Below are 72,089 nucleotides of genomic sequence, written 5' to 3'. Positions count from 1 at the left end.
TGCCTTGTGTCAACATTTCAGGCTGTTGGCAGTGGTGTAATGGTGTGGGGAATGTTTTCTTGGCACACTTTGGGCCCGTTTATGCCAATCTTGCTGGAATGCCACAGCCTATTTGTTGCTGACCATGTGCATCCCTTCATGGTCACAATGTACCCATCTTGGCTATTTCTAGCATGATAATGCATCATGTCACAAAGCAAAAGTTGTCTCAAACTCATTTCATGAACAAGACACAAGAGTTCAGTGTTCTTCGGTGGCCTTCCCAGTCACCGGATCTGAATCCAATAGAATACCTTTGGGATGTGGTAGAACGGGAGATTCGCAGCATGAATGTGCAGCTGACAAATCTGCAGAAACTGTGTGATGCAATCATGTCAACATGGAACAAAATCTCAAAGGAATGTTTTCAACATCTTGTGGAATCCATGGAATGAAAAATTGAGGCTGTTTTGAGAGTGAAGGGAGGCCCGACCCAGTGTTAGTATAGTGTTCCTCTGAATGTATATTAATAACCTCTCTACTTCACATTAAAACCAGACAAACAATTAAATGTCTTAACAATTAAATGTCTTGTCTATACGATGGTCATAACTCGCCATATTCCAAATTAGCCCCACTCACAGAATGATGTAGGAATAACCCCATCCGTACCCTGACCCCACTCTATTCCTCCCTTTCCTCGTCTATGAATCCTGTCTCCTTCAAAGCACATGATATCAGCCACAGCTTCCATTCACTCCAGAGTCTAGCTGAGCTCACACATACATTGGAGTTGGCAGCACACATCTGCAGCTTATGCAGGCTGTTGGTAACCCAAATGACCAGAGATGGTACCCTAGGGCACTATTTATAGATTCCTTTATAGATTCATTTATTTCAATAAAACAAATTTGTTATACTTGTATGTGGAGCATCAAGTTCTTGGTTTAAAGAAGAGGAAATTCACTACCACTATTCATACCAAGGATTTGAATCAGTCTTCTACTTTTTGTTGTCATTTGCTTATTTTTATGAACAGCTAAGGTTAGTTTTGCATGGTTTTTGCAAGATAAAGAAAAAGCACTGTGGTAGATTGGAGTTTCAATTAGCTGAACAGGAAGTTGCAGATAATGTTTTTAGCTTAAAACATTTTAACAAATTAGTTCAGTTTTATCTATACAAATGTATATACCATTGCATTTATGCAGCGGTTACAAAGGAGATTTATTTTTTAATGGAAAAAAGGTGCCATGATCTTGGTGGAACACTGTTGGTTTGGTTGGTTTGGCAGTAAAACCGGTAATCAAACTAACACAATCCAGCACCACCTTAATCCTGTTTGTGTTGTTGCACCTGCCATGCATACGTTATATTCAGCAGAAAGAGTAAATGCTACTTTCTAGTTCCCATGTCCAACTACAGGAAAAAGAAAAGAACCAACCAAATTATAAAATCAGGTCTCTGTCACGTTTCAGGTCTGTCTCGCCATGTTTTATGTTTATTCATTTTGTCTTAGTCTTGTATTGTCTTACCATGTATTATGTTAGTCTAGGTTCGTCATGTTGTTTAGTTATGTTTCGTTACGATTTATTTTCTTGTCATGTCTAGTTATGTTTCGTACGATTATATTACCTTGTTATGTTGAGTGGTTATCATCTTAGTTTCACTTTGTGTTATGTTTTGATTTATGTTTATTGTTACGTTAACTGGTCGTTGTTTATGCATACACTTTTACATGTCTTTCCGCAAACCTTGCGTTCCGCCTTTTCTCTCTCTCTCTTTCTGTCATTCACTCCCTAATTGTTTCCATTTGTCTATTTACTAAAACTACTAACGCTAGATCAGGATTGGGTAGAAACTAACAAACTAATCATGTGTTCATGTTACCTTACGTTTCTCGTGCATGTCATTTACTAATTTACTAATGCTAGGGCAGGATAGGTTTATTACTAACGATTACTAATCACCTTGTTAAACTTGTCATCCATCGCACCTGTTTTCCATTTCCTTGCTACGCTCTAACTAATTGTCTACACCTGTCTACATCTGCATTTATATCCCAGTCGCGCTACTGTTCACTGCGAAATTGTCTGCCTCTAGTTCTACTACGCAACTCTTGAGCATTATTTACTGTTTGATTACACGTTACGATCCAAGCCTGTTACCGACCATCGTTATTGATTTCTGTTTTGTTGACCACTGTTTGTTTTTGACCACGTCCTCGCCTACCGTTTCTGTACTTTTGCTTCGCTGATTGTTTCATGGTTTCGACTCCCGCTTCGCCCACGACTACGCCTCTGCCTGCCGTCCGCCTGTTCATCTGCCCCGCAGACAGCTCTCCTGCTACCGGACCTCCCTGCACGTCTACCGACTACGAGCTTGCCTCTTCCCTCGGCACCGTGCTTTTTGTTTGTTATTTGTTTGGCTGGATCTTCGTGTATGGACTTTGCTTGTTCTGACTACGCTCCTGGGATTCGTCCCGAATAAAGCCCTGAGGGGTCTTTATGTAACTATTGTTTCTGAGTCGTGCATTTTGGGTCCAACCCGCGCGCACCCGTCTCAGTCTCCTTCAGGGAGGGGAATCAGTCACTGGTTTTAGTTTCAGGGAGGTTCATGCTACAGGTCAGACTCACCAACTGAGCTTTTGTAGTGAAAGCACAGGATGATCAGGGCTTGACCTTTGACCCTAGGGCTGCAATCAATTAATGACAGTCTGGCCTGAGTAATCCCTTTTTTTTTTGGTTGACGAGGCAATCAAATTTCCATTTATCACCCAGCCTGTGTGTTGATAGAGTGAAGCGTGTTTTGAAGGGATTGGAAGCACCACGCAACATACGCAGAGGGATCTATTATTCCAAACCTCAATAGCCTGTGGATTCCAGCGGAGCTCTGTGATTGGAGGAGACCAGCCCCCAGCACAGGAAAGCTACAGGCTGGGTCTATGTGATTAGCAGGGCCTGGGAATTCCACCTTTCACAAACTTACTGACGTCATGATAAATATTTCTAACAGCAGCAGTGTGCATGTAAAGAACGATTCAATGTTTTCTTCAAGACATCAAAAAAAGGAAAGGTCTTGCCAGCACATAAACCAAGCCCCCCCTCCCCCCTTGCACTTTTTCTTTTTTGTTGCTCCCAGGACTGATGATATCAATTACCTGAACATATATGGTGTTTAACTAGGGGGAGTTCTGTGAGGCTTGTCCCCCGGAAATGGGAATTAGACAAAAGAGCAAAAAATGTCACCTTGAGATGGGCCTGCATCAAAATGGCGGCTAAGCATCTGCCATGGGCCACCTTTGCTTTATCAAACTACCAGTTGCAACTGTATCTTTACAGAGCTGTACCTAAGACAGTAGGTGAGGTCAAGCAACAGCAAGCCTGTGAAACATGCCATACATTCTTTGGACATGGGGCATGACCTCACATGAACCTATTTATGTAAATTGACCAGAAGAAAGAAGAAAGCTCACCTCTGCTGGAAAACAAGCGGATGGTCTGCTCTCTGTTTAACCAGTGCTGTGATTCTAAGGAGCATCAGGATTACTTGATTGAATGCCAGTGTGCCTGGAGCATTCACTGGGTTTAATTTCTCAGTAATGTTTGACCCACCATGCTTAGCTAAGCCCAGTTATTAAGCCTCACATCATCTGATGGACACTATCTGTCATTTTCAATAGACAACCAATGTCTAAACCTCTGGCCGAAAGGGGAAAATAGTTCACTCAGATTTGTTTCAAGTTTGTTTGTTTACTGCACTAATGCAAGTAAAATAAAGGAATGCTTCAGAGGGTAGCATGCCCACACGCACATGGTTGCACACACTCACACGCACGCATGCATGCAGACACATACACACTCACACACACACACACACACTTCATGATGTGGAAAAAGGCATCGGAGAAAATGACTCATATAATGACCCTCTTCATGGCCAACACAAGAAAGTTATGGATCTGGAAGACTGCCTCATGCATATCTCTGTCTTTATCTCAAGAATTACATTATAATATGGTATTACTATGCTATAGAGAAAAGCAAGCTGGCTATATAATGTGAATTATTATAAAGTGAATAATTAATGATATTTAGTTGCAAAAAACATTTATTCAATGGTTCATGAACAGGATTTTAACTCCTTTTCCACACTAGCTGGACACCACACTAAGGAAAATGATTCCCACTGGGATAAGGATGGACCTAAAGGGTTGGTCTGGATGGCCCTCACATTATTTGTTTACCTTACATAAATTTTACAATTATGGTTTGCCATTAATGCTTTTCTTTTATCATGCTTGCTGGTACAAGAGGGAACTTCTAAAAGTCCATTATGAAGTTTAGGGAAGGGTTTTATCAGGACCTATAGTCTGCTGTTTTGAAAATATTGATATGTCACCATTGAACATGGTTCTGTTTTGTATTTAATATATGAATACTGACTGAAAAAGCAAATTGGGCAGATGGACAGATGATCATTCATTTTTAGAAGGCATCTCCTGCACAATTATTCTGCCTGCTGACTGAATGTGCAAAAGGGTGGCACCCCCTGCTGGCAAACTTTATATAACTAAAGAATGTGACTTTGATTACTCAAGGTCTATAAAGCTGTGCATCCCCGTGATGGCAGGGGCCATGTTACAAACCTGCTGGCAGAAGTAGGTAGTTCAGTATTCTTACTATTTGTACAGACTTATATTTCCATCCTTTATGGGGGAAGACCTCTGTCTCATCATCTCTTTCACGCTTTCTCTTTCTCTCCCCCCTCTCTCTCTGTCTCTCTCTCTCTCTCTCTCTCACACACACACACTCTTTGTTGCCATATATGCAGCCCAGACTCAACTTCCTGTTTCCTCATGTCATTCTCATTCAGAAATCTGCACAGTGGGAAGCGCGTAGCTTCCCTCCATCAATAATGTCCCTCCATCAATAATGTTTCTAATTTGTTTGTCAGGACCTCTACGGTCCTACTGATCCCCCCCAAATGAATAATTAGGCCCCGGACTGTCAGTTTTTCCATTTGGCATTGTCACACCATTGCTTGCCTGCCTCTGGACATACATGCAGCCATGTGTATGTAGGCAACACAAGAGCAGAGTAAGGTCATTGGTGGAGCAGGCCAACTGTAATAGAGCTGTACATTCTAGAATGTTTCTTTTTTTAAATATTACAGAGTGGGAAAGAGAGAGTAAGATAATAAGCAAAAAAATGAATACGTTTTTTTGCTCATTATTAAACAGTGGGTAGTAGTAGGCTAAGGACCACTAAGTTAACAACATACATGCTGTGGCCTTGCACATTGAGCAACATTTTGAGAGACAGCCAAATCAAGCATATGCTGATTAAGCACAGTGGAGCAAAAAACTGCATCTACTACATATATGATACAGCTCAACTGAGGTTAACAAAACTCTTTATAACGCATATAATGCATATTTGGGGAATATTGTCGTCATAATGTTATTTCAGCCAAATGGGAATCTAAAATGAATGTTCTCATAGGTTTCCCATACAATCTTTGCTTCAGTACTTCTGCTGCTTTATGTCGCATGGAGAAACGCATGGAAAATAAGATTCTTCCCCATTCCTCCCAGCAGGTCAGAGTTCAGACCCATTCCATTTAAACTGTTCAAAAAACAAATGCTGTTATATTATGAGAGGGAGGTTAATGAGCTAGACTACACTTCTCCTGGGAGATTCATGTCCTGTGCAAAGCAGGGGGCTCTGCTCTGGCACTTTTTATTAGAAACAAGGTAATAACATTCAAAATGATATTTCTTAATTCACTGTTACATAGCTGCCACGCTTTCGGCATGAGACACACGCATTTGCCTGTTTTCACACGCATATGCAAATGAGTGTGTCTCACGCCGAAAGCGTGAGAGTTGGCAGCTATGCTGTTATTCGCTGTAGGCTTGTCGCATGACTGCAACATTCTCCACTGGCCTACATATGAGAAAGTAAAAAAAGAAAGAAAAAAGACATATTACTTCTGCCCCCCAGAGCAATTCACAAGCACATGACACTCTCAAGGTACAATAATAACACAAACCCAGTTTTTATGAATGCTTTTTTTCCCTTAAAGATGAAATGTTTGAAAGGCAATCACATACAGTATTTGATGTAGATGTATTTTCTATGTTTCCCTAGAAACTGATTTAGCGGAAGTGGCGTATGATAGGCTGCTGTAGCCCCACGGGCTGCGGTGAGGTGGTGGGGTGTGCCGTGATTAGTGATTGTCTTTCAAGAAACTGGAGAGCACCGTCAGAGCTGTGCCTCGTTTAGCCAGTGATTGCCATTACCGTCACCACTGCTATCACCTGTTTAACACGTCAGCTGCCTAATACCGTGTATTCTCTGGCATTTTATCCAACAAGTAGGGCTCTGCACAATGGATTGGCGAATGTATATGTATCAGCTGAGGGACGCATTGTTTGTCATGTGCACTGTAATTGCACATGATAAATATGTGTATGGTAATTACACATTGTGTACAGTATACATTCGCAGGCAACACTATTTTATTAGATAATAAACATCACCAACAATAAAACTGCGAATACAAAAATATTTTACGTTACAAAGGCTCATGGGAAATTATCAAGTAGATACGAATGTGAATTTAATCCACTGAGCGTGTGAGAGGCAGCCCCCGGATGATACGCAGTAACTAGGCTGTGGCGCAAACTCTCCCTGATTGGTCTATGTCAACAAAATATTAAAATGTTGTGCAAATAATTAAATAAAAAATCAGCACATGGGCCATTAGACAACGACACAAAAAAACGAACCTACCACAATTGGGAATGTACTGTACGTGTTTATGAGGATAAAATTTCATACAGGAAGCGGGGAGGGGTAGGAAGTGAGGGTAATTCCCAAGGGCCCTGACAGAAACAGGCCCTGAAAACACATTATAACAGGGTTTTCGGAGGGGGTGTGGCCCAGTGTGGGATCCGTATGGGGTTCAAAATCCCTGGTGGCGTCCCTGGCTGCATGTGAAGAAGAGAGGGTATGGTCGCTCAGTTCTGTTGTGGTTTGTTCCTCATCTATCCTCCCTTGCAGATCACCTGTTAAGTTCACTTGTTGCACGTCAATTTAGCTCACTCCCGGGACAAGAGCAGTCTTACTACTTCGCTAGTGAACTACAGCTGTTTTAACCCTATGTCCTATGCAGTGGGGTTTCTCCGTGCTTGGGGTGACAAATGGACATTCCAAATTACGCCAATTTGGCCACCACATTTTTGCAATTGGAACACATTAAAGGGTTAAACTCGTGGGTTTGTAGGTTTATGGGCTAACTTCAGTCTGGTGCTACTGTACACATTGTAAGGTTTCTGATGGAATACGATGGCTACAGTTAAAGTGAAACCACTTGCTCAAAATGAATAGCTAGGAAGGTGAATATATTTGAGATCAAAAAGCCTTCGTTCAACCAGTAAGTCAATGACGAACAAGTTGCGCAAAACATAAGTGGTAAACGTGTGCATATAATATGTGCAATAAATCCTCATTCGGCTTGCCAAAAGCAATCCAATAAATCTGTTATTGTCCGCAAAGTTGCATCACTGTAAGTCAAAATTTTATGATATAATATAATGCTGATATACGAACTGTTGATGATTAAATATAACGTTGGCGTTAAACATTGAAATCCAGAACAGTGGAATTCCAACTTCAAACGTGAGCCGGCTATGTCTATATGTGCGACTGTGGCCTATCATAGCGAGCTATGGCGATAAAAAGCGACATTAATGCTTACTAAACACAATAAATAAATACTGAATAAAATAATGTTGTACGTATGTTCTTATACTCTTATTTTAACACCCGTATGTATCCCCTTCGATAGCTCAGTTGGTAGAGCGGAGGACTGTAGCGGTTACACTGTAATCCTTAGGTCGCTGGTTCGAATCCGGCTCGAAGGAGGGAAATCTTTTTTCTTTTACTATCGGAGAGAAAAATATTTGCCTAATTTATTAGTATTATAATAATTTGAGCACTTGTGGGCAATGCATCGTATTGCGACACCTTACTTACCACTTTGCTGGCAATTCATTGTGTGACGCTGATTTACCTTCGTCTGGGAATTCGTGACCAAACCACAAGCTCTCATTGAAATAACTTCGCTTGTCCTTTCCTTTCATTTTCTTTTGTTAAAGTATCGTAAAACTGAAACTGTGCAAAAAAATATGTAGCCTACAGCAGCTAACTGACATATCTCTATGTTGTTGCAATGTGATTCTTAAGAATTACAAGAGGCCTACCTACTAGTGTGTGGCGATGATAACCTTTACGCACATACGATTTACACTTTTTTTGTGTGTGTCACAAATCATAGAGCATAATAATATGGAAACGGAAGTACATTCACAGAATATGTATTCTAATTCCCTAAAACCACCGATGTTTATTAATAATTAATTACACAATTTGCTTGTTCCAACTGAATTAATATGATAAAATCATGTTTAATCATATTGATTTATATCAATTTTGCAATTCCAGATGGCCAGGGGAAATTCCGAAACTCCTGGATAATGTGGGAGGGTTGGCAGCCCTAGTGAAAACCACCATAGAAAGGCCTAGGATTCACAATGCATTTCAATGGCCATGTGATCAAATATATGGCTTGTGTCACATCTGTTTGTTAAGGGTAACATGCAGGTCACATCCGCCCATAAGGTGTTAACAATATGGCATGTCAATTTGAGCAGAGAAATTAATTAGCTGTGTTTGGGGCTGTGCAGTGAAATGGTTTACTACTGTAAAGTTTTGCATTTGGTTCCAGAGCCAGATCTTTAAATAAGTAATTTCATGACATTTCATGACAAATGGTTTGTATAAGAAGTGTCGCAGAATTAAGCAGTGACTGTTACATCCATTATCCGGGCTGTCCTTGCACAATGAACGAGGGGCTTCAAAAGCCATTAGTGGACCCCGGCCATTTTGTTTTGGTGGCAGAGGGTTCGCAGGTATAAGCAGAGAGACCTTCAATAAAGAGAAGCCTCAGGGTTGATATTGAAAGGCGTCTGACGTCAGTCCCCTGTCTCTAGCCTGACGTTTGGAACATCCCTCAGGCAGAGAAGAGAAGGAGTACCTCTGCTGTGGACTTCTCAAGCAGAAGGAAGGACTTGCTCTGTGCTGTTGAGTGATTGTCTCCTTTAGAATGATAAATGGTTCTGGTCCCTGGGTGGATGAGTCACTCTGTGATAGAGGGTGTGGCCGACGTCATCATTCTCAGGAGATTTCGACAATAAGTGTTTGAAGGCGTATCTGTTTCTCAACACTGCAGGTGTAAAAAAATATATTTTTTAATGTAATGTTTTTAAATATTTAACGTGCAGTTTTTTATAAGAAAAAGTACATTTTCCCACTGTATTATCTCATCCATGTTATGATGTTATCATACCCCATGTTCTCTAAAATCAGTGTCTGTCAATGGCCCCTGCTCTGAGGTAGAGATTAATGAGTGTGCCCAGAGTATACTTTATTAATGATTTCTTTGCTCATAATTTCTTAACCCTGGTGTCCCTGCTCACAGGAAGGGATGACGTCTCTGTCCACTGCTGGAATTAACTTTTCAACTTTCCTTTTTTTTGTGTGTGTGTGTGTGTGTGTGTGTATACACATACTCAATGAGCACTTTATTAGGAACACTAAACTAATACTGGGTAGGGCCTCCCTTTGCTCTCAAATCAGCCTCAATTCTTTGTGGTATGAATTCCACAAGATATTGCATTTCTACATTTTAGTCATTTGACAGACGCTTTTAATCCAAAACGATTTACAAGTGCATAGGTTCTTCCACAAGTTAAAGCATCACATCCATAACTAGTAAAATACACATGAAGTGCTGTTCTAAACAAAAAATACATTAATCGTAAGTGCAATTTCTTTTTTTTCTTCTTTTTTTTGGGTTAGACAAGAGGGATATCGGAAAAGGGGGGTGGGGGGGGAATCAGGAGGGAGGACTAAGGTACAGTTTGAAAAGGTGTTGTCGTGTCTAGGAAACGACAGAGTCCAAATCTTCAATTTGTCGAAAAACATCTTCGCGAGGGAAAAGACGACACCAGGCAGCAAGATCTTCAGGAAAATCAGACTTTATTAGCACACGTGCATAAAGCCGGATCAGCTCTCCAGAACTGAACCCCGACTGGCATTTGTACACCCATTTTATACACAGTTACTCCACCTACAACTCCTCCTCAAACCGCATTCTGGCAAATCACCCACACTTTTCTTATCGTAACTCCTCCCAACGCTCCTCCCACAACGTCATTGTGGCAAATTGCCAACGGTCCTTATGCTCTGCCAACTCTGTACAAAGTTCAGGGCATTCTGCCAACTACGTGTCCTCACTTCACCCCGCACCTGCTCTTGGCAAACTACCAGACCTCAGAAAGTTCTGGATGCCCTCCCTCTAACACGTCATCCATACACGTCACTCTGTATCTTTCGCTTTTATAAGACAAACTAAGCAGCAGTAATCATTGAAAATATACAGACAAACTAAACATTTCATTAATATTCACTTCTAATATACTTTTCTAATATACAGACATACTAAACATTTGATTAATTATTCTCTTCTAAGGGAATAAATGTACGTAGCATTCTTTGCTCTCATTTCGACAGTTTTCACTGTGGTTTCTTGCGTTTTCATAAGCTCAGCTATAATTAATGTTCTAGGTCAAATAGATACACTCCTGGCATAAAACATTGAGAGTCCCGGAGAAATCAGCTGTACAGTCATATCTTGCTATGCCCGTGTCCTTGACAGTTTGGTCTACACAGTTCAAGACGGGCCCCCCCCCCGCCAGCTGGCTGGGCTCACTGTGTAATCCTAGCACAATTTAGCAGTTAATCAGTTTGAAACTATACAGGGTACATATCATACTTTAATACAGATATATTGATAAACTTTTAGCACACATCGTCGAGAGTTTTGGAGGAACCAGCCTGCTCACTAAGGCGGAGTCTGATTTTGACTCGTGATTGGTTATCATGATTTTAGGAGGGAGATCTTTCGTTCTGTGAATTTTCCCCTACATTCCCCCCTTTCGGGGAAAAAAACTTTGGCCCCGAATATCTCCCTTGGCCAATGCACCATACTAAGTTGGGTTCCTGCACATCCCCTGCTGCTATAGCAGCATCCAATTGCCTCAGACTCAATATAACGGCCTTTCCATGGTTCCTCCAACACTCTCTGCACAAGTGCATCCCGCGTAATTTGACTGGCTATAGCCGTATCACAGCTGTATGTATTATCCTAAGTGACTCAACTATTAAAATTATCACACACTTCTTTTAATTTTGTTAACATGTTGATTCATAGCACGAGGAATTGCCATAGTCCATGTAACAGGTGGGCTCCTGGATCCAACCAGTGGATGTGGTCTGCACGTCCCTCCACTGGTGAGCCGGCTTGATCTTCCAACCAGTGGATGTGGTCTGCACGTCCCTCCACTGGTGAGCCGGCTTGCAATTCTCGTACTGGGTCCGCTGGGGCACTGTTGGTGCTTCTGGCACTCCCAGCTGTTGTAGGGGAAAATTCACAGAACGAAAGATCTCCCTCCTAAAAGCATGATAACCAATCACAAGTCAAAATCAGACTCCGCCTTAGTGAGCAGGCTGGTTCCTCCAAAACTCTCGACGATGTGTGCTAAAAGTTTATCAATATATCTGTATTAAAGTATGATATGTACCCTGTATAGTTTCAAACTGATTAACTGCTAAATTGTGCTAGGATTACACAGTGAGCCCAGCCAGCTGGCAGGGGGGGGGCCGTCTTGAACTGTGTAGACCAAACTGTCAAGGACACGGGCAGAGCAAGATATGACTATACAGCTGATTTCTCCGGGACTCTCGATGTTTTATGCCAGGAGTGTATCTATTTGACCTAGAACATTAATTATAGCTGAGCTTATGAAAACGCAAGAAACCACAGTGAAAACTGTTGAAATGAGAGCAAAGAATGCTACGTACATTTATTCCCTTAGAAGAGAATAATTAATCAAATGTTTAGTATGTCTGTAGATTAGAAAAGTATATTAGAAGTGAATATTAATGAAATGTTTAGTTTGTCTGTATATTTTCAATGATTACTGCTGCTTAGTTCGTCTTATAAAAGCGAAAGATACAGAGTGACGTGTATGGATGACGTGTTAGAGGGAGGGCATCCAGAACTTTCTGAGGTCTGGTAGTTTGCCAAGAGCAGGTGCGGGGTGAAGTGAGGACACGTAGTTGGCAGAATGCCCTGAACTTTGTACAGAGTTGGCAGAGCATAAGGACCGTTGGCAATTTGCCACAATGACGTTGTGGGAGGAGCGTTGGGAGGAGTTACGATAAGAAAAGTGTGGGTGATTTGCCAGAATGCGGTTTGAGGAGGAGTTGTAGGTGGAGTAACTGTGTATAAAATGGGTGTACAAATGCCAGTCGGGGTTCAGTTCTGGAGAGCTGATCCGGCTTTATGCACGTCTGCTAATAAAGTCTGATTTTCCTGAAGATCTTGCTGCCTGGTGTTGTCTTTTCCCTCGCGAAGATGTTTTTCGACAAATTGAAGATTTGGACTCTGTCGTTTCCTAGACACGACAGTGTTTTTTTAGTCTGCGTTGAAATGGGGGAAGGGATTCTGCTGTCCTGATAGTTGTAGGCAAGTCATTCCACCACTGAAGAACCAGAATGGAAAACAGGTGTGAACGTGCAGCTCGACCGCCAGGTGCTCGTAGTGAGGGAACCATAGGGAGTGATTAAGGATTGGATGTAAGGTGGGGCAGTCCCCTTAGCAGCCTGAAATGCCAACACTAGGGCCTTGAATCGGATGCGTGTGGCAATAGGAAGCCAGTGGAGGCCAATGAGGAGTGGGGTGACATGAACAGACCTGGGCTGGCGGGCTGCAGCATTCTGGACCAGCTGGAGGGGCTTGATGGCACAAGCTGGGAGACCGGCTAGGAGCAAGTTGCAGTAATCCAGGTGGGAAATGACAAGCGCCTGGACTAGGAACTGGGTGGCTTTCTCCGTCAGGAGATGACGGATACGGCGAATATTGTAGAGGAAGAACCTGCAGGTTCTGGCAGTGGAGGATACATGAGGAGTCAGGGTGAGGCGGTTATCAAGAGTCACCCCAAGATTCTTAGCCGTATGGGAGGAGGATACTACAAAGTCCTCAACAATCAGTGAGAGGTCGATTGTCGGAGAGGACTTAGCAGGGATGTAGAGAAGCTCAGTCTTGGCAAGGTTAAGCTTCAGGTGGTGGGAAGTCATCCACGCAGAGATATCAGCCAAGAAGGCAGAGATATGTGTGGTGACCTGGGTAGTGGGGGGGAAGGAAAGAAAGAGTTGGGTGTCATCACGTAAGAATGGTAAGAAAAGCCATGGGAAGAGATAACAGAACCAAGAGACATGGTGTATAGAGAGAAGAGGAGAGGACCAAGAACTGAGCCCTGCAGGAGTTTGTAGGGGGTGGGGGTCAGAGACTGAGCCCCTCTAAGTCACCTGGTAGGAATGACCAGAGAGGTAGGAGGAAAACCGTGCCAGTGCAGATCCTGTGACACCCATCCCAGTCAGCGATGAGAGCAGAATCTCATGGTTGACTGTATCGAAGGCGGCCGAAAGGTCAAGGAAGATGAGGACAGAGAAGAGGGATTTGCCTCTGTGACTGCAAGCAGGGCGGTCTCAGTGGAGATTCTGTTCCATGTTGACATGGTTGCATCATCCAATTTGTGCAGATTTGTCAGCTGCACATTTATGCTGCAAATCTCCCATTCAATCACATCCCAAAGGTGTTCAGACCTCAGAGAGCGAGTCATCGCTGTTATCTACACTAATTACACATTCACAATTTAGATCTTGATTAGTTTAGGGCCACTTTATTACAGCAACATCTCTGTTACATTAAACCCTAATGACATTGTTCAATTGAACATAGCCAGACACTATAAAGATAAGATGACTTAATTTCAGGAACTGCTTTCAGGGATATTTTGTTAATGAAACAGACTCAATGGTACTTTAGCCAATCCCTGCTTTAGGGCCATGTGCCTGTCCTCATTGCCCTGTGTTGCCCCAAGACTGGCAGGAAATGTAACTGCAAGACTCACCCTTCCCGATGGACCCTTCATCAAGAGAAGAATTCAATTCAATCCCAGCACAGCAGAGGGGGAGTGGAAATGCTGGATGATTGATGTGTGGCATAATCCTTAAAGGAGCCCTGTAAATATACTATCCATATATTTACTCAAAACAAACACGTCCAGTGACGTTACAAGTTGGTAAGTACTGCAGGACGTAGCAAATGTTCGAAGCTGCATCCGACAGTACTTACCAACTTCTTCTGCAGCAATAGGAGGATTAATTGGAAGAAGTATCTACAAACAAGGGGTCCAGGAGGACAACTATGCGACGAGTAAGCTTATTAACTAAGACATTCTGCAAAGTCCTACAAAGAGCAATACTGTAGTTCATTTGTCAAGTTAAGTCAAACTACTCATCCTGGATAAGTTTCCTCTAAATGTAAAATGAATTAATATTACACAGCCTAAATGTAGTAATGGGTTTCTTGTGGGCAAAACAAATAACACTATATGATGAATAAGTACTGTGCAAACATAGGTATAGTAGTATTTTAAGAAAAATATAATTTAAGTCAAAATAATGAGGGAAAAGTATGAATGTTTTATCTTCCACCTATAAATCAGCCTTTCTGTCTATTTATGTAATTTCTGGAATTCAAAGCCACTCTAAAGTCTTGGGGAAGCTTCCCTCTCTGTTAAATCTCAACAACAGACAGACGTGGTCATCCTGCAGCTCACTGGGATTCAGCCTTATTTACAGTGACAGCCACATCCTCTCCTGCCTCTGTGAGCGGCAGATGTTCATGTTTTATGCATTACCTCCATTAGGGACTTAGAGCATGGTCCAGGCTTGGATCTGTGCGTCAGGTCCTTACAAAAACAAACACACACAAAGCCAATGACAGAGAAAACGGACACAGGCCCTTAATGCGGTTTATATATAAATTTCCTGTGGATTTCAAAACCTCACTCAAAGCTTTTGCACTGTGTCAGTATGGAATACCTCTCATCTGGACAGTAACAAAGCAGGACCACCCTCATGCTTAATGAGCACAAGTATACTGAATTTCTGTGTTCCGCCTGGTTTGTCGCTGTAACCGTTGTCAGGAGGGACTATAGTTCATTCATTACCTTCATTATTTGTTTAATTTGTTTTGTATAAGAAGTGATAAATAATATACACTGCATCTCACTAAAACATAATACCTGCTTTTCAGTAGTTGAGAAACAAACTGCTGGAATCTAGTGGTTATGGAAACTTCTAATTGTGCAATGGAAAAAAAGGTGTCACTTTTTGACCTGAGTTAATACTCCACTTCAAAAGGGCCAAACTAGACGCACAAAATGATCTCAGCACACGTTCTCTTCCACTTGGGAAGGCAGCTAGGGCTTTTCCATCGGTTGGGGAATCTTAATGCTGACCTGACAGACCAATGCTGCTTCAGAGGCTTTGTCAGGGGTTTGGCAAAATGTCCTGTGTGATTTTAGCAGTTCACTATTGATGGGATTGATCCCCATCTGATCTTGTTAACCCTTACTTCAGGAACTGTGACAATTGTGCCAATTAATAATTCAACTACAAGGTTATGAATTCTCTTTTTCACTATAAAGCAAATGAATACCATTGCACATTCACGTTTGAGTCTCATGAATTTGAATTTGCTGACAGCATCTCTAAATTACTCTGGGTCAAACCTGTGCTTGAGCACAGTAAAATCATTAGGATACACTGGCAGGCTGCAGCTGTAGCTGGTCTTGCACGTCAGGTAATTATTTAATTGACTCAATCATATCTTTAGACCAGAAGTTGGCACAAAATCCTGAAACAGTTCGGCCCTTGTTGTGCACCCCTGGTTTCGATCCTTGCCGTTTGTCAAAGCTAGATGAGGTGCCTGCTAGGTTATAGCATGATTAAATATATACAAAGTTTGAAAATATCTAGCTGCACTTCTTTTTCTTTAAGGCTTTCTTTAACGGCCAGTGTGGGTGCAGGTTTTTGTATTAACCCAGCAGTAACACACCTCCATCCATCCATCTTCATCCGCTTTTCGGGAGTCGGGTCACGGTGGCAGTAGGCTAAGCTGGGTATTCCAGGCGTCCCTCTCCCCAGCAATGCATTCCAGCTCCTCCTGGGGGATCCCGAGGCATTCCCAGGCCAGGAGAAGAGATATATAATCTCTCCAGCGGGTTCTGGATCTACCTCGGGGTCTCCGCCCAGTTAGACGAGCCCGGAAAGCCTAGGAGGCATCCAGTCAGATGCCCGAACCACCTCAATTGGCTCCTTTCGACACGAAGGAGCAGCACCTCTACTCCGAGCTCCCTCCGGATGTCTGAGCTCCTCACCCTATCTCTATGGCTGAGCCCAGCCACCCTACGGAGGAAGCTCATTTCGGCCGCTTGTATACGCGATCTCCTTCTTTCGGTCACTACCCAAAGCTTGTGACCATAGGTGAGGGTTTGGACGTAGATCGACCGGTAAATCGAGAGCTTCGCCTTCCAGCTCAGCTCCCTCTTCACCATGATGGTCCGGTGCAAAGCCCGCATTATTGTGGACGCTGCACCGATCCACCTGTCGATCTCACACTCCCTTCTACCCTCACTCGTGAACAAGACCCCGAGATACTTGAACTCCTTCACTTGGGGCAATGACTCGTTCCCAACCCGGAGGGAGCAATCCACCATTTTCCGGTAGAGAACCATGGCCTTGGACTTGGAGGTGCTGACTCATCCCGGCCACTTCACACTCGGCTGCAAACCGCTCCAGGGCGTGCTGAAGGTCACGGTCTGATGAAGCCAGCAGAACCACATTGTCCGCAAAAAGCAGAGACGCAATTCTGAGGTCACCAAACCGGACACTCTCCTCGCCTCGGCTGCGCCTTGAGGTCCTGTCCATGAATATCACAAACAGGACCGGTGACAAGGGGCAACCTCGGCGGAGTCCCACAACCACTGGAAACGTGTTTGACTTTGTGCCGAGGATGCGGACACAGCTCTCACTTTGGTTATAGAGGGACCGGATGGCTCGTAACAATGGCCCCGGTACCCCATACTCCCGCAGTAGCCCCCACAGGGTTCCCCGGGGCACACAGTCGAAAGCCTTCTCCAAGTCCACAAAGCACATGTGGACTGGATGGGCAAACTCCCATGACCCCGCCAGCAACCCCGCTAAGGTAAAGAGCTGGTCCACTGTTCCACGACCAGGACGGAAGCCACATTGCTCCTCCTGAATCCGAGGTTCGACCCTTGGTCGGAGCCTCCTTTCCAGCACCCAAGAATAAACTCTCCCGGGGAGGCTGAGAAATGTGATACCCCGATAATTGGAGCACACCCTCCAGTCCCCTTTCTTGAAAATGGGGACCACCACCTCGGTCTGCCACTCTGCGGGTATTGTCCCTGACCTCCACACGACACTGAAGAGGCGTGTCAACCAAGACAGCCCAACAATGTCCAGAGCCTTCAGCATCTCAGGGCGAATCTCATCCACACCTGGCGACTTGCCACTGAGGAGCTTTTTGACTACCTCAGCAACTTCCGCCAGGGATATAGGTGCAGATTGCCCCGAGTCTTCAGGCTCTGCCTCTTCCACAGAGGACGTGTTGTTCTGGTTCAGGAGCTCCTCGAAGTGCTCTTTCCACCACCCGACAACATCCCACAGCCTGAGACAAGCCCTGCTTTCCCTTTCTGAATCATCAGATGGTTTTCAGAACTTTCTCGAGGCCAACTGAAAGTCCTTCTCCATTGTCTCCCAGAAATCCTCCCATACCTGACTGCCGAAGCCGCAGCCCTTCTGGCCACCTGGTACCTGTCTGCTGCTTCAGGGGACCCCTGGGCCAGCCAAGCCCGAAAGGCCTCCTTCTTCAGTTTGACGGCCTCCCTCACCACTAGTGTCCACCAGTGGGTTCTTGGGTTGCCGCCCTGACAGGCACCAATGACCTTCTAGCCACAGCTCCTGCTTGCCGCCTCTGCAATGGAGGCTTTGAACATGACCCACTCAGCCTCCCCCGGGATACACGAGAAGTTGAAGACCTTGCGGACGGGGCCTCACTACACGTTTGGGTTTACCGGGTCTGTCCGGCAGCCTCCCCGGCCACTTGATCCAACTCACCACCAGGTGGTGATCAGTTGACAGCTCTGCTCCTCTCTTCACCCGAGTGTCCAAGACAGACGGCTGCAGGTCTGATGATACGACAACAAAGTTGATCATTGATCTTTGGCCTAAGGTGCTCTGGTACCAAGTACACTTATGAGCCACCCTATGCTCAAACATGGTGTTCGTTATGGACAATCCATGACCAGCACAGAAATCCAATAACAAAACGCCGCTCGGGTTAAGATGAGTCATGCCATTCCTCCCAATCACCCCCTTCCAGGTTTCTCCGTCGTTGCCCACGTGAGCGTTGAAGTTACCCAGCAGAACTATGGAGTCTCCGGGCGGCACCCTTTCCAGGATGCTGCCCAGTGACTCCAAGACGGCCAGATACTCTGAACTGCCGTTTGGTGCATAAGCATAAACGACAGTCAGAGCTTTCCCCCAAGCGACACGTAGTCGCAGAGAGGCGACCGTCTCGTTCCCCGGGTGAAACTCCAACACAGTGGCACTCAGCCGGTGGCTTGTGAGTATCCCCACACCCGCCCGCCACCTCTCACCCTGAGCAACTCCAGCCCCTCTCCAGGAGTTTGGTTCCGGAACCAGTGCTGTGCGTGGAGGTGAGCCCAGCTATATCTAGTTGGTACCGCTCTGCCTCCCGCACTAGCTCCGGTTCCTTCCAAGTCCCCAGAGCTAGTCTGCGATGCCGAGGATCAGCACGCCTGGAGCCCCGCCTTTGCCTACTGCCCGTTGGGCAAAGCACCCGACTCCAATGCCAACCCCTGCGGGTGGTGAGCCCACAGGGCAGCGACCCCATGTTACCAGTTCGGGCTGTGCCCGGCCGGGCCCCATGGGATAAGACCCAGCCACCATACGCTCGCCAATGAGCTCCCCTCCCGGGTCTGGCTCCAGAAGGGGGCCTCGGTTTTTCCCTTGTCCGGGAGAGGTAGCTGGGTATCTGTGAGGCCGTGTCATGGAGTCTTTGAATCGCTCTTAGTCTGGCCCCTCCCCCGGGACCAATTTGCCTTGGGAGACCCTACTGGGGGCTAATGCTAATGCCCCCGACAACATAGCTCCCAGGATCACCGGGACACACAAACCCCTCCACCACGTTAAGGTGGTGATTCCTTGGAGAGGCAACACACCTGATTATACTAATGAACTAATCGTGGTCTTTAATCAAGACCTTGAAGAGTAGAATCAGCTGTCTTAGTCCTATGCTAAAACAACCTGCACACACACCGGCCCTTTCTGGATAAGATTGGACACCCCTGGTGTAGACAATACCCTGATCTGTGCAGACAATGCCCTGAACTGTATCGACAATACCCTGATCTGATCTGTGTAGACAATGCCCTGAACTGTATAGACAATACCCTGATCTGTGTAGACCATACCCTGATCTGATCTGTGCAGACAATACCCTGATCTGAGCAAACAATACCATGATCTGATCTGTGTAGACAATACCCTGATCTGATCTGTGTAGACAATACCCTGATCTGTGGATTCCAGTCATGCAGAGAAGACAAGTTCCCTGTTGCATGTTTTTACCCCACGTTACAAAATAAGGAACCGTTATCGCTAAAGCAGTGGCATTGTAAAATTGTTCATACATATAGAACCGTGAGTTTTAATGCTTTCAACTTGGTTAGATTGGCTGCATTGAATTGAAATTTAATTAACAAATTGAAACATGCGGCATGGGGGTATTTTAATTAACTGAATTTCAGTTAATTTCCTGAATTGTCTAAATTGAGATCGGTAATCTTTTGGGGCAGAATATCCTTTACCTTGTGCAGACACTTTCTAAAGAGGCAAAAAATTCACTATACAAAACATGAGATTAGAAAATGCAATATTTACAAATTTATTTGAATAAAATACAGGAGAGAACATCATCAAATAATGCTGCCTAAAAGAATAAAATGCAGGCACACCTTGTTAGCTTAGTGTGCGCAAATTAAGAAATTCAATGTAGTGTAAAGATGCCTAGTTCTGAAGACAAAAGTAAAAAAACATTTAAAGAAGTAAATATGCCTCCTGACTCTGGAAATAAAGTTTAATAAAATGGTAAAAGAAATGGCTAACTTCTGCAAAAGCAGCTGAGAATTATATATATACACCTCTCAATGATCACAATTCTGTAAAAATAAAAAATAAAACAAATGTTATAAATCACAATCATGACAGACGCTACACTTTTTCAAGATTCACAGAAACCTTTCTTGAAAAACCACACACACACACACAGAACTCCCCATGGCTTATTCAATCACAAGAATTATTATCCATTTAAAACCAAAAGCTAAAATGTAGGAAATATTTGATACCGATACCACTTCTAAACAAACAAATAATGTTTGGCAGTCATTAAAGAACATCCTTTGCTGTTGAGTTCAGGACAGCATCCCTGCTCCCCTTCTTGGAAAGAGTACTCTGAAACATGAGGTGGACACAAGGTTAAACTCTGCACATGCAACATAATGGTCATGATCTGTGTTTTTTTGCCTCTATTTTTAGAAGTCCCACACGCTTTCGCCTTTTCTATCCCAATTACCATTGTCTGTTTTCATTATTCATTTCACCTGTTCATCGTTTCCTGATTCTGATTCCACATGTCTACTTGTTATCTGTCTATTTAAACCCACTTCTGTCTGCTGTTCTTTGCAAGATTGTAATGCGCTTCTGCCAGCATTTTTTTTGACCCGACTTACCTGCATACCGACCCATTTTGTTTAACCCGACCGACTATTCTTGCTTCATTGCTATACACAGGTGCATAGCAAGTAGGGATGTTCCCAAATCTGAACACATTCAGCAAAGCACAAGTTTCTTAAATATTATTTGTATTCAAATAATAACTTCAAATAATGTTTTGATTTTGGTTTACATTCATTTGCTCACGCTATGAAAATCTACTTCCATGTTTGCTTGATGGGTAATCCAATGTCCTCATTGATCCAAATATTAAAGCTACATTGTCCTTGCATCGATCAACAAGACAAAAAAAAAAAAAAATGTAAGACTGAACTTTTAACCAGGTGATGACATTCTCTGCGTATTGCTAAATGTCACTCCATCACAACAGAATGCTTCTTTGCCATGGAGAAAAAAAAAAAACCCATTTTACAACCAAATTCAAATCCATGCCTCCTTTTTAATATTTATAATAAACAGGCTTTATCACCTGAACTAGTGGTATCAGAAAAGTGGAGCTCCTATTAGTTACATACATTTTGGTATTCAAATACTTGTTTTGCTACATGAATGGTGTAATTATTTTGAATTGTATCTAACATTAGCAAGAACATTTCAGAGTTGCATTGGTGCCATGAAATATTTAGCTCAATTTTTAGCCATTTGCTTTTGCATTACATGTTAGTCTATTGTGATACATCATTATTACAGTATAATAGGAGATTGTAGAACAATAACATGAATGCTTTAATAACCCAACTACTGGAGTGTCAAAAGAAAAAAAATTATAATCAGGATTGTCTGCCAGTTTTTACATTTTCCCCCTGTGAAGCAAAGCCCACTTCCACTTCAAAACAAACCCATTTTCATTTTATCTAAATACAAATAGGTTTGCCATCTCAACAACTTCAGATACAAATACAGCTAGGGTCCTTTCTAAACACCCCTAATAGGGAAGACTGCTAGTGTGCTGTTCATAAACGATTCGTTCTTTTTGAGCGAATCTTTTTGGTGAACCAAAGGAACGGACTCACCTTTTTGTAATGATTTGTTAACATAACACAATGTAATGGCGAGAATGGGCCATTGTGTCACCACTGTGTGAAAGAATACTTCCTAATATCTGTACGGAATTTCTCCTTTGCAAATTTCCATTTGTGCCCTCTTGTTCGGCTAACCAAACTCACCCTGAAGAGTTTAGCCTATAATTCACTTTGTTAATTCCTTTAAAAGCCTCAATCAAATGCTACCGTAAGAATGGCTACAAAGGACATTTGGGTACCTATTGTTGCCCATTTCTGGGCATTTCTTTCTGAACCAGATCAAGACTTGGTTCTCTCTTCAGCCACCTACAGTGTTCAGTCATAGCATAAACCTTGTTCTTGTTCATAAAATAGTGGGCACAGTGTGAGATGAGAACTCACAGTGAATACAGAGTAGCTGCTGATCTCGGTGTGTTTCTTCGCGCTGCTGAACTCCTGCAGTGGGGTCCGTGAACTCACGTCCAGCGTCCTGTTCTTCTGCACATGGAGAGGCGCAGGGCCCAATCAGCTGACGGTAAGCATTTCATTCTACAACTTTTCTAAATGTCGGAAGAATTACCCATGTCTTGATTGCTTTTGATCTGTGTAAATGAAACGCTGCGTTGTATACTACACGCAGTGCGCCACCTTTTGTAGACATTTAATACAACTTTCTTCATTGAACACACTGTCCATAACACCTAGAAAACGTCTCATCACAAAGCTCGCTCCTCTGTGAGTCACGGTCCGTCAGAACCTTCACACATTTTTGGGTTTGCCCCACTGCAAATCAGTTTTGGAGCTAAGTGGCCACAACGTTATTCAATATTGTTAACATTTAATCTTTTAAGAGAGAAAAACTACAGTAAAATATTCAAATATTCCATCCATCCATCCATTATCTTAACCCGCTTATCCTGAACAGGGTCGCAGGGGGGCTGGAGCCTATCCCAGCATACATTGGGCGAAAGGCAGGAATACACCCTGGACAGGTCGCCAGTCCATCACAGGGCAATTCAAATATTCATATTTGTTAAATAAAAAATAAAAATTTGGTCACCAAAAAAAAAAAAAAAGACAGTTTTCTGGTGAAATTTAATTAGATTGAAAAAAGGCACTGCTCATCAGTTTCTTTTCCAAGGAATAAGGAAAGTCTAAGAAGTGGCCACACCAAGAAAGTAAAATTAACATGGACATAATAAAAAATGTTTTGGACAAGTGTCTGTATTGAATAAACACACCTATAATATTCCAAAATTCAGCTGGACTGAACATTGAGCCAATGTAAAACTGACTTCATTGTCCACCTGCGCGCGTACCTTCTGTGAAGACGGTGTTGACTTGACAGACACGCTGAGGGAGGTGCCACTGGGGCTGGCCCAGCTGAAGCTGTTTGTTCGCACCATCGTCTGATTGGGCGTCTGCAGAAAGCAGGGAGGGCAGAAACTTCAAAATGATTAATTGAACAAATGTGCGTAACGTTTGTGTCTGGCAAAGGCACCTCTACATGCTGCAATGTGAATGCCAACACACTAGAGACCGTTAAGCTGCCTTCTTGGATCTTGGGATACATTAACCTCTTAAGTATCAGCCTTTTTTTTTGTGAAAAGCTTGAAAATGACATGCCCAAAATGAAATGGTTACTATTCATGAACCCAGGCATCAGGTATCTCAAGGTACCTTCTGAGGGTAACCCTTGAACCCGCTTGCATTTCCAGCCTGTTTTTCCCAGAAGGTAACGGCGCTCAAACTCCAGCCTTGAACGCAGAGACTGGTTTATGGGGGGACACCCATCCAGGCGATCACATGACAAAATCCAGTAATTGCATTAGCATTAAAATAGCACCGTAACCTAACTTGGCTAGCCAAAGCGATATGGCGGACAGCTCCGACTTCACCAATTTAGAGGATGAATGTTTAGATTTAAATTTCATGACACCAAGAAAATACAAAAATGGCGCTTAATCTACTCATATTTATTGAGATTTATTATTCAGTTAACACATTTCTTCATAATAAGAAAAAGTAATGGGAACAGGTTGAAAGCAGGCCAATCCGTTTATAGGTAAGGTCACTGAATACGTCACCCAGTGCCTCACTGTATAATGTGGGCATACTGTCAGAGAACTACAAAAAGAACCCCTGCTATTCGCAGTTCCAAAACAGGACATGTCCACTGTACGAATACCAAAAGCGAAGCCAGTCTACTTTAAGCCATTTGCAAAGAAACATTTTTTAATTACAAATGTAATAGCAATATGATTACGAGTATGCTAAAAAGTGTGTACCATCTGCCACTAACTGATCAGACAATGATGAAAGACAATGTTCCAAAAGTCATTTTTCCTTCCCATTAAGAATGTCTACATTTTGAGAATTGAGAGATATGTTTTTACTCAAATCTTCAATTAGAATACACAGCATTCAGTCTAAATGGTGCTCTCAGGAGATGTTACCTTTCTCGTCTTGCTGGGCGTCATGCCTCCAGTGACTCCTGTTTGGGATCTCTTTGACTGTGCTTTTAATAGAGTGTTCTCCCCTTTCTTTGTCATCTGGAATTAAACCAAAATTAAACCAGTATTCTACAGATTATCTGCACAGAAATCACCACAAGAGGATCGTCATCATGGCCAAATGATGCCATGGCTGCAGAGGGAGTTCGAACAGACAACTCGAGAATCGCTGTCCACTTGCATGACACTTACATTTTAATATGGCCCTCTTAAACTACCTTACTGTTCACACAGTGCTCATTCTGCTGCTGCACTGCTGCTGTTCTGCCAGGTTGCTGCTGCCTGCTAGCTGTGCTGTTGCTGGATTGCTCAAATTGCCCTGCTCTGGAACTCTGCTGCCTTGCTGCCTGGCTCATTCTGCATGCTAAAGCCATAGCGCTGCCTGGCTCACTCTGCATGCTAAAGACATAGCACTGCCTGGCTCAGTCTGCATGCTAAAGCCATAGCGCTGCCTGGCTCATTCTGCATGCTAAAGCCATAGCGCTGCCTGGCTCATTCTGCATGCTAAAGCCATAGCGCTGCCTGGCTCATTCTGCATGCTAAAGCCATAGCGCTGCCTGGCTCATTCTGCATGCTAAAGCCATAGTGCTGCCTGGCTCACTCTACATGCTAAAGCCATAGTGCTGCCTGGCTCATTCTGCTGCCGTGCTCGTTTTGGCATACTGTTGCTCCTTTGCTACTCTTGCTAATATTGCGTGTTGTTGCCTCATCTGCTAGCTGTGCAGCCGCGTTTTCTTATTTTAGGTGACGCTTTTTTATCCAAAGCGATTTTCAGTTCATTACACCAAGCAGGAGACAATCCCCCCTGGAGCAGTGGCTTGCTCAAGGGCCAATAGCTGTGTGGATCTTATGGCTACACCGGGGACCAAACCACCAACCTTCAACCCAGTCATGTACCTTAACCACTACACTACAGGCTGCCCCAGTCATGTACCTTAACCACTACGCTACAGGCTGCTCCAGTCATGTACCTTAACCACTACGCTACAGGCTGCCCCAGTGATGTACCTTAACCACTACACTACAGGCTGCCCCAGTCATGTACCTTAACCACTACGCTACAGGCTGTCCCAGTCATGTACCTTAACCACTACGCTACAGGCTGCCCCAGTCATGTACCTTAACCACTACACTCACATCCAGGCATGAAATACAAAATACTGTGATTTTGTACAGGAAAAACAGAAGAGCAACTCTTCCTCAGGTGACTGAGAATCCAATGCAGGATGTGAACAGACTACATAGGGAGGGATATTGTAGTGGGGTTACAATGCATGAAACCCTCACCAAGACAAATGCATATCTGAGAGTTCAGTGGTGCAAAAATTGGAGGCAATGGTGTACAGAGAAAAACGTGATACGGTGAAGTGGGCGAGTGCACGTGTGTACCCCAAGAGGACGGTACATGCCGGAATGCTGGACGCCTACAGTGTGGGGGGCATTGGAAGGGTCAATGCAAATCAAGAGGGGACTTGGTTGGGTTGAACAGTGTAGATTAAGAGGGGACTTGGTTGGGTTGAACAGTGTAGATTAAGAGGGGACTTGGTTGGGTTGAACAGTGTAGATTAAGAGGGGACTTGGTTGGGTTGAACAGTGTAGATTAAGAGGGGACTTGGTTGGGTTGAACAGTGTAGATTAAGAGGGGACTCACACGCTCGTTCTTCTCCTTCCCCCGCTGCTGCTGGTGTTCCTCCAGTTGACCGGTGATGTAATCTGTGGCCCTCTGACCCCACACCAGGAATACAGTCCCATATTCCTTCTCCCAGGCCTCCACCCTAGTCTTTAGCTCCTCCTCCAGCTTCCAAAACATCACCGGAGTATTACTCATTCCACCACAATGCCGAAAACACTCATAAGAATGTCTTTTAAATCCTCTGCTTACTACTGTTCAGCCTATACTTTTAGGTACAAAAAGAAAAAGTGCGAACAATATTGCCATCTGTTATCTATAAAATATGTCCAGCTTTCACATCTTCCCTCTGCAGACTCTCTAAATAACGCCATTTAAAACATTTTATGAACTAAAATGGTTAGTTAAAGGTACAATAGGTAAGATGTTTGTGTTAAAATATTGTTACAAGACCATTGTAAATCCCTTCCTATTATTGAAAAAGGCTCACTGACATGTTGACTCACCCTCTACCTGTGTTTATAGTCTTTAAATTCGGGTTTCAAAATATGCAGTTGATGTTTTTGTACCAAAACATCTATAGCTGTACAATAATTAAAGCTCATTGGATGTAAATTAGGGCGGCATGGATGGTAGCACTGCCGCCTCACAGCAAGGAGGTCCTGGGTTCGAATCCTGGTCAGCCAGGGCCTCTCTGTGAGGAGTTTGCATGTTCTCCCTGTGTTTGCGTGGGTTTCCTCCGGGTACTCCGGTTTCCTCCCACAATCCAAAGACATGCAGGTTAGGCTGATTGGAGAGTCTAAATTGCCCGTGGGTATGAGTGTGTGAGTGAATGGTGTGTGTGCCCTGCGATGGACTGGCGACCTGTCCAGGGTGTATTCCTGCCTTTCGCCCAATGTATGCTGGGATAGGCTCCAGCCCCCCGGCGACCCTGCTCAGGATAAGCGGGTTAAGATAATGAATGAATGGATGGATGGTTGAAAATTGGTTCCAATTGCCACAGCCAATGGAGTTTAAACTTCAGCAAATTCACAGAGAAGGGGGAGGGATAAACAGTGTTGTTGTTTGAGCGTATTTGTTGCTGCATTTCATCTCCTGACCGTTAGAAGTCCGAAATTACCTATTGTACCTTTAAAATTGAATAATAATAATAATAATAATAATAATAGTCACAGCACACTGGAAAAATAAAGACGGTCAAGTTATTTGGTACCTTGGGTAGAAGCTTCTGAACTCTCACCCTCTCCTTGGCCTCTTTGAGCAGGGTACCTCCTCGATTGGAGAACCGATTTGGATCGGATGCTTTTTTCTGCAGAAAGAAAGGACAGATATTAAGAGTCAAACTGTATGTAAAATCTGTGTTCTCCCATACATTAACCGCCACATGCCACACCTCAAAATCCTGAAACAGCACCCAGTTTTTGTTCCACATCTCCACAGTTTCCAACAGGGGGCGAGCCTTTTCATAGAAGGTCTTCACTTGTAGCAGCTCCTCGTCGTGGCGGGACAACAACTCCTCTGTTAAGTTACCTGTGTGACACAGTGGAGCACGGTTACGCTCACGGCGTTCAGCCACGGCTACGCTCACCGCGTTCAGCCACGGCTACGCTCACCGCGTTCAGCCACGGTTACGCTCACCGCGTTCAGCCACGGTTACGCTCACCGCGTTCAGCCACGGCTACGCTCACCGCGTTCAGCCACGGTTACGCTCACCGCGTTCAGCTACGCTCACCGCGTTGAGCCACGGTTACGCTCACCGCGTTCAGCCACGGCTACGCTCACCGCGTTCAGCCACGGCTACGCTCACCGCGTTCAGCCACGGCTACGCTCACCGCGTTCAGCCACGGTTACGCTCACCGCGTTCAGCCACGGTTACGCTCACCGCGTTGAGCCACGGCTACGCTCACCGCGTTCAGCCACGGTTACGCTCACCGCGTTCAGCTACGCTCACCGCGTTCAGCCACGGTTACGCTCACTGTGTTCAGCCACGGTTACGCTCACCGCGTTCAGCCACGGTTACGCTCACCGCGTTCAGCTACGCTCACCGCGTTCAGCCACGGTTACGCTCACCGCGTTCAGCCACGGTTACGCTCACCGCGTTCAGCCACGGCTACGCTCACCGCGTTCAGCTACGCTCACCGCGTTCAGCTACGCTCACCGCGTTCAGCCACGGTTACGCTCACCGCGTTCAGCTACGCTCACCGCGTTCAGCTACGCTCACCGCGTTCAGCCACGGTTACGCTCACCGCGTTCAGCCACGGCTACGCTCACCGCGTTCAGCCACGGTTACGCTCACCGCGTTCAGCCACGGCTACGCTCACCGCGTTCAGCCACGGTTACGCTCACGGCGTTCAGCCACGGTTACGCTCACCGCGTTCAGCCACGGTTACGCTCACCGCGTTCAGCCACGGTTACGCTCACCGCGTTCAGCCACGGTTACGCTCACCGCGTTCAGCCACGGTTACGCTCACCGCGTTCAGCCACGGCTACGCTCACCGCGTTCAGCCACGGCTACGCTCACCGCGTTCAGCCACGGTTACGCTCACCGCGTTCAGCCACGGTTACGCTCACGGCGTTCAGCCACGGTTACGCTCACCGCGTTCAGCCACGGTTACGCTCACCGCGTTCAGCCACGGTTACGCTCACCGCGTTCAGCCACGGCTACGCTCACCGCGTTCAGCTACGGCTACGCTCACCGCGTTCAGCTACGCTCACCGTGTTCAGCCACGGCCAGAAGAGGGCAGACGCATTTACGAGGGCTCCACTCACCGCTGCAGAAGTGGATGTTGAAGGGCTCCCTCTGCTTGGGGCTGAGCATGCATCTGTCCCAGGCCTCCACCAGCTCCAGGCGAATCTTCTCAGTCACCTCCTCCAGCCGGGCCTTCTGCAGCATGCTGAGGCCATCCAACTCAATTTGCCACTGTGCCAAGACAGCAAGGAATAAGGGCCAGTTCGCCCCAAAAATTACCATCCATCTATCCAGATAATGACATATTTTCTAGATTTTACTTTTAGTTCACTGTGATACAATAGACCTCCATGGACCTCTCCTTTTCAGGTGATCAATGCACTGAAGTTAGAGCAAAAAAATAAATAAATAAAAAATTTTTCAACCAAGAACTATTTTTTGCTTTTAAATTTGTGCCGTCTTGCAGCACTGTTATTCTTTTCTCCCTGTTTTGTATACAATTTTCCGTTCTTTTTTCTACAATGTGTTGTCTTTATAATTCTTTGTAATTGACTGAAAGTAAAGCACTTTGAGCAACATTTTATGTATGCTATATAAATAAATAACAGTCATTATTACACAAATACTCACACGTCACCCCCCTGCTTACTTCCCTCCACTGGCTGCCTGTCATGGCTCGCATCAAATTCAAAACATTGGTGCTAGCCTTCCAAGCAGTTAAAGGGTCTTCCCCAGCTTATCTGCAAAAAATCATCAGACCCTACACCCCTGCCAGACCTCTTCGTTCAGCCTCCACAGGCCGCTTGGCACCTCCCCCTCTCAGAACCTCCACCTCACGCTCACGACTACTGTCTGTTCTGGCTCCACGGTGGTGGAGGTCAGAACTATAGAATCTCTCCCCACCTTCAAGCGCAAGCTGAAGACGCACCTCTTCAAGCAGCACCTCTCCCCATCCCTCCCTACCTCCCTGTGAACCTTAATTGTTGTCTCTGTGACTTGCTTTGTGTATCGGTATTTTTAGTTGGCTAGGTAAGCAGTGTTTGGATAGTTAACTTTGGTCACTTTTGCTCGTTTGTTTGTTTGTTTGTTCAAAAAAAAAAAAAAAAATAATAATAATAATAATAAAAAAAAATGGCCCTTGTCCTTATCTTTGTTGTACAGGTCGCAGTTGAAATTGTACTTACCTCTAGGGTCTTTCAGCGAACTTATCCCTGGTTATGGGTATGCACTTTGTTGTACGTCGCTCTGGATAAGAGCGTCTGCCAAATGCCAATAATATAATGTAATGTAATGTATTACAATAATTAAAATTTTCTATCACAGGAACTCACCAACTTTTTTCCGTGCAAGCATACATTTTTTAATCAGTGTTTAGGCCACTGCTTGCCGTGCTTGGGTTGCATATTGAAACATCAAAGTATACATTAGCCAGTTGTGAATTTTAATTAGCAAGATTGTGCCAAGACCATATAAGAACCCCTTCAGCTCGCAACTTCTGACTACAAAGACAAGAACACGGTCCCAGAATACGGGTGTGCTTCAGAGGAAAACTTTGCTTGTGCGGACACAGTAGGTTTGTTCCGGCAACAGAAATATATTTAAATATGCATTTTTGAGCTGTTGATGCTTGCGAGTAAATGTGGCATTATATTTGGAAGGAGACATTGCTGTTTTTCGAATGTCGGTGCATTGATTACCAGAAAGGGAGTGGTCCATAGAGGTCCATTATATCGTGGTGAACTAAAAACAGAATAAAAAATAATAATAAAGTTGTGAAATCTAGAAAATTTTACACTCAAATCTCACTGAAACTACTATTTTGGGTGAACTGTTATTTTAAGCTCACATTTCCACAGTGCGCCAACATGCATGTTTATTGCAGGACGCACTGACAGAAGGAAGTCTCACCTGTGTAATCTGATCAGACAAGGTACCGTGGAGGTTGTGGTGAAACTCCCGCTGCTCCTGCTCCGGGCACTCCAGGCGCCTCCACAGGCACACGGCTTTAGCCTCCAGTTCGTCCCTAAGAGCAGTTAGTGATTTTCTCTTCATCTCCAGCTGTCCAAAAGGCAAAAACGTTAAATCGGTTAGTCTGTTACGATTAGTAAAACATCGGCTTTAATAGTCACTTTCACACAAGCCATTTAGCTAACTAGCTTTCTACTCGGGTTTGTATTGAGTTAAACATTGTTAGTTGTGATACTAGCTACTGCTAACAGTCTGCCTGTAACATAAGTAGTTACTCATGTCAAACACAATCAGTTCATTGTCGTTTTATTTTTCATCAGACATCAAGGCTTCTGAAAGTCTGGGAGTCTAGGCATGAGCTCCATGCCCAGGAAAGAATAAGCCGGTCGAATGTCCCGAAAATATAAGCAGTAATGCTGTGCAGTGGGACCCAGCCGATGCACAAAACAGAATTGAATTAGCTAATAACAGCAGCTACTGACAAATGTTACCGAATATTAGCCAGCTACTTGCTTTACGGTTAGCCACCAAGGCTAATCTCTCACAAACCCAGCTCACCACTGTAGCAGCCAATCCATACACATCTCCTCTTATGCTAGTTCTATTGGACCATAGAACTTCAGCTCAGTATATTGGACACGTGCTTTTCAGATACAGTACAAGAACAAAAAAGGTCCACGCACAGAAGTGGCCAGAGGAGATTTTAGAATCACAAATAGAAGCAAGGTGTTGGGCAGGAGTGAACACAGACATGTTGCCAGTGTATCATACTAAGGACTGAGCATGTTTGTTTTACAATATTTTCAAGGTGAAAATCCTGCATAGTATCAAATTCCATGTCCATATTAAATTTAATTGAAAGAAAATGAAAAGGCTGTTTTCATTTTTATATAGTAGTATTATTTTGTTTGACAAATCTTGTGTTACATCCTTTAACATGGAGATTAATTTTCCATCTTATGCAATCTTGGCCCAATATAAAAGCATCCGTTACATTAATAAACTGACATCACCTTGTCTGCGCTCTCCCAAATTGAGAGTGGAGGAAAAGTGAACTTTCCAAATTCAGCACTGCTTTTGAAGGCTAGGGATCACAGCTGCTACATCCCATTCTGATGTTGATTCTGAACAGGTGAAAAGTACCACCGAGGTCCGGTGTTACCTGGCACAGGAGCAGCTGCAGGGCGTTGATGTTCTCGTGCGTGAGCAGGAAGATGTCGGCATCGTCACACACGGCGTCCTCCTCCAGGCTGGTCTCTGGCTCGTGGCCCATCTGGCCCATCACGAGCCTGATGTCCTCCCGGAGGCCTGAGAATACCACCACCCTGCTCCTCTGGGGGGAGACGGGCCACAGGCCACTCGTGAACGACGCTGAAGGCAGCTCAGAGCAAACTCTGATAAACGCCATCAAAGTGAGGCCCCAATGTTAGGGCCATGATTTTGCGCAAGCAGGTTATTCCATCATCGAGATGACAACTAAATGCACAGTAACTAATCAAATCAGTTCAGGTTATACATCTATTTGTGACAAACCTTTGTGAATGGTCTTCATTAATTAATTTCATGAACATTAAAATGCCTAAGTATAAAAAAATATTTATCTGATCACATTGAAGGTTAATACGGCATTTGCCTCACATGACTGCCCACACAATTAAGAGAAGTCTATACTTTAAACTGCAATCAATTTAACAGAGATGGCCTAATTAACACCACAGTTATGTGTATAAACTGTACATCTGAATTACATTTTACTGGGAGAATTGGTTTGGTGTGTTAGTGTAGTACATGCAGGGTCCGTATCCCTGTGTTAGTGTAGTCCATGCAGGGTCCGTATCCCTGTGTTAGTGTAGTACATGCAGGGTCCGTATCCCTGTGTTAGTGTAGTACATGCAGGGTCCGTATCGCTGTGTTAGTGTAGTACATGCAGGGTCCGTATCGCTGTGTTAGTGTAGTACATGCAGGGTCCGTATCGCTGTTAGTGTAGTACATGCAGGGTCCGTATCGCTGTGTTAGTGTAGTACATGCAGGGTCCGTATCGCTGTGTTAGTGTAGTACATGCAGGGTCCGTATCGCTGTGTTAGTGTAGTACATGCAGGGTCCGTATCGCTGTGTTAGTGTAGTACATGCAGGGTCCGTATCGCTGTGTTAGTGTAGTACATGCAGGGTCCGTATCCCTGTGTTAGTGTAGTACATGCAGGGTCCGTATCCCTGTGTTAGTGTAGTACATGCAGGGTCCGTATCCCTGTGTTAGCGTAGTACATGCAGGGTCCGTATCCCTGTGTTAGCGTAGTACATGCAGGGTCCGTATCCCTGTGTTAGCGTAGTACATGCAGGGTCCGTATCGCTGTGTTAGCGTAGTACATGCAGGGTCCGTATCCCTGTGTTAGCGTAGTACATGCAGGGTCCGTATCCCTGTGTTAGCGTAGTACATGCAGGGTCCGTATCCCTGTGTTAGTGTAGTACATGCAGGGTCCGTATCCCTGTGTTAGTGTAGTACATGCAGGGTCCGTATCCCTGTGTTAGTGGAGTACATGCAGGGTCCGTATCCCTGTGTTAGTGTAGTACATGCAGGGTCCGTATCCCTGTGTTAGTGTAGTACATGCAGGGTCCGTATCCCTGTGTTAGTGTAGTACATGCAGGGTCCGTATCCCTGTGTTAGTGTAGTACATGCAGGGTCCGTATCCCTGTGTTAGTGTAGTACATGCAGGGTCCGTATCCCTGTGTTAGTGTAGTACATGCAGGGTCCGTATCCCTGTGTTAGTGTAGTACATGCAGGGTCCGTATCGCTGTGTTAGTGTAGTACATGCAGGGTCCGTATCCCTGTGTTAGTGTAGTACATGCAGGGTCCGTATCCCTGTGTTAGCGTAGTACATGCAGGGTCCGTATCCCTGTGTTAGTGTAGTACATGCAGGGTCCGTATCGCTGTGTTAGTGTAGTACATGCAGGGTCCGTATCGCTGTGTTAGTGTAGTACATGCAGGGTCCGTATCGCTGTGTTAGTGTAGTACATGCAGGGTCCGTACCCCTGTGTTAGTGTAGTACATGCAGGGTCCGTATCCCTGTGTTAGTGTAGTACATGCAGGGTCCGTACCCCTGTGTTAGTGTAGTACATGCAGGGTCCGTACCCCTGTGTTAGTGTAGTACATGCAGGGTCCATATCCCTGTGTTAGTGTAGTACATGCAGGGTCCGTATCCCCGGCTCCCTGGGTGCTCTGACCAGGAGGACAAGCTCAGACAGACACCTTCTCCTCACTCAGGCTCTGGACGTGCCCACGCAGCTCCTGCAGCTCTGCGCGGGTGGGCAGGCTGCCGGCGGGGACGTAGTACACCGAGGCGTTGAGCTCCTGGCACAGATCCTCATCCTGCCGCTGCAGGCTCCGCAGCTCCTCCAGACGCCCGCTCCTCTCCTTCTCCAGGGCCTCCACCTGCAGACGGAGGCTCTTCTCTGTCTGCAGAACTGTGAGGCCCTCCTCGAACTGAGAACAATGAGAGAACCATAAGATTAAAGAATCCTGGTGGTATTCCTCAAGTTTCCACCTCATGATTTTGGGAAATATCATCTTATATTTTCCCATATTTTCTCTGTAAAATAATTTTATTTCACCTATTTTCTCAGAGCTGAAATAAAATTCATTCATTCATTATCCTAACCCGCTTATCCTGAACAGGGTCGCAGGGGGGCTGGAGCCTATCCCAGCATACATTGGGCGAAAGCCAGGAATACACCCTGGACAGGTCGCCAGTCCATCGCAGGGCACACACACCATTCACTCACACACTCATACCCACGGGCAATTTAGAGTCTCCAATCAGCCTAACCTGCATGTCTTTGGACTGTGGGAGAAAACCGGAGTACCCGGAGGAAACCCATGCAAACACGGGGAGAACATGCAAACTCCACACAGAGAGGCCCCGGCCGACCGGGATTCAAACCCAGGTCCTCCTTGCTGTGAGGCAGAAGTGTTGCCCACTGCACCATCCATGCCACTGAAATAAAATTTATAATAAAAAATAATAATAAAAACAAAAATTATATATATATTTTATTAATAATATATATTATATATATATATTAAATTAACTGAGAACGATGAGAGAAGGTGTTAAAACCACATGACACCAAGTCTAACTTGGAGTGGCTTGACCTGCTGAAGAACTGGCTTGACTGGAAGCCCTGCATCTTGGTGCAGGTAGTACATGCAGATACTGCATATAACATCGTGATGCCCAGGGAGAAATGTTTCTTGGTCGCCCACACAAGAGCAGTCAATCAGGTGCCAACAGTCTGCCTGTATCATTTACACATGAAGTACATATTTTCATTTAAGGAATCCTGTTGGTGATCCTCAAGTTTCCACCTCATACTATGGTGTTTTGGGAAATATTATAGTCTACATTTTCCCATATGTTCTCTGCCTGGAGCTGAAATAAAATGAATCTACTTACTTCAAAAGGTTCCATAGACATCTCCTGACTCAATATCTCCAGCTGCTTCTGGAAAGTGGTGATATCGTTTCCAATTCGTCGTTTCAAATACTCCTCCTCTGAAATCATTTGATTCAGGAGACCCTTCAAGAAAATAAAGGCCAAAACCGTGAACACAATCATTTTGGACTGAGCAAGAAAATCACACGGGAGATCATCAGCACAGAGTCGGAATGTCGACAAAACATACAAAAAGAGTTAACGTCATCAAATGACGCCAGGAGAAGGGCAGGCTGCAAGTGGTATTGCACAGGCCCAGTAGCCGCTATACTACAGAATGTGAAATAACACTTAAGAGCGCTTCTAACCTCAATGTGTTTCTTCACGGTCTGCATGCGCTCCACCCGCTGGTCCTCCATGATTCCGATACTATCCCAAATGTCCGCTAGTCGTACCATCGCTACATTTATCCCGGACACAAGGGAGAATGCGAGAATTTCGCTACAGATAGAGGTATATCAGGTCAGTGCACTGAACTTGCATTTTCCCGGCAACAGTTCATTGAACAAACATTCATAAGAATGGATACTAATTAGATGGGTAGAAAGTGTCTTAGCATGTGCGATTAAAAAACTAAACACTTTTGCACAACAGCTGTTGTATCGATTGGCTATGTAAATGATACCCAAGTTACCAAATTACTCTTTTGTAACTAATTTGTCACACATCATATGGCCCATCATATGGTATGTTCAATTCACTTTTGATCCCATTACTTAGTTGTATGCCGGGCTAGCTAATATGTTGGCCAACATAGTTACCAGCAATTAAACACAGAAGTATCATTGCGAAATCGTTTATTACATACCGCCTCCGGTCTTGACAAAATCTATTCAAGATATTGGTGCTCGTCCCCTTACCTCTTTCGACCAGACATAATATAGAAAGCCGGCAAAACACTACAAATGAACAAACAAGCTAACGAATCTTCAGGAAATATTTGTATGGCTGCGTATTGGTTCCCTTCGTGTTCCCAATAGTCTATTGATCAAAGTTGTATGGTTGCATCGGAGAAATTCGCCGTTTTCCTTTCTCTCCTTTATTCAATGAATTTCCAAAATGTGGCTTGTTTCTCATCACGTCGACAACAAGGTCAAGGTCAAGGATGCCCCCACATGCTGATAAATGGTATAGCATAACATCTCTTGATTACAGGGAAATGTCAGTCCCCTATTATTCTACGTAATTCTAGATTATTCCACAAGGTCTACCAATCATGTTGTATTTTTTTCCTTTTAAAAACATTACAAAACAGTTTTCCTCTCACCTGAACAGGTTGTTACACAGCCTCAAACTCAGATCCCCAGAGGACCGTTTGTATACTCGTTTTTATTCCAGCCTATATAATTAGTTTAATTATTTTCTGAATTACGGCTGTATGTTTGCACATAATGTATACAATGTGAAATGTGTCATTTGTGTTGTTTAAATAGCTTGTATTATGTGCGTTAATGCAGTTAAACGAGTAAACCACAATGAGTAATTGGAATCAATTAAGGCTGCACTGATTGGGACTTCATGCGTGTTTTGCTATGTATGGATTTGATGCTTTTCACTTGTTGAATAATTTATGCACCTGTAAATCGCTTTGGATTAAAAGCGTCTGCTAAATTAATAAAATTTTAAATGACATTTGGAATATTTAATATCATATGGCCTATGAGAGCCAGTAGTCCCATAATCAGCAAATCAGAAGAAAAATGCAAATCATTCTTAATTTTAATGTATTAAAACAACACACACCATCGCCCGGCTGTATGAAAAGGAGCGATTCAGACAATATATCCATATTCAAAGTCTCCTCTCCGTCTGAGCTAACTGACATATTACCACATTCTGACACAGAATACTTTATAGTTTGTTCTCGAAATTCCCGCGGAGTTCACTTCTTCAGTTCTCAGCATATGGCTCGGAGCTAAAAGTTGTGACCCTGTCACGTGACTAAGTCACCTGATCAAGGAAGTGAGTGAGAATAAATAAGTCAATTGCGTATTTTTCGAGTATTGTAGCTACTGCTTACGTTTCTGTTCATTGTTAAACAATCTTTCTTTGTTCTCTGTAGAGAAAACAATCCGTTATTTTAAGTATAATATGGATGCACTGACAAATATGTGTGTGGAAGAGACGCCTTTTCTGATCCGATCGCGCTAGTTGCCACAATCTTTAGCCAGCGCACTAAGAATGACAGTGATACAACATAATATTGGATTGTTACAATTGTTCATTGTGTTGCTTGCAACACATCCAAATGTTTCCGCGTCTTCCTTTGCGATCACAGTGGGAGTAAAAACGCCATTGAGGGATCTGAAACATTTTTGGAAGAGCACAGGGTTCTGGTAGGTCAAAGTCATCTCTATTTCCAACTGTTGATATCTTTGTGGCCGTTAAAACATTTTGTTTACACTGCAGATATTCACTTGTATTGTTACAATGAGCTTTATATTCACATACTTGATGGTAAGGGAAGTAACAAACAATTTTATATTTGGTAGGAAAATATTTAGAGCAAGAGGGACTTCACTGGGCAGTTGAATATTTTTAGTCAGCCACATCAGCTAGCCTGTTCATAAAGGGTAGTTCTTTTCCAATGTGGGTGGACTGCGGGTTGAAATTAAGTTATTGCTGTTACTGATTATTAATAATTGGGCTGTCTTGTAATTACGTAAGCTATGTAAAAGTTATTTGATACTTTTCCTTCCTCAGCCCTCCTCTTCCCCACACCCAGGCGGACCAGTACGACCTGAGTCGAGATGAGCAGCTCAATCTGGCCTATGTGGGCTCCATTCCTCATGGGGGAATTCAGCAAGTGCGGATCCACTGGCTACTGGAGCTTATCACTGCCCAGTAAGTGCTGAATGTACATAGTTGCAGGTGATTCTGAAGCGAAAGACTTTAGGTCCTGAATTATGTCCTCTACCTGAAATGGAATTGGAAAGATGATATCGTTGCTGTGCAGTTTAATTATACTGTCATCAGTATAATTAATTTATTATACTAGATGAGTATAACCTGATGTGCGTTCAATTCAGCTAACGTTCGCCAACATTTTAAGACTTATTTTCTGTTCGCCATGAACGTTAGCTAACAGTTTGAGAAGGAAGTGTGTGTCCTCAGTGGGCAGCTGCATTGAACAGTAATATGGCAGGGTGGGGCGTGGTTTGTGGTGGGGAGGATCGGCACTTACAGGCATCCCTGATTGCCCCGGAATCACAGCATGAGAAGGGACAGTTTGAAGAAGGCACCTCAGTCTAAGAAGATATGTATCATTTTTTTCACACATATGCCATGTTAAGAGTGCTTTGACTCAGGTTGTGTTAATTCTGAACACCTTTGACACACAAGGTGCTAGAGTACTCTAGAGTCAGTTGACACGTTTATGTGTAAAAAAAATTTTGAAATGAAATTATAAAACATAATTTATATTCTTGTGCATTTAATGTGTACTCTGAGTGGATGAAACAACAGACCTTAGTGTTGCCCAATCACAGTCATTGAGCGCATTCAAAGGAATGACTTACACATTTACTGTGTCAAAATCAAATGTGTTAAAATCAGGAAAACATTTATTTAAAAAAATAATAATAATAAAAATAAAATAAAAATAGGTGGCACTGCCGCCTCACAGCAAGGAGGCCCTGCGTTCGATTCCCCCGTCGGCCAGGGCCTCTCTGTGCGGAGTTTGCATGTTCTCCCCGTGTCTGCGTGGGTTTCCTCCGGGTACTCCGGTTTCCTCCCACAGACCTGCAGGTTAGGCTGATTGGAGAGTGTAAATTGCCCGTAGGTATGAGTGTGTGAGTCAATGGTGTGTGTGCCCTGTGATGGACTGGCGACCTGTCCAGGGTGTATTCCTGCCTTTCGCCCAATGTATGCTGGGATAGGCTTCAGCCCCCCTGCGACCCTGTTCAGGATAAGCGGGTTAGGATAATGAATGAATGAATGAATGAATGAATGAATGAATGAATGAATGAATGAATGAAAAAAATGGAAAAAAGAAACAAAAATGTAAAAGAAAAAAAGGTGTTGGTGGTGAACTAAATGGAATGTTCATTTAAAATCATTCAACAGTATATGTTTGCTGCAATCACAGTGTGCCATGAACGTTCATCGTCTTGAACATGTTTGGCACTGTTTTCCAAACTAATCTTTGATAAATGCACTTTCGAGGTATAATTTTCATTGTTCATGTGTAATGAATCAATCCTTTGTTCAATGTCTTTGCAGAGTTGTAAATGGAGTACCCCATTACAACTTCACTAAGTTGGACCAAATGATAGATCTCCTGTGGCAAAACGGACTTAGACCAGGTAACCCTGACTTGGGAATATGCTTGTATCCAGGTACATGCAATAAAATGTGTGTAGTTTACTTTCTAAATTTAGGCTGTCACTTTTGGGTGTGTTCATTCTTTCTTTCTTTTTTATATTTCAGGTTTTGAGCTAATGGGCAGTGTGTCCAACTACTTCACCGATTTTGAAGATAAGAAACAGGTGGTGGAGTGGAGAAACCTGGTTCATCTTACTGCAAGGAGATACATCGGTGGGTTTACAATGGCAGTAGGGCATAAAACAAAGTAGATTGATCTGGATTCTCCCTCATGTGTAGTGAGATGGATTACTTGAACTGCACTTTACTTCCTGACACCTCATTGCATTTGCTGCCCATGTCTTTCCTGCTGACACAGTATTCACTCTTGCTTGTAGAGAAATATGGTCTCGGTTATGTCTCTCAGTGGAACTTTGAAACATGGAATGAACCGAACAATCATGACTTTGACAACGTCACCATGTCAATTCAAGGTAAAATGTGAAATCCTACATAACACTGTGAACTTTGAAATAACTATATTGTATTTTCCTGCACATTCCAGCATATTTATTTTAATATAACACATCTCTCAATTTGAAGTCTGTAAATCCAAATATGTTTATACAGACAAGGGAACAACTCCGTTCTAAATCTGTTCATACAGTTTACCTGGTCCCTTTTATTTTGGCATGAAACAAGTACAGTTCTGAAAGGAGTTCTATTCTTTTTTGAAAGTTACTGTTGTGAATACCCTTAGGCTCAAGGGTAATTCTGTTGGATAATAACAAATTATTAATTTAGCTAATATATTATCTGACCTAGTCACCTTCCAGTGATTTCTTATGCTGGATTGATTTCCTTGGTTCTTCCTGTGAATGACCTGTCACACGACAGGTCATAGTCTCCAGGTGGATGGATAAATGATTGTATGGTCTCTCCAGGGTTCCTAAATTACTACGATGCCTGCTCTGAGGGACTTAGGGATGCCAGCCCTGCTTTGCAATTTGGGGGTCCAGGGGACTCCTGCCATACGCCCCCCCATTCCCCCTACTGCTGGGCCATGCTGGAGCACTGCAGCAATGGCACCAACCTCTTCACCGGGGAGAAGGGGGTGCGACTGGACTACATCGCCCTCCACAAAAAGGTGACGTTCACCTGTCCATCCTGCCCGCCTGCTGTCAATCACACGATTCTGTGTCATGTATTGTACGAGATAATGTAATGTATGAGATATAAACTTAAGAGTTATTTGTTATTTGTTACATTTGTTCGAATGTCCAGTTTTTCCACTGACTGAAGGCAATGGATTGTGCTATGTAGGTATGTGTCCATGTTATTTAGAAGGGGCACCACATTCACACAAAAAGTATACAGTCCCCTCCAAAAGTATTGGAACAGCAAGGCTAATTCCTTTGTTTTTGCAGTACACTGAATACATTTGGGGTTGAGATTAAAAGATGAACACAAGACCAGTGTAAAAATTGTAATTACTAATCCTTAACTAGTGAATGTCCATATAGTGTGCTATATAGTTTACTAAATAGACAGTGAATTCGGACAGCAGACGTCGTCAACCGAACAGCGTCACCATGTAGGCTATGCACTGCTGCATACAGTTCCAAGACCATCAACAAAAATATCATATAGCATTACTCCAGAGATATTAAACCTAATTTCTCTCTTACAATGCTCAGTCTCTTGCAATGCCCAGACTTTTGAAACATGAAACTACATGGCCTTGGCTTATTTTATGTGTGGGACATTTCCCCTGAGATCTACAACACCCCCCCAGGCCCCCCTCCTACGCATTTATATCTGAAAATTGAACCGAACAGAAGAAGTTTAGGAATGCTGTTGGCGCTTTTAGTCGATAGACTGGATGTAACCTACTCATTCATTACAAATGTCAACTAATAAGATATTATAGCTAGGTAACAAACAGTGCCAGCAGGGTTTTGGATTATTGAATAATGAATACAGTATATTGGGTTATATTTGTATAGTTTATTTATTATAATGTTCAATGGAAACTTATTTTCAACTCATCAATGTGGCAAAACCAAGAAGAGCAAGTTGGCCATGATACAAGCGGGATGATGCTGGGGTTTTGCAGGTTTGTGCTTAAGACAAACTGTGAAATCCCTTTGAGACTGAATGTCCAAACCGAGCGTATATAAAATAGGGCCCGGATCCTTTCAGCATCCTTCACATTCTGGAGTTTGTGCTGAGCCCTGTTCAGTTGAGCCCGCAGGATCACTGACGCACCACCCTACGTCACCGTGGGTATGAGGGGACCCTTCTTTAAGGCTTCTCTGTTTTCATGCGCATCTACGTGCCGATGCTGCATCTGACAAAACCATTACATTTTGGTCTCATCAGACCGCAGCACTATAATTATTATTTTAATGACCGAATCAGACCAAAATGTAACAAGAGACGATGTGAACAGCTTTGTAGACATGCTGCTATCCTTGGCAGAGGTGGATGCACCAAGTACTTAAGCAGGAGTGCCAATAATTATGAATTCTTGATTTTTGTGAAATGTGTGATTTTGGTTGGTTCTATTGAAACATTAATAAGCCACAATATGTTTCACATGTTGCCATTTAGAGTTTCTCAAAGAAACTATTCTTTGTGTATTACCAGTAGTTCTGGGGCCCACTGTATATGTGAGAGGGGTGTATGCATGAGGCTCCTTTTGGTGTGTTTCCCAGTGCTTATGGATGTGTGTATCCTGAGAATGCTTCTTTTTCAGGGTGGGGGTGGGTCCCTTCCCATCATGCTGCAGGAGATTGAGACTGTTAGGGAGATCCAGGAGCGATTCCCCCACTTCCGATCCAAACCAGTGTACAATGACGAGGCTGATCCATTGGTGGGCTGGTCGAAACCCCAGATGTGGAGGGCAGATGTGACCTATGCAGCCATGGCAGTGAAGGTCAGTGCAGAGAATAAAGTTCTCATGAACACCATCTAGGTCTGCTCTGTTAGACATTATTGGTTGTTCACGTCACAGTTATTATAGATATCATTATTGACAATTAACCCCTAAGAAAGTAAAGGATATTTAATTGCACTTACAGAACAGACCGACAAAATAGACTTAAGTATGGTACGGAGTTATGTTTTGTTGTAGTGCTGCTCATAATTAAAGTCCCTTTTAGTGTCTTGGACAGTTGGATTTATTAGAAATTTGGGTAATTTCTCATTTCAAAATGTGTTCTGTTGCTCAGTTTGTAACACTTTAATATAGAGGCTAACCTACTCGACAAAAACAGTTTTGTCATTTTGTATTGAATGATAGATGGGGAGTTGGCTACCGGTGGTGGTGTTTATGGTATTTTATCAGATATTGAACTCATAATCTCCAAATCAATATTTTAGAATGCCAGCTATTGCATTGCTATTAAGAGAGGTGTGCTCATTCTTGTCAGGAGAGGGCTTTATGTTTACGCTAATAACTGATTGACATTTAAGGTTCCGAAGCCTCTTATTATCTCTAAAAAGGCCTTACTGGTGGCCCTGTTCAGTGGAGTCTTAGAAATGGCTTTGGAGTTACCTATGCAAAGTCTGTACTTATACCTAATGAAGATGAGACTCTAAACCAATGTATTATAACTGTAGCATATACCAAATGAGACTCTAAACCAAGGGTCGGCAACCCTGGTCCTGGAGAGCCGCAGGGTGTGCTGGCTTTCGTCTCCACCTTAAAATAAGCAACATTGATCAATTAATGCCAAGTAACAACGAAAGCCAGCACACCCTGCGGCTCTCCAGGACCAGGGTTGCCGACCCCTGCTCTAAACCAATGTATTATAATTGTAGTATGTACCAAATGAAACCCTAAACCAATGTATTATAATTGTAGTATGTACCAAATGAAACCCTAAACCAATGTATTATAATTGTAGTATATACCAAATGAAACCCTAAACCAATATATTATAATTGTAGTATGTACCAAATGAAACCCTAAACCAATGTATTATAATTGTAGTATATACCAAATGAAACCCTAAACCAATGTATTATAATTGTAGTATATACCAAATGAAACCCTAAACCAATGTATTATAATTATTATATATCAAATGAAACCCTAAACCAATGTATTATAATTGTAGTATATACCAAATGAAACCCTAAACCAATGTATTATAATTGTAGTATATACCAAATGAAACCCTAAACCAATGTATTATAATTATTATATACCAAATGAAACCCTAAACCAATGTATTATAATTGTAGTATATACCAAATGAAACCCTAAACCAATGTATTATCATGTATTCTATTATCATTGTCTAGGTGATCTCCCAACATCAGGACCAGCTCATGGCTGACCCAAACGGCACCATTAACTACACCCTGCTGAGCAATGACAATGCTTTCCTCAGCTATCACCCTCACCAGTTCACCCAGCGCACCCTGACCGCCCGCTTCCAGGTCAACAACACCCAGCCTCCCCATGTGCAGCTGCTGCGGAAGCCCGTTATGACCACATTTGGTCTCCTGGCACTGTTAGGTGAATGCATCAGGGCATTTCCTCCCTTATACGTGTTCCTGCTACATCAGCTTGTCTTTATAGTCTTAGTACCATTTCACTTCATAGGTACTGTGTATAGAAGACCTGTAAGTATTTCCAAGACGACTGAATCTATTTGAGCTAGAAATGTAAAAATATACCGTATAAAACATGAAATCTAGTTAATAAATAGGCAATTTATTTTGAAACTGGAGAGGGATGATTGGAATATGAAACCGTTTTCAGCCTGAAATATGAGAGAATGCCAGGAGCTTGATGTTCTCAGTGGAGGAACAATGCTTTTCTTTCTCTCCAACAGGAGAAAGACAGGTATTTTCGCAGGTTTCAGTGGAGGGCAACGTTGAGGATCACACTGTGGGGGTCCTGGCCAGCACCCATGATCCCCTTGTCCCTGGGACCTCGGACAGCTGGCAGTGTACTGTACTGATCTACAGCAGCCTGGACAACAGGACCTCTGTCTCCGTCAATAACATCAGCATCCAGCTCAATGGATTCTCTGGTCAAAAGGGTGAGGACCATTTTCATGCTGCTATTTTCTATTTTATTATAATCTTAAAATCTTATTATAATTATGATCCGTATCCTTCCATAATGTGATATAGAGTCCTGTTTTGCAAGGCATGGTTTTGCACTTAACCGAGCGTACTAGTTGACAGTGAAGAAAAGATTAATTTTGAAGCTAAGGAGAATTCAGTGTTAATTTAATTCAGTCCAATGTCTGTTTGGGATTTAGTTGATTAATCACTGCTGAATAATTTGTTGAATAGAACTGGTACATGTTATCTCCTTACCCATCTCATTGAGAAATACAGTGCTCTCCAGAATTATTGGCACCCTTGGTAAAGAGGAGAAAAAACAGGAGAGAATGTGTTTGTTTATCAGCTTGATCTTACTCAAAATATGATAAATCTAACCTTTAATTGAGGTAAAATTATTCAAAGAATAAATATCTTCAGAAAAATGTAAACATTCTTCTCAACAACGATTGACATATTCCCATTCATATTTTACTTTAAGCACACCTGCACTTTAGCACACCTCCACACATTCCCCTTTTCAGCATTGGTATAGCAATACAACTATATCATTTTTTGCATGTACACCACCGTTGAAAAGTTCTACTACAATTCTTGCATCTGACTGCAGCACAGTGCTTTGAAGCTCATTTGATACCTTGAACCCTTGATGACTTAAAACCATTTAACCAACAAATGTGTTCCATACTGTATCAGCATAATTTACATCTGAATCTAGTCCCACCCCCCAGTTCCCATAGAGATCCATTCAAATGTTTTAGTATCACTTGTAGGACAACCTGAAAGTAAGATATACAGACTCTGATGTTGGAAGGCCACAGACATCAGGAGGTCATGGCCTGCAAAGGATATGCAACCAAATATAAAACATGAATATATTTTATTTGACATTGTTAATTTGTCTCAAACATTGAATTGGGGGACTACATATAAAAAGTGTTGTAATTACTACATAGTGTAACCAAAATGTATACAAATACAATTTAATAAAAGCTCTGAATCTAAATTTAAAAATTAAAGCAGAAAGACAAGGTGACCCAAAACTTTTGAACGGTAGTGTACATGTAGCCAAGAATCGAAAAGGGTGCCAATAATTCTCAAGGGCACTGACTTCATGTTCCATTTCATTAACCACATAACCTTTGCAGGCCTGGTGTATGTCATGTACTACCTGGACAACAATGCCACTAACCCCCATCAGCTGTGGAAGAGCTTTGGAGGCCCGGATTTCCCCACGGCAGAGCAGTTCAGGCAGCTGAGGAGCCAGGAGGTACAGAGCAGCACATGGGCGCTTCCTCCCCGGTGTGGCAGCAGGACGTTTTAATAAATGGAAAGTTGAATTGCATGTTTTTACGTGACTTGTTCTTAAAGTATGGTCTTTGGTTTCATTTTAGCTGGAGACCACCTGAATATTTGGCTTTTTAACTTGATTAGACTGTTCATTTGCTAAATAATGCATTGTCTTGCTCTAGTCTGTTTCATTGAGTTCAATTGATTGACTTGTCACTATACAGTATATGCTGCCAAAAATATGTTTAAATGATTAGCAAATTATAGGCAGGAAATTGAACAGTAATACAAACATAGTCCCCTCCAAAAGTATTGGACCAGCAAGGCCAATTCCTTTGTTTTGTGCAATACATAAAAAGATGAACATGAAACAAAAGTTCAGAATTTCAGCTTTTATTTCCTGGTATTTACACCTAGATGTATAAATATTTGGCATCAGACCACCCAATTTTTTGGTGAGAAAAAGTATTAGAACAGAGAGTATTTAAGTAAATTAAAGTAAATAACACTTAATGTTTGGTAGAGTTCCTTACTTTTAATAGCTGCATCATCATGGCCAGTATAACACCTTCCCTTTTCTGCCTAATGAAGTCCTTTGCTGTGTTGGCAGTGTGTTTTGGGTCATTGTCTTGCTGCATGATGAAGTGCCTCCCAATTATTTTGGACGCATTTCTCCGTAAGTTGGCAGACAGAAAGTTTTTGTATACTTCATCAAGCTGCTACCATCATGAGTTACATCATCTATAAAGTTTAGCGAGCCCACTCCAGGAGTAGCCATGTGTAGGGTCCTTTCACGGGCCGCCAAATAACGCAGGGATTTTACTCTCTACGAAACCGGGGCGCCAATTAATGTTATGTAGCAGTATAACTGCAAAAAGTAATCAGTCTCATAAAATGACTTATCAGAAATATCTAACCACAAATTTAGTATTTTAATTAATAATTAAAATAACCATTATCAATGATTAAACATACCGATAACCTGAAGGTTGGAAGTTCTTCGAAAGACTGCTTTAACTCGGCTCTCATGTCTATGTGACGCCAAAACGGACACTGGGGTTTAATAAAATATTTTTATTAAACAAACGTACAAACACAGAACAGATAAACTCACGGGAGGTTAGTAAGGGAAGTTAGTTGGGTATGTGAGCGTGTGCGTGTGTCACTTGAACAAAGGAAAGTAAAGTGGGTGTGTTAGTTATTGTTAGCTGTGAGAAGACTACTTGCGTAGTTTACTCTATATATGCGCAAAAGACGGCGAATCAATTCACGTACATATATATATATATATATAGCTAACAAATACATTCCAATAATAAGACGGCAAATATGGAAACACAGATTCACAAAAACAGTTAAGACTAAACTAAACACTGGCTATGTCTGAATGTTTGTTAGTCTTACTGCGTCCATACGCGTTGCTGGATCCAAAAGACGTACGGTCCTTGTAGAAGCGGCGATGGTAATGTGAATGTACTGGAAAGATGCGCAGGCTGGGGTGTTCCCGTTTTAGCCACGTTGTCGTCTGGTCCGCTTGGTTGCTGGAATGATGTTCGCTGGTCCTTTTTCCGGGTGGAAAAGTCTGTTGCTGTTATTCATTGGTGAGCTTTGCAGGAGTAAGCTGATGTAGCGTTCCGCGTACACTAGTTTCCACTCGCTATAGGCTACGAAGTTACCGGTAACTAGGTGTGTCCGTAGGCCTGGTAGTGCGCTGTTCTGCATTCAGCCTCTGTCCGAGTCTCGGAGCAGATGAGCTGAAGCGAATGGGCAAAAAGGGTGCATCGAAAAAGAGGAGAAAGAGAAAAAGAGATCTCGAGAACATGTCTTGCTCTTATACGGGAAAGTTTATTGCTCCCGCCATTACGGGATTGGCTGAACCGAGCTAGACGTCATGCGGGGTGGACGTCGCGGAATTGTCCTGTGGGATTGTGGGAGTTGTGGTTCCTACACTTGCAAGCCCAAGCCATGACACTTCCTCCACCGTGCTTCACAGATGAGCTCGTATGTTTTGGATCATGAGCAGATCCCTTCTTTCTCCACGCTATGGCCTTCCCTCATTTTAGTAGAGGTTCATCTTGGCCTCATCAGTCCATAAACTTTGTTCCAGAACTTGTGGCTCATCTCTGAATCTCGCCTTCCGATTCTTACTGCTGATAAGTGGTTTTCATCTTGTGCTATGGCCTCATATTGCTGCTCTCTAAGACTTATTTAAACGGTTGATTGAGATGAAAACTCCACAGGGCAGGGGTAAAGGTATGTGATGTCTCTGACTGATTTTTGGGTTTTTTTCTTCACAGCTCTCACAATGTTTCTGTGATCAACTGCTGTTGTTTTCCTTGGTCGACCTGTTCGATGTCTGTTGCTCAGTACACCAGCGGTTTCTTTTTCAGGACATTCCAAGTTGTTGTACAAGCTATCCCCAATGATCAATTTCTCCTCTTTTCTAAGCTTCAAAACAGCTTGCTTTTCCCCCCAAAGACTGGTCTTCATGTTGGTTTGTATTTTCCTACACAAATGCAGTCTTCAAAAGCCAATGCTAAAACCAAGAGGAGACGATTTATTCTTTAACCAATCAATCTAACAGGACACATCTGTCAGTCCCATGTTTCAATACTTTTTCTCACCTTTAAAAAGACCAATAGTTATTTAGACATGGCAAGTCAAAGTCATAGAGTTGCACTAATTTTCCCAAACTTTGTTAGCCCATGTCTCCTTAATAATAATAACCGTAATAATAATCCATGAGCTTCCAGAGGTCCAAATCTCATTAAAATCTGTGACAATACAGTGCAAAAGTGTGTTGAATGGACCTGGACTTACCATGCTGCATCACTCTCGGCCAATCTCTCTGTCTCTCACAGGATGCCCTGGTGACTGGCCCCTTGCCCTTTCCCTCTGGAGACAGATTGTCCCTGAAGGTGGCGCTCCCTGTGCCGTCCGTCCTGGTCATCCACGTGTGTGCCCGGGCCAGTGCTGAGCCTGACCAGGTCAGTGTGAAGAGCCTGTCAGGCCCACCCTTTTCAGATTGAGAAAAGCCTCCCAGTGCTGTGTGGCTCCCAGCACTGTATCGCCTGTTTTGAGTCGCTGCACGTGCAACTTTATTTCAATGCTGCAATTCTTGGGAATTTATTGCTGCCTTTAGCTTAGTTCCAACTCCAACTTAAATTGCAATTTTGAAAACACATTGCTGCAATATACTATGGGTGGTTATGCTTCACAAAGGCACTTATTGGAAAATGTTCCCGCAATTTTCATAGGATTTCTGCATTTACTGGTTGAACCGTTTCACTCCATACACTAGATGGCGCCAGTCTACCACAATCATTCACTGAATACAGTAGCCCCCACTTTTTGTGTTTTCTTTGTGTAAAAAATTGGCAGTGTCCACATTAGGTGACTAATGTTGCACACTTGTGCCAACCAATACGGGGTAAGTTGGCACACGTTATGGGGTTGATATGGACTCAGTAAGATTCTTCCCCGATTTGCGCATATTAATTGAATGGCGGCCCTGGTCTTGATTAAAAAAAACTTATGAAATGTATCAGCTATAACAATGAATAGCTCAATATTCAGTGGTCAGTACACAATGCAAGCAGCTAAGAAAAGATAGCATTGTTATAATGATGATTATAACAAGATTATTTATTACTGCAGATATTGTGTGTTCGCACAGTTGATGTATTTTGTATGATGCTATAATAATGCATCTGTTAGAAAAATGGTTTATGATTCTACCCATAATAATTAAGTCTGATTTCTCCCTTCCCAGGTGAATGGTTTGCGTTTTATTACCATCACCCGAGGGCAAGTTCTGATCATTTGGAGTGATAATTGTGTCAATTCCAAGTTAGTATTAATTGCATTCATACCTGTGTTATTTTGCAAACATTCACTTGATCAAGTTCAAGTTTAACCCATCCATTTTTTTTGACCAACCTTGTGTTCTGTCTGATTTTATTCATAGATGTATAATAACATATGAAGTTGAATTTTCCAATGGCCAGAACACGTTTCAAAGAATAAATTCTCAAGACACAATTTTTACATCGTATGCATTTACCCCAGGTGAGTATGGGAAGTTGAAGTTGAAGATTTGGTATTTCTCTTAAACTTTTCTAATACTTTGAGACTGCATGTCGCTGATTGTAGCCCTTTGTCATTTTCTTACAGAAAACTTAGAGGTTTATGGGTTCTATAGAGTTCGAGCTGTGGATTACTGGGGAAGACCTGGAGAATATTCTGAGATTAGAAAATACTCAGAAGAGTGTTGAGCAATTGATCCATACTAATTCTGCTGTACCTTTTGCCATCGCCCTTGCCAAAGGTACTTGTATTATGTATTTTTTGTTATGAGGTGTTATGATCAGGTATATGCCAGGGAGTCTCATTGCAATGTACCAATTGTGAAATTGTATGGGTCACAAATGAAGTTTTGTATGTGCAACAACATTCCTCTCCTGAGCTTAATTAAATGAATAAAAAGGAAATAAAGTATATATTCATAAATATTCAGAGGACAACCCTCAAAACCTTTTTCATTAAACTATTTTCATTATCTCTGTTATTGCTGCGTTCATCATGCTTAGGATAATTAACTTTGCTTTGCAGTTCAACTGGAGATTATTTTTTGTAATTGCAGTGCCAGTAATTTTCAGTAAACAGTCATTTTCCCCCTTCCTGATTTTTCTCTATTATTGCATAGTTGTCACACGAATACTAAACATATTATTAAATTTACAAATTGTATTATTAAAATTACCTTTTCATTTATTTAATGAATAAAGTTATCAAACACCCACACGTGAAAAAGGAATAGCCCCCTGAAATTTAATAACTGGTTGATTATGATCTTTACAGATCATAAGGATCCTGTTAGATTCATTGAAGAAATATAAAGATCTTAGGGTCTTTAAATATCTTGAGAGGATCCTTACAGATCTTGTTATCTTTTCAGGATCTTGATGTCCTATTCCAGAATGTTTGGGCAAAATATTTGGGATGAAGACTGTAACAGTCTTTATCCCAAACTGGCCCAGTTTTCCCATTGTTTTAATATAATTACAGTCCGGTGCAAACATTTGGGCACCCCTGGTTTTAAATATGTTACAAAAAAAAAGTGAACTCTAAAGGGTACATGAGACCTTTCTGCAAACTTTAAAGCAAGGTTGCTTTTTATTTTAATTTCTTACTGTTTATAAATTTTAAAGTATGGGAACCCTTTTTGATTATTCATTGTTACTTTTCAAAAAGATGATTACTAAAGACAGTCCCAGGTGATTTACTCTTCAGGGCTTCAATGAGTCAGGTCAGTGTAATTCCAGGCCTGAAGTTTTTATTCTGAAATAACTCCATGCCAATCTAAAGTATCCAACTGCAGTGGCTGTTCTGTCTGGTGTTAACATCCATGGGTTCCTTTAAACAGTTGTCCAAGGACTTCGAAATGAAGATGGTTTATTTCCACCAAGAAGGAGAAGGCTACAAAAGCTCTCTCAATGTTTCAAACTACCTATTTCCACTGTCAGAAACATTCTGAGAAAATTGACGATAAAAAAAAAGTCAAGGCAAGGTCCAGAAGACAAAGAATGATTTCAGATAGAAAGGCCCGAGGCCTGGTGAGAAATGCTCAGAAGATCCCACACATCACTGCAAAAGAGCTGCAAAAAACGTAGCAGGCACAGGTCTAAAAAAAAAAAAAAAGTCAAATATAATAATAATAATAATAATAATAATAATAATTGCACTTAAGATGACTTATGATGTCTTTTGGTTAGAACAGCTCTTCATGCGTGTATTACTATTTATGGATGTGATGTTTTTAACTTGTTGAAGAACCTATGCACTTGTAAATTGCTTTGGATTAAAAGTCTGCTAAATGACTAGAATGTAAATGTATAGCTGTTCAGAAGACAACAGACAACATACTTTAAACAATAAAGTTTACATGGCAGAGTTGCCAGGAACACAAAATGAAGCGTCTGAAGTATGCAAAAGAAAACCCTGAGAAGCCTTTTGGAGCAATGTGCTTTGGACTGATGATACCAAAATGTAACTATTTGGCCACCACCAAAGAAGGTATTCTGCAGTCTTCTTCTCCTTCACTTCCTGCACATTTACTCTTGGGGATCAATAGACTAGCTAATATACAAAATTAATTGTGTATATATTTTATATATTTTGTACATTTGACACCGTCTCAGTGAAATAAAACATCTGTTGACAGAAATGACAAATGGAAAAGCTGCATGAATACATTTATTATTTTATTATACATTGATATACAACTGTTTAAACCATTCACATATTACAATAAACACCTTAAAATTCACATAATTAAAATCAGACATAGGAGAGGCCAAGGGTGGCTACTAACTTATCGGGTAGGCCAATGATACAGTGACTGATGAGTCCGGCAGTGTTGAATGAGAGACTGTGTACATGCCTGGCTACTGACTCTCATAGACTGGCAACTCATAGACCTGGACTAAGCGACCCAATCTCATAGACAAGCAACTCTCCAAGACTATCAACTCTAGCATAGACTAGTGAACCACCTGCCTAAACTAGCAAACCGCTCTCCTAGGCTGGTGACTCCATATTGTGAGCTGGTAACACACTCTCCTCGGCTGGCGACTGACTTGTTGGACCGCTTATTTACCATGATGCTGACATCAAAAACAGGGTTTAACATATACCTGTACAGTGGGCTTCAGAATTATTGGGAGACATTAAATCAGCAGATATGCAAGTTCTGCCACTCTTCAAGGAACGGTGCGAGCAGAGAAAATCAAGCCATGGAGAAATAATCTCTCTGCACAAGAACAAGCTTCTTTCCGGCGGCCTAAAAAGGATGTGGAACAAGTTACCAACTATGACAACCGAAGGAGGGCACGGCTGCTACTCCAAATACTGGCCCCAGAAAAACTGAAATCATTTTAGCTTGTCTTGCCGGATTGTGTCTGATCGTGTTGGTGACATGGCACAAGATGTTGAGAAGTCTCTGCATGATTCTACTGCCAATAGCAAGCTTTATTCCCTCGCTACGGATGAGACAACAGCTATAACGAACACTAGCCAGCAAGCAATTTGTGGTTGTTAGTGGGATTCCAATGGATTTTGCCATAATTTGTGGCTATGTATGGCAGCAGCACAGGTGAGGACAGTTTTGATAAACTGATAACTTCAGTGGGGTCTTGTCAATCAATGGCAACGGTGTGACAACTGACAAATTAAGGATTTCATTTCATAGATGTGAAGTCAAAAGTACTGGATTTGAATGTCTTTGCCACTCCATTCAATGTCAGTGCTGCTGATGTGCCAGAGTGCATGCAGCGAGAGAACTGAACCGCAGAACAACTGTCAGCTAAAGGCCAGACACAGCAACATGGATCTACTACATTTCGACAATCAAAACATACACATTGATGAATTCCCAAATTTGAGGCAACACGCATTGAAGAGGGCAACCACATAACGCTGCGGCCAGTTCTTCGCCAAACTCACACTTGTAAAAGACGAATTTCATTCCAAACTGACGGACATCAAACTGAAGAATCCGCTCCGAGTGTCAACGACATCAGTGCCACCAGACATTCCAAAACTGGCTGAGGCAAAGCAGAGCCAGCCATCACATTGACATTAAGGTTTAGTTTCCTAGGAGAGTGCGTTACCAGGCGACAATAGATAGTAGCCAGTCTAGGAGGGTAGGTTGCTTGTCTAGGCAGATGAGTCGCTAGTCTAGCCAGTGTTGATAGTCTAGGAGAGTGGTTTGCTAGTTTAGGCAGGTAGGTTGGTAGTCTAGGCTAGAGTTGCTAGTTTAGGAGATTGGGTTGCTTAGTCCAGGCAAGAGAGTTGCCAGTCTATGAGAGTCAGTAGCCAGGCATGTACACAGTCTCTCGTTCGACACTGCCGGGCTCATCAGTCACTGTATCATTGGCTTCCGCGATAAGTAAGTAGCCGCCCTCAGCCACTCATAGGTGGGTGGATGGAGCTGTAGGCTGGGCGGTGGTTGGATGGAGGTAGTCTGGGAAGTGGCTCTAGGTGGGGAGAGGCTGGGTGGGTGGGTGGATGGAGCAGCCCTTATTCTTCCCCCTCAGAGAGACAGTAGCAGCAGAGGGAGCTCTTCAGGGCTTTCCAAACCCTGCTGAAGAATCTCTGCAGTGCCCTCTTATTCCCCCGCTCTGAGAAAGACAGGAGTGTCCCCGTATGAACACCAACAATTAAAGTGTAATCAAATGCTTTGGGAAAACCAATCTGAACCATTTTAGTCAGGCAACTATCTGTTCCAGTATTCACTGTTCTTTACGTGTTATGCAATTAAGTTTGAGAATACTCAGCTCAGTAAAATAATCATTCAGGGCTTAGAGAGCATCTTCTGGATTCAACTGATCACATTATTTCTGGATTTAATTGAGCTGGGAGTACTAATTAAATATGTGTCCACAGTGAATTTAAAAGGAAAGCATTTCCCATCCAGAGCACATTATCAGTGAGACTCACTCTGTGGGGGGACCCCAGGCTGGTCCACATCTCCCAGTGGCCCCTTCTGCTCATCCACAGCACACTGTAGCAATACGGCACGGTAGAGGACATTCACACACCACCAAATTCAGGGTTCCACCCAACCATGTTCATAAATGCAAGTGCTGCACTTGGTTTGTTTCTAATGTGACACTGCATCGTAATCAGCGCAATGCACCGGGAAATCTGCCACCATATACACAGAGTACCTGACTAGACATCGCCCTTGAGTGTGCTATGTTCAGGCAGGTACCCAAGCACGTCTAATATTTTATAAAATCCACATTCCTAAAAAAATGTTGGATCACGTGATCATGATTAAACTACCACCTCTGCCTCATTTTGAGTCGAAATTGATCAACTAAATACAAACAGTACATTTGAGTATTGATTATTTTGCAGTTTTTTGCACTTTTAAGCACATTTAAGGTTTTAGTTTCCCAGAGTGAAAGTGCTGTGTATGTTACTTACTGCATCCTGCATCTCCTCTTTAGTGTCACCCTGCTGTTCCTCTGGTGTTACCTCCAGGGTCTCTGTGGACCCACTGAGGTCCTCTTCAATGTCACCCTGCTGTTCCTCTGGTGTTACCTCCAGGCTCTCTGTGGACCCACTGAGGTCCTCTTCAATGTCACCCTGCTGTTCCTCTGGTGTTACCTCCAGGCTCTCTGTGGACCCAGTGAGGTCCTCTTCAGTGTCACCCTGCTGTTCCTCTGGTGTTACCTCCAGGCTCTCTGTGGACCCACTGAGGTCCTCTTCAATGTCACCCTGCTGTTCCTCTGGTGTTACCTCCAGGCTCTCTGTGGACCCAGTGAGGTCCTCTTCAGTGTCACCCTCCAGTGTCTGGCAGCGGCTGTGGACGTGAGGCGGGCTGGTATGCCAGCTCGTGCAGGATGTCCTTCAAGGCCCGCTGGACAACAGCGCGGGCGTCAAAAGTGTCAGGAAATTTGAAAAAAACTAACTCATAAAGGGAGGAGAATGCGCTGGGCGGTAAAACACCGGCGTTCGCTGACTGCCTGCAGGGTGAGAGAGAGAAAGCATGCTGAACCACGGTCACTGAATAAGAACAGGGCAAGTTGTGGACAGGCAAATTAAAGACCTGACCAGTAAGTAAGTAATTTTGCTTGCTCATAAAATGCTAATTGCTTCAAGACTGATATAAGACAAAGATAAAAACTCCCAAGTACCACGATCCACTAAGGTACTTAGTTACTATACATGTCATTTTCATTGATTACAGTAGAGTTAATCTGCCACACCAACATTACAAACCAAAATGACTGAGTGCACCCTCAGCAACATTTCATCTCCAGGTTCCTCTGTGATGCACAGGAGAAGAATAGTTGTACAAGCGCATGGACATGCGTGTGCGCAGGGCTTACAGGTCAGTGAGAGTGGCCTGGTGAGGGGTCTGGTCACAGGCTAGACGTGGGCTGAGGGGCCCCAGTCCCTGGTTCCCACAGACTCACAGGCTAGACGTGGGCTGAGGGGCCCCAGTCCCTGGTTCCCACAGACCTGTCTGCAGGCCCTCTCCATCTCCTGCAGCTTCAGCAGGATCTTCACCTCCCAGGTCTGTGTTCAGGAGGCATCATAAGCCCAAAATCAGTCAGTGAGAGAACCATGAATTTACCGTTACTGCCCCTGTGTGTTAGTGTTATTAACCTCTTTCTGTCCATACTCTGGTTACTGGTGATTCCACCATGGTCTGTGAGGTGTCCACAGGACCCACTCGGCAAGGTGCTATTTAAAGAGCATTTATAATTTGTCTTAATGCTATTAACCTCTTCTCACAAATTTGGAACACCCAATCATGGTCACCCTGCAACGCTTATTGATTTTGTCGAGAGTATGAGCATGTGCAGGAATTGCCAGGGACGTCACAAAAGACTTTCTTGCAGCCTTTTTACATTTGAACATGGTATGTGCTCAGCCCAGGTTCTTTACCAGGTAAACCAGGCCATCCTCCCTGCCTGAATCTTCCATCTGGAATCTGAACACAAACAGTCCTCTGTGTTGTGATATGTGATGACTTATTTGGTTATGCATTGATTTATGTTGACCACTAGGTGTCCTCATTTGACCCTCTACAAAAGCCACACCCCAAACATTTGTAGCGAGGTCTAGTATGTTGAGAGACATGTATGCTGTTTGCTGCCACTTGCCACAACCAGTCTTGAATAAATGAATTGCAAGAACCCAAGTTTTTTTCATTGATAGAAAGAAACATTACACTCTGTGTTAATTCTCGTCCCTACACGGCTCCAGCACTGTCGGACTGAAGTGAACTGAGCCCAAAGTTTGCTAAAACAAGTCTTAATCCCCCTTTGGTTTTGCTGGTTTTCGTTCCAACCACAATTGCAATTCCAGAATTTAGACGAGCTGTTTATTTGTCTCAATAGGTGCTTTTCACGTTTAGAGGGGTTATATACCTCCGGCCACAGAAACTGCTGAGCATGCCATGAAGAATTCAAAGTTCCATATTGACATTGTAGTACATTTCAGATCATTACATAAATTCAACAATGTTTTAACTGATCAAATTAAAGACTGAATCAATAGGCTCCTAATTGCTGAAAGTAACCATGTGGTGGATAATAACAAATTCAAAGACAAAACAAAGCCAAACCTGCACTGTGTTAATACATTTAAGGGAAAAAAATATGAATTAAATAATAAGCAACCCAATTCGGAGCCTATTGATTCACCTTAAGTCTTTAATTTGTTTAGTTACAAATGTACCTATTTTTATTCAACTGTTTTCCAATATAGCACAAGAACAATGTGAACATTGGACTTTATTATTTATAGTATGCATAGCAATGTCTGACTTAATGTGGCTTAAGAGGGAAAACATAATGAAGCCTTACAGGGATTATATACTCAGTGAGCAATTTATTAGGTATACCAATACACCAGCTTGTTAATTGAAATATTTTATCAGCCAATCATGTGGCAGCAACTAAATGCATAAAAGCATGCATGGAAGAGTTTCAGCTCAGGAAGAAATGTGATCTCCGTGACTTTGACCATGGAGTGATAGCTGGTGCCAGACAGGGTGATTTGAGTATCTCAGAAATTGCTGCTCTCCTTTGATTATCACATACAACAGTCTCTAGAGTTTGCAGAGAATGATGCGAAAGACAAAAAACATCCAGTGAGCAGCAGTTCTGTGGGCAAAAACACATTGTTAATGAGGGAGGTCAGAGGAGATGGGCCAGAATAGTCGATCCTCAATGCTTGTGCAATGGAAAATTCATTTTCCTCTCTTTTCTAAGCTTCAAAATAGCTTGCTTTTCTCCCAAAGACAGCTCTCTGGTCTTCATGTTTCTAACACAAATACAGTCTTCACAAGCAACACCCAATGTTAAAACCAAGAAGAGACATTCATAACTATTTATTGTTTAACCAATCATCCCAACAGGACACATCTGGGAAACAAGAAACTCCTGTCAGCCACTGTTCTAATACTTTTTCTCACCTAATAATTGGGTGGTTTGATACAGAACGTGATATGTTCTAAGTTGTTCAACAAATCTTGGTAAAAATACCTGAAATTCGGATCTATCATCTCTTCTTCTGACCTCAAACTCGATTGTCTTCAGTGAATAGCAAAAACAAAGGAATTTATCTTGCTGTTCCAGCACTTTTGGAGGGGACTGTAAATGCAGTAGAACCTCAGAGTTATGGACTGACCAGTCTGCTGAACAGGATATGAACTAGGCATAAGCAATTATATATTTTCACCTGACTGTAAAATCCATACAGTGGTATGCAAAGCTTCACACCATTTCAGTTTTGCATGTGTCTGACTATGTCCGTGAGCACTGAGAGCTAGACAGTGTTGTGGCTTGAGCAGGTTTGTTGCTGCAGTTCCTCTCTTGACCATTGGAGGTCTGAAATTACCTATTGTACCTTTAACTTGAAAATTTTATCCATTTGCAGATTATCTTTCCAGATTCAAATCACTCATAATGCTGTTGCCTTTAGTATTTTGGCGAGAACATTGTACATATGTAAAAGATAGGGCTAACACTACCATTAGTTACCATATACAGTACAATTGCTTTGCAAACAAACAGTAGATGTGATTTCCCGACCGATCACATTGTTGATTCTATTAAAGCTAACTATCACTCTGTTCTGAAGGCCTCTTCTCATGCCAGCATGCTAATGCAGGGTAATTCCTGACTCCTGCTCAGAATGCAAGTTTAGCAAGCACCTATAAGCAAAAAGAAAAATAGAGACAGATCAGCTTTGTGGAACTTAGGGACCTAAGCTTTATGTAGCTGATAATATGCATTTTATGAAAATTTGCATTACTGGAGAAATTGATGTTACTCTGTAAAATCACAAGCCCTAATAATTATCTGTGCGCCAGTAAAATGATCATTAAAAAATAGTGACCCATCAATTGTTTGCTGTCAGCTTCAGGTATTTGAGTACAAGAGAGCAAGCAAATGTAAGGCTGTTTTATGGGTGCAGAAATATTAGAATATTGCCAACTAATTGCATTATTAACCTGAGCATGCTGTATGTATAACATCAATGGGGTGGAAAATGAGGCAGTGTCATAGACCAATTGCATGTCCTATTTTGAGATTTTATTTAATTTTGGATTGGGGAGACATACATATGACAGGAGCGCCCTCCCGTGGCCCCAAGAGGTAATGCCCGGAAAACCCCATGACAATTCTGACCTTTGGTCTGAAAAACAGCTAAACCTCTTGACCACATCTGCACGGTTTTATGTATTTAGTTGCTGCCAAATGATTGGCTGATTAAATGTGTGCAACAAGCTGTTATATATCACTCTATAAAATCTTTGTACTGGCTTCCCCGATAGACCAGACTGGCGAATCCAGGTACTTTGAATAAATGGTTAGCATTTATATCACACCTTTATCCAAAGCGCTGTACAATTGATGCTTCTCATTCACCCATTCATGCACACACTCACACACTGACAGCGATTGGCTGCCATGCAAGGCACCTACCACTGTAGGGGAAAATTCACAGAACAAAAGATCTCCCCCCTTAAAGCATGATAAACAATCACAAGTCAAAATCAGACTCCACCTTAGTGAGCAGGCTGGTTCCTCCAAAACTCTCGACGATGTATGCTAAAAGTGTATCAATATATACATATTAAAGTATGATATGTACCCTGTATAGTTTCAAACTGATTAACTGCTAAATTGTGCTAGAATTACACAGTGAGCCAGCTGGGGCGGGGGAGGCGTCTCAAACTGTGTAGTCAAGGACACGGGCAAAGCGAGATATGCCTTTACAGCTGATTTCTCTGGGACTCTCAATGTTTTATGCCAGGAGTGTATCTATTTGACCTAGAACATTAATTATAGCTGAGCTTATGAAAACGCAAGAAACCACAGTGAAAACTGTTGAAATGAGAGCAAAGAATGCAACGTACATTTACTCCCTTAGAAGTGAATATTAAATCAAATGTTTAGGATGTCTGTATATTTTCAAAGATTACTGCTGCTTAGTTTGTCTTATAAAAGTGAAAGATACAGAGTGATGTGTATGGATGACGTGTGTGTTAGAGGGGGGGCATCCAGAACTTTATGAGGTCTGGTAGTTTGCCAAGAGCAGGTGCGGGGTGAAGTGAGAACAGGGGGAGTCCTGAACTTTGTACAGAGTTGGCAGAGCATAAGGACCGTTGGCCACAATGACGTTGTGGGAGGAGCGTTGGGAGGAGTTACGATAAGAACAGTGTGGGTGATTTGCCAGAATGAGGTTTGAGGAGGAGTTGTAGGTGGAGTAACTGTGTATAAAATGGGTGTAAAAATGACAGTTGGGGTTCAGTTCTGGAGAACTGATCCGGCTTTATGCGCTGCTGTTAATAAAGTCTGATTTTCCTGAAGAACTGCTGTGGTGTCGTCTTTTCCCTCGCGAAGATGTTTTTTGACAAATTGAAGATTTGGACTCTGTCGTTTCCTAGACACGACACCAGCTTGTCAGGAGCATTTGGGGGTTAGGTGTCTAAATCTAAATCTAAAAATCTATTGCTAAAAAGTTATTAGAGGCACCCCTAATACAATCAACCTTTGTCACTAGTTTCTAGAATGCATTCACAATGTACATATACTACATTGTATAAACATGTAGCTGAGCTAAATGAAATGCAACCTATTGGGAATGCTTGTTTGTACCGCCAACACTGGCACAACTGTTGCCTTGAGGATCAGACAAAGCAGACATAGCTTCTGGAAAATCTTCTGGGAAATCTTAACATTAATCAGTGTCTATGGAAAAGGTTCACTGAAATCATTTAAAGCATAGTGTCACTATCAATTGTAAAAAACTATTTAATTTAAAAATCATAATAAAAGCGGGAGATTCACACTGTCGTGACTACGTTAAAATGCTACTTTTCCCGTTGTTGATCTGCAGGCTACGGCAGCAAGTAAGTCTCGATCAACAGATCAACACATTTATTTTCAAATGTGTAAATGGCAACTATGAGTATAGTGTAATGTACATTAATGCTTGTCATATGATGATGATGATGATTAACCAATCATACTGATCACTAAGTGTGTTATATTTTACTGTAATTATGTTTTTAAATATTATTTGTTGCCTCCGTTCATGGCATGTCCTGGTTTGGAAACCGAAACTGTCCGTAATTCCTGGTAGTTTCGGTTGTCGCATGTGTTTGCATCCCTTTGGTGCATATCAGACTAAGCACATTAAAATGTTATTTTAATGCATTGTTGTGTATCTGTTGTTCTGCTGTATTCTCAGGGCACCCTTGCAAAAGAGAACTTTGCTCTCAATTGGCCTCTGAACCATTAAACAGAATTCTGTTTCCATGGTGCCCAAAATACAATAATAAAATCCTGTTTATTAGGGCATTACATTACATTAATGGCATTTGGCAGACGCTCTTATCCAGAGCAACATACAGTTGATCAGATTAAGCAGGAGACAATCCTCCCCTGGAGCAATGCTGGGTTAAGGGCCTTGCTCAACGGCCGTGTGGATCTGATTGTGGCTACACTGGGGATCAAACCACTGACCTTGCGGGTCCCACTCACGTACCTTAACCACTACGCTACAGGCTGCCAAAATACACTGCTCAAAAAAATTAAGGGAACACTTAAGGGACACATCAGATCTTGAAGAACGATTTATTCATACTTTCCAGCATTTTCTGTTAAACGTCTGTTACGACCTGTTTCGACCCTGACTTCCGCGTTTAGATTTTCCCATCTGTTTACTTTTGACCCGCAGTGTATCAACCTGTTTCTGTTTACCGACTTTTGTTTCTGGATGTTTTTGGCTGCTTAGCCCGCTTGTTAACGACCCTTTGTTTGTAACCATGATTACCTTTTAGATTATCCCTGATGCTGGAATTCTGACTCATTGCCTGGACTTTAGATTACAAACTGCCTGATCCCTGCTGTATCTGTTTGCTGTGACCCTCGCCTGTCTGACCTGCATCTTTATAATAAAGACTTTTATTATAAATCCTAAACCTTGGTCTCACATCTGGGTCGCTTGTTCTATGGACTTGATCATTTTCCCATGGACCTATCACAGGCATGCCAGTAGATTGTTTCCTAGATAAACAACTCTTACCTTTGGATTTCACTTACATAATGGCCCCTCCCCAACCTGGCCCCTCCTACCGTGCACACACACACACACACACACACATGCACACCAACAGGATCTGTGGAGGGTAGGAGGGGTCAGTTCGGGAAGCAGTGGAAAGTAACTGGAAACAGCCTCTACAGAGAATGTTGACAGTTGAACAAGCTTGTTGCCAGGAGACCAAGCAAGAAAAGTGGCACGGGAGGTACTGCAGGTTATTAAGCCTCGTGTGAAAACTACGATTTTACCCTGGAGAATTTACACCATTTTGGGCAGTAATTTGAATTCTAATTGTTGAAATTCTAATTTAAGAAGTGAAGTAAGGACTCTCCAGGAGTACCCAGTTTTTATGCACAGAACATGGGGTGACATTAGCTAAGGTGGTAAGAGCATTCGTCTGGCAGTCGGAGGTTTGCCAGTTCGATTCCGGCCCTGGGTGTGTCAAAGTGTCCCTGAGCAAGACATCTGGCCCCCAAATGCTCCTGATGCGCTGGTTGATGCCTTGCATGGCAGCCAATCACCATTGGTGTGTGAGTGTGTGAATGAATGGGTGACTGAGAAGCATCAATTGTACAGCGCTGTAAAGGATAAAGGCACTATATAAATGCCAACCATTTAACATACTGTCGAGGACCCGGCCCTAGGCCCACCTGATGAGAGATTGACAGGGATGGGTTAGGCAGGAATGCATTGTTAACCCCTCGCACAGGCCAGTGGGGTAGGAGTAAAAACGCCCGTAAGAGGAAAAATATGTGGTTCAGAGCTAATGAGCAGCCCTAATTGTCAGCAGAGGAGTCTGAAGTCGGGGGACTTAGAGTACTAAGGAGCAAGGTTAAAGGTCTGACTGAGGCCATGCATAGAATGAGTTCCAGCATGACCTTGGAGGAGATTCATGCTGAGCGAGCAGTCGGGGAATACCCCAGCCCTACAGGGGAGGAGCATAATGCCTGGTTAAAGCAAAAAGATGAGGAAAACAATATAGATGATGGGGAAATGATAATCTGATAATTTATTGGATAGATTCAAAGGACTGACTGTAGGAGGAGTTGGGTGATGAATTACACTTGGCTATTAATTGGATGTCCTTTGTAGATTCCTTAAGGCGCCACAAAAAAAGAGCACCTGAAGAATGTATTGAGCTGGTGGAAGGCACTTACTGCTGGCTTGTATGACGTCAAAGTTTGGAGAGAGTCCAGGAGAGACTATGACCAGTGAGGCAAATAACAGTGATGAATATGCTCAGTAAAAAAGTTACATAAGAGCTAGTGTTTTCCTACTCGTATAATGAGATGTTGGAAACTCCGTACTGGAGGGGTATATGAGATAAAGTGTTGGGAAAATCCCTTTAAGGTATGGGGAAAGGACAGTGAGACAGATAAAAGTGATGAATATGCTCATTAAAAAAGTTGCATAAGAGATAAGTGTCTTCCCACTTGGTATACTGGGGACATTTCTTATCAAAAAAGGTACACTTTTAGACAAGTTTAAGGATAATAAGGAGTGAGCTTTTAGACGTTAGAGTAGCCTCTTAGAATTTCGCTTCACAAAATATCTATGGGCTGTTGAAGAAAGAGCAACGCAGAACAACTATAATCAAGCTTGAGTGGTAATTATAATCTATATTACTTGTAGAAGTAGGAAAAGTAGCACATAGAAGTTCAACATTATAAGTTTCCTTTCATTTTTATGTCTTTTATTTTTTAGTAAGATACTAAAAAGATAGAAAAAATGTAGAGAAGTTTTAGAGTGTTTATGCGCATAATATTCTAGGAATAGTTGAAATTGTACTTCTGTCGTGAGCTACGGACCCCTTGCCGAGCTCAGACCTCACGTTCCCACAAGCAGTACCCCACGAGGAGGTGTCTCGGGGACGAACTCAAGTACTCCGAACGTCCTGGAGCCCTGGTAAGTTCTACTGAACTTCCAGCCCAGTCTCGAAGTGAAGGGTGTGATGCAAATCTGGTAATCGATGTCCTGTATTCAATGTATTCCTCAAAAGACTCTTTATCACATATGATTATAGTAAGATATACTTTATTATAATCAATCAAAAGAATAGAGTTGTACAGATTACAGTGTACATATCATCTTTTGCAGTTTGCTAATCACATGCAAGTTACATATACCCCTCTTAGCTCTTTCTAAATTACCTTTCCACCATGATGTTTAAAAATCAAGGTACACCCTTCCTATATCCATCCTCTTTGGCCTTAGCCTTATCCTATAGCTCCCCCTTCTTGACGTTTAAAAAGAAACTATTCCTATAATATTATATTTATCTAAATATGATAATTTCTCTACATTTTTCTACTTTATATAGTACTCTAATGAGAAATAAAAGATATATAAAAGTAAACTTATAATATGTTACTTTTCCTACTTCTACAAGTAATATAGATTATAATTACCACTCCAGCTTGGTTATAATTGTTCTGCGTGGCTCTTTCTTCAGATGAGTCCGCACCGCGTACGTCACTCCTCTCTCCATATCCATATCCTGGAGTGGCGCGCAGAGGGAGCGCGCCACTCCAGCTTGAATACAGCTGTCTTGTGTTGCTCTCTCTTCAACAGCTCGTAGATATCTTCTGAAGCAAAATTCTAAGATCCTGCTCTAAGGTCTAAAAGCTTATTCCTTATATATCTTTTTTGCATACAAAAGTGTACCTTTTTTGATAAGAAATGCCCCCATTATGTCAAGCGGGAAGACATTTATCTTTTATATAACCTGTTTTTTAATGATCATATTAATTATTTCTGTTTTTCCAATTGTCATTTTCTCATACCTCAAAAGAACTGTCCCCAATATTTTATTTCATGGGCCCCTCTGGTTTGGGAATTTCCACCATCTTAATATACGAGTGGAAAAACACTAGCCCTTATGTTGTTTTTAATTAACCTATTCATCACTGGTGTCTGTGTCAGTTTCATAATCTCTCCTTGACTTCCTCCAAACTTTGATCTCATGCAAGCCAGACGTTAAAGCCTGCCACCATCTCAACACCCTCTTCAGGTGCCCCTTTTTGTGGCGCCTTAAGGGATCTACAAAGGACATCCAGCCAATAGCTGAGTGTAAATCATCCGCCATTAATCATTAATTTTCTTTCGGTATTGACATCCCTTCCGTTTTCCTTATTTTTGTTTTTCTTTAGCCAGGCATTGTGCCCCTCCCCTGTAGGGTTGGGATATTCTCAGTCAGAACTTTAACCTTGCTCCTTAAAACCCTAAATCTAAGTCCCCCGACTTCAGACTCCTCTACTGACAAGTATGGCTGCTCATTCTCTGAACCACATATTTTTCTTCTTACGGGCGTTCTTACTACCACCTCGATGGCGTGTGCGAGGGGTTAACAATGCATTCCTTTCTAACCCATCCCCCGTCAATCTCTCATCAGGGGGGCCTAGGGCCGGGTCCTCGACACTTCCCTCTAGGGTCTTTCAGCGAACGTATCCCTGGTTATGGGTATGCACTTTGTTGTACGTCGCTCTGGATAAGAGCGTCTGCCAAATGCCAATAATGTAATGTAATGTAATGAATAGTTACTTTTAACTTCCAGAAGGAGAAGCTATAGGATAAGGCTAAGGCCAAAGAGGATGGGTATTTGAGGGGTGTACCTTGAATTTAACATCTGGTGGAAAGGTGAATTAGAAAGAGCAAAAGGGGTTATATCAACCTTCAATGTAGGTGATTAGCAAACTGAAAGATGATATTTAACCTGTCAGCTGTATAACTCTATTCTTTTGATTCTTTTGATTATAATAAAGTATATCTGACTATAATCATATGTGAGAAAGGTTATTTTAGAGGAATACAGTGAATACAGGAAATCATATACCAGATTTGCATCACACCCCTTCACTTCGAGACTGGGCTGGAAGTTCAGTAGAATTTACCAGGGCTCCAGGACGTTCAAAGTACTTAAAGGAAAAGAGAGTTTGTCCCCGAGACACCTCCTCATGGGGTACTGCTCGTGGGAATGTGAGGTCTGAGCTCGGCAAGGGGTCCGTAGCTCACGCCAATACATAATTAATTTCTTTGCTGTGAGTCATCCCTTTACATTTAGGCACCCAAAATAAAGAAAGAACGAGCAGAGAGAAGTGTGAGTCTTTTAACTTCCTCTGTAGTCTGCGGTCAGGTGCCACTTATCTCAAAGGAAGCCTCCACCCACAGCCACACAGAGCCCAGCAGAGCCCCTCACTGCACCCCACTCACTGGGCACAAGAGTAATATCACCTAATATAAAACATGCACCCTGCTCTCACTCAGACACAGAGCCCAGCAGAGCCCCTCACTGGGCACAAGAGTACTATCACCTAATATAAAACATGCACCCTGCTCTCACTCAGACACAGAGCCCAGCAGAGCCCCTCACTGGGCACAAGAGTACTATCACCTAATATAAAACATGCACCCTGCTCTCACTCAGACACAGAGCCCAGCAGAGCCCCTCACTGGGTACAAGAGTACTATCACCTAATATAAAACATGCACCCTGCTCTCACTCAGACACAGAGCCCAGCAGAGCTCCTCACTGCACCCCTCTCACTGGACACAAGAGTACGGTGGCCCAGATGGACAGTCCTCACTCTCTGAACTGTTAACACGATGTGAAAAGCAGCTCTTATTAACTGTGCCAGAATTTACTTTGGTCCAATTCAAAAGGTTCCTTAAATATCACTACATTTTGCAAGGCATCACTGCAGGAAAAAACAACAGGATCAGACAACACTTCAAGAGATGAGAGAATCAGTAGAGGTGAGAGTTGGGAGATTGTAAACATTAATTAGTGTTTTTCTTTTTTGTTCTTTCTTCTTTCTCTCATTTCCTTATTTACTTATTCTTGGATAAGAAACTAGAATATATGTATACTAATGCATTTGCACATATATACACATAATACATGTGTGTACGCTATGTGTACATGTACAATGTATATGTGTATAAGTAGTTAGGTGTGTGCACATTACATGTGCTGCTTTCTGTTTGTGGAGCTGTGATGGCAATAAGGCTCCTAACCACTGCTTCCTGTCCACAGCCCACTGCTTCCTGTTGTACCTATCTTTTAGGGGCTGGGGCTGGTTAGGGGGACATTCACTATTAGTGGTTTAGGCAGAAAGTATCGGAAAGTATTGTATCAGTATTCTTAGTTGGCTAGGTAAGCAGTGTTTGGATAGTTAACTTTGGTCACTTTTGCTCTGTTTGTTTGTTTCTTTGTTCTCACAAAAACTTTGTTATCTTTGTTGTACAGGTAGCAATTGAAATTGTACTTCCCTCGAGGGTCTTTCACCGAACTTATCCCTGGTTATGGGTCTGCACTTTGTTGTACGTCGCTCTGGATAAGAGCGTCTGCCAAATGCCAATAATGTAATGTAAAGAAAGATTTTTGAAAAGTACTTCTGATTTTTGACTTGTGTTTTGGCACTTTTTAACCCATATCTTTCTTCCTTGTAATCCATCTTGCTTATTATTCTGTTCACTGCCTTTCTTGTATCTCGTTAAATAAAGAGGTTCTCGATGAGAGGTGGTGTGGTGTTGGGTTAAAAAAAAGAAAAGCAGCTCTATACCGATAACCTCCAGCTCCACTTCCAGAACAGCCTGCCCCTGAGAGCAAGTGTATTCAGGAATGTTTACAAATGTGGAGTTTGAGTTTGACTTCATTATAACATCTATGCTGGAATTCATAATCCCAGGAATTATACTTGTAAACATAATTGTAATTATGCTTTAATAAAAATAAAAAGAAAACATAAAAATACAAAATAATCACAATTACATATGATTCTGCTGAAGAGAGAAGAGCTCTTCCTGTCCGACTTGGACACTGCCTCTCCTTTCAAATCTTTTCCTCTGTCCCAATGTTTACTGCTGCTGCAGGACAGCCTGTAGCCTACTGTTTACTGCTGCAGGACAGCCTGTAGTCTAGTGTTTACTGCTGCTGCAGGACAGCCTGTAGTCTAGTGTTTATTGTTGCTGCAGAACAGCCTGTAGCCTAGTGTTTACTGCTGCTGCAGGACAGCCTGTAGCCTAGTGTTTACTGCTGCTGCAGAACAGCCTGTAGTCTAGTGTTTACTGCTGCTGCAGGACAGCCTGTAGTCTAGTGTTTACTGCTGCTGCAGGACAGCCTGTAGCCTAGTGTTTACTGCTGCTGCATAACAGCCTGTAGCCTAGTGTTTACTGCTGCAGGACAGCCTGTAGTCTAGTGTTTACTGCTGCTGCAGAACAGCCTGTAGTCAAGTGTTTACTGCTGCAGAACAGCCTGTAGTCTAGTGTTTACTGCTGCAGGACAGCCTGTAGTCTAGTGTTTACTGCTGCTGCAGGACAGCCTGTAGTCTAGTGTTTACTGCTGCAGGACAGCCTGTAGTCTATTGTTTACTGCTGCAGGACAGCCTGTAGTCTAGTGTTTACTGCTGCTGCAGGACAGCCTGTAGCCTAGTGTTTACTGCTACAGGACAGCCTGTAGTCTAGTGTTTACTGCTGCAGGACAGCCTGTAGTCTAGTGTTTACTGCTGCAGAACAGCCTGTAGTCTAGTGTTTACTGCTGCTGCAGAAAAGCCTGTAGTCAAGTGTTTACTGCTGCAGCACAGCCTGTAGTCTAGTGTTTACTGCTGCTGCAGAACAGCCTGTAGTCTAGTGTTTACTGCTGCAGGACAGCCTGTAGTCTATTGTTTACTGCTGCTGCAGGACAGCCTGTAGTCTAGTGTTCACTGCTGCTGCAGGACAGCCTGTAGTCTAGTGTTCACTGCTGCAGGACAGCCTGTAGCCTAGTGTTTACTGCTGAAGGACAGCCTGTAGTCTCGTGTTTACTGCTGCTGCAGAACAGCCTGTTGTCAAGTGTTTACTGCTGCAGGACAGCCTGTAGTCTAGTGTTTACTGCTGCTGCAGGACAGCCTGTAGTCTACTGTTTACTGCTGCAGAACAGCCTGTAGTCTAGTGTTTACTGCTGCTGCAGGACAGCCTGTAGTCTAGTGTTTACTGCTGCTGCAGGACAGCCTGTAGCCTAGTGTTTACTGCTGCTGCATAACAGCCTGTAGCCTAGTGTTTACTGCTGCAGGACAGCCTGTAGTCTAGTGTTTACTGCTGCTGCAGGACAGCCTGTAGTCTAGTGTTTACTGCTGCAGGACAGCCTGTAGTCTATTGTTTACTGCTGCAGGACAGCCTGTAGTCTAGTGTTTACTGCTGCTGCAGGACAGCCTGTAGCCTAGTGTTTACTGCTACAGGACAGCCTGTAGTCTAGTGTTTACTGCTGCAGGACAGCCTGTAGTCTAGTGTTTACTGCTGCAGAACAGCCTGTAGTCTAGTGTTTACTGCTGCTGCAGAAAAGCCTGTAGTCAAGTGTTTACTGCTGCAGCACAGCCTGTAGTCTAGTGTTTACTGCTGCTGCAGAACAGCCTGTAGTCTAGTGTTTACTGCTGCAGGACAGCCTGTAGTCTATTGTTTACTGCTGCTGCAGGACAGCCTGTAGTCTAGTGTTCACTGCTGCTGCAGGACAGCCTGTAGTCTAGTGTTCACTGCTGCAGGACAGCCTGTAGCCTAGTGTTTACTGCTGAAGGACAGCCTGTAGTCTCGTGTTTACTGCTGCTGCAGAACAGCCTGTTGTCAAGTGTTTACTGCTGCAGGACAGCCTGTAGTCTAGTGTTTACTGCTGCTGCAGGACAGCCTGTAGTCTACTGTTTACTGCTGCAGAACAGCCTGTAGTCTAGTGTTTACTGCTGCTGCAGGACAGCCTGTAGTCTACTGTTTACTGCTGCAGAACAGCCTGTAGTCTAGTGTTTACTGCTGCTGCAGAACAGCCTGTAGTCAAGTGTTTACTGCTGCAGGACAGCCTGTAGTCTAGTGTTTACTGCTGCAGGACAGCCTGCAGTCTCGTATTTACTGCTGCTGCAGAACAGCCTGTTGTCAAGTGTTTACTGCTGCAGGACAGCCTGTAGTCTAGTGTTTACTGCTGCTGCAGGACAGCCTGTAGTCTAGTGTTTACTGCTGCAGGACAGCCTGTAGTCTAGTGTTTACTGCTGCAGGACAGCCTGTAGTCTAGTGTTTACTGCTGCAGGACAGCCTGTAGCCTAGTGTTTACTGCTGCTGCAGGACAGCCTGTAGCCTAGTGTTTACTGCTGCAGGACAGCCTGTAGTCTAGTGTTTACTGCTGCTGCTGCAGCCTGTAGCCGAGGTGCTTGACTGTGACTGGGACCTGGATGGTTGGTGGTTGAATCCACCCTAAGATCAGTGTGACTGTTGGGCCTTTAACCCGACATTGCTCCAGGGGGATTGGCCCCTGCTTTGTCAAATCAGATTACTACTGCTACTACTGCTACTGCTGCTACTACTACTACTACTTCTACGACTAATAACTACTGCTACGTACTATTATGCACTGAGTACCTCCTCAGGGAAAATGCAGTCTTTGTCTAAACATAAATGCTGCAATTTTGATTGAATGATGTGAGAGCCATAGATGAAGGGTCTTGTCTTGAATAATAAAAATACTTCTTCCGCCATAAAGTGGGCAAAGAATTATAAGGATAAATGACACCCCTGTATTGTTTGGATGGCTGTACTCTGTGTATTGTTAAAAAAAAAAAAAAAAGCTGCAACTTAATATAACAAATGCACATTGGCCCCAATGTTGGCCCCTATTGTTTACAGCTGCAGGACAGCCTGTAGTCTAGTGTTTACTGCTGCTGCAGAACAGCCTGTAGCCTAGTGTTTACTGCTACAGGACAGCCTGTAGTCTAGTGTTTACTGCTGCAGGACAGCCTGTAGTCTAGTGTTTACTGCTGCAGAACAGCCTGTAGTCTAGTGTTTACTGCTGCTGCAGAAAAGCCTGGAGTCAAGTGTTTACTGCTGCAGCACAGCCTGTAGTCTAGTGTTTACTGCTGCAGGACAGCCTGTAGTCTTGTGTTTACTGCTGCTGCAGGACAGCCTGTAGTCTAGTGTTCACTGCTGCAGGACAGCCTGTAGCCTAGTGTTTACTGCTGCAGGAGAGCCTGTAGTCTAGTGTTCACTGCTGCTGCAGAACAGCCTGTAGCCTAGTGTTTACTGCTGCAGGACAGCCTGTAGTCTATTGTTTACTGCTGCAGAACAGCCTGTAGTCTAGTGTTTACTGCTGCTGCAGAACAGTCTGTAGTCAAGTGTTTACTGCTGCAGGACAGCCTGTAGTCTCGTGTTTACTGCTGCTGCAGAACAGCCTGTTGTCAAGTGTTTACTGCTGCAGGACAGCCTGTAGTCTAGTGTTTACTGCTGCTGCAGGACAGCCTGTAGTCTAGTGTTTACTGCTGCAGAACAGCCTGTAGTCTAGTGTTTACTGCTGCTGCAGGACAGCCTGTAGTCTAGTGTTTACTGCTGCTGCAGAACAGCCTGTAGTCAAGTGTTTACTGCTACAGGACAGCCTGTAGTCTAGTGTTTACTGCTGCAGGACAGCCTGTAGTCTAGTGTTTACTGCTGCAGAACAGCCTGTAGTCTAGTGTTTACTGCTGCTGCAGAAAAGCCTGGAGTCAAGTGTTTACTGCTGCAGCACAGCCTGTAGTCAAGTGTTTACTGCTGCAGGACAGCCTGTAGTCTAGTGTTTACTGCTGCAGGACAGCCTGTAGTCTCGTGTTTACTGCTGCTGCAGAACAGCCTGTAGTCTATTGTTTACTGCTGCAGAACAGCCTGTAGTCTAGTGTTTACTGCTGCTGCAGAAAAGCCTGTAGTCAAGTGTTTACTGCTGCAGCACAGCCTGTAGTCTAGTGTTTACTGCTGCTGCAGAACAGCCTGTAGTCTAGTGTTTACTGCTGCAGGACAGCCTGTAGTCTATTGTTTACTGCTGCTGCAGGACAGCCTGTAGTCTAGTGTTCACTGCTGCTGCAGGACAGCCTGTAGTCTAGTGTTCACTGCTGCAGGACAGCCTGTAGCCTAGTGTTTACTGCTGAAGGACAGCCTGTAGTCTCGTGTTTACTGCTGCTGCAGAACAGCCTGTTGTCAAGTGTTTACTGCTGCAGGACAGCCTGTAGTCTAGTGTTTACTGCTGCTGCAGGACAGCCTGTAGTCTACTGTTTACTGCTGCAGAACAGCCTGTAGTCTAGTGTTTACTGCTGCTGCAGGACAGCCTGTAGTCTACTGTTTACTGCTGCAGAACAGCCTGTAGTCTAGTGTTTAC

At 43.1% G+C, this 72,089-nt stretch overlaps 2 protein-coding genes and 1 non-coding gene across 8 annotated transcripts; 2 read left to right on the top strand and 1 right to left on the bottom strand.

Moving 5' to 3' along the window:
- The first annotated feature begins 7,820 nt into the window (after positions 1–7,820).
- trnay-gua (transfer RNA tyrosine (anticodon GUA)) lies at positions 7,821–7,906 on the top strand. The gene is given in 2 exon segments: positions 7,821–7,857; positions 7,871–7,906. It is a non-coding gene; the product is annotated as a tRNA-Tyr (tRNA).
- A 12,264-nt stretch (positions 7,907–20,170) lies between these two features.
- LOC133141249 (protein regulator of cytokinesis 1-like) lies at positions 20,171–36,558 on the bottom strand. Of its 4 annotated transcripts, none has more exons than XM_061261733.1 (14): positions 36,010–36,263; positions 35,458–35,590; positions 35,111–35,233; positions 33,907–34,140; positions 31,825–31,995; positions 30,603–30,752; positions 28,775–28,925; positions 27,420–27,535; positions 27,219–27,314; positions 26,027–26,173; positions 24,319–24,414; positions 23,182–23,283; positions 22,265–22,360; positions 20,171–20,579 (listed from the first exon to the last, which is right to left on the bottom strand). In XM_061261733.1, exons 1-14 carry the CDS (start codon positions 36,024–36,026, stop codon positions 20,514–20,516), a joined length of 1,698 nt encoding a protein of 565 aa, XP_061117717.1. In that variant the 5' UTR covers positions 36,027–36,263; the 3' UTR covers positions 20,171–20,513. The 4 variants fall into 4 exon arrangements, with proteins under 4 accessions (XP_061117717.1, XP_061117718.1, XP_061117716.1 ...); XM_061261734.1 differs by lacking the exon at positions 36,010–36,263 and adding an exon at positions 36,417–36,558 and having other exon boundaries at positions 20,172–20,579; positions 27,399–27,535; XM_061261732.1 differs by having other exon boundaries at positions 20,172–20,579; positions 27,399–27,535.
- Positions 36,559–37,047: 489 nt separating this feature from the next.
- On the top strand, positions 37,048–51,796 carry idua (alpha-L-iduronidase). 3 transcript variants are annotated; one of them, XM_061261731.1, is made up of 15 exons: positions 37,048–37,111; positions 37,428–37,485; positions 37,853–37,993; positions 39,371–39,453; positions 39,578–39,685; positions 39,850–39,945; positions 40,396–40,598; positions 42,210–42,389; positions 43,763–43,979; positions 44,299–44,508; positions 45,685–45,806; positions 48,688–48,813; positions 49,599–49,675; positions 49,794–49,894; positions 50,000–50,503. In XM_061261731.1, coding segments are annotated over exons 1-15 (1,824 nt in total). In that variant the 5' UTR covers positions 37,048–37,110; the 3' UTR covers positions 50,101–50,503. The 3 variants fall into 3 exon arrangements, 2 of the variants coding, with proteins under 2 accessions (XP_061117715.1, XP_061117713.1); XR_009710062.1 differs by lacking the exon at positions 37,048–37,111 and adding an exon at positions 51,252–51,796 and having other exon boundaries at positions 50,000–50,153; XM_061261729.1 differs by lacking the exon at positions 37,048–37,111 and having other exon boundaries at positions 37,118–37,485.
- The last annotated feature ends 20,293 nt before the right edge of the window (positions 51,797–72,089 follow it).

This window comes from Conger conger, chromosome 11 (assembly GCF_963514075.1).
Source record: "Conger conger chromosome 11, fConCon1.1, whole genome shotgun sequence".
NCBI classification, from domain to species: Eukaryota; Metazoa; Chordata; class Actinopteri; order Anguilliformes; family Congridae; genus Conger; species Conger conger.
This window is presented reverse-complemented; position numbering and strand designations above follow the sequence as displayed.

Excerpts from the sequence above, each read along its gene's own strand:
- LOC133141249 (XM_061261732.1), bottom strand. Across the intron at positions 26,174-27,218 it reads TTCAGAAGCTTCTACCCAAG|CTGGAGGAGGAGCTAAAGAC; the intron begins GTACCAAATAAC and ends ATGTTTTGGAAG. Across the intron at positions 24,415-26,026 it reads GGAAGGAGAAGAACGAGCGT|ATGACAAAGAAAGGGGAGAA; the intron begins GTGAGTCCCCTC and ends GTTTAATTCCAG.
- idua (XM_061261729.1), top strand. The coding sequence starts at position 37,331 with ATGACAGTGATACAACATAATATTGGATTGTTACAATTGTTCATTGTG. Across the intron at positions 39,454-39,577 it reads GCAAAACGGACTTAGACCAG|GTTTTGAGCTAATGGGCAGT; the intron begins GTAACCCTGACT and ends TTTATATTTCAG. Across the intron at positions 42,390-43,762 it reads ATGCAGCCATGGCAGTGAAG|GTGATCTCCCAACATCAGGA; the intron begins GTCAGTGCAGAG and ends ATCATTGTCTAG.